General features: G+C 36.9%; 1 protein-coding gene across 2 annotated transcripts; it reads right to left on the bottom strand.

Annotated features, from left to right (window-relative positions):
* Positions 1–43,439: 43,439 nt before the first annotated feature.
* Positions 43,440–46,263, bottom strand: LOC113287731 (acyl-CoA-binding domain-containing protein 3-like). Of its 2 annotated transcripts, none has more exons than XM_026536566.1 (4): positions 45,207–46,254; positions 43,981–44,086; positions 43,766–43,878; positions 43,440–43,684 (listed from the first exon to the last, which is right to left on the bottom strand). In XM_026536566.1, the coding sequence occupies exons 1-4, from the start codon at positions 46,040–46,042 to the stop codon at positions 43,621–43,623; spliced, it is 1,119 nt and encodes a 372-aa protein (XP_026392351.1). In that variant the 5' UTR covers positions 46,043–46,254; the 3' UTR covers positions 43,440–43,620. The 2 variants fall into 2 exon arrangements, 1 of the variants encoding a protein (XP_026392351.1); XR_003330285.1 differs by having other exon boundaries at positions 43,666–43,684; positions 43,995–44,086; positions 45,207–46,263.
* Positions 46,264–62,352: the final 16,089 nt, after the last annotated feature.

Raw genomic sequence — 62,352 nt, 5'->3', positions numbered from 1 at the left:
AAAAAAATATAACTTGAAGACAATTATGGAAAACAAAAAGATTAACCTCAACGGAATTCCAACCATCCAAATCCTATTGGCAGTACTCTGATCATAGTTATCAAGAAAATTCCAATTCTTATTAGTAGAATTCCTAATAAAATCTTTATTTGGTAGGAAACTTATTTGAAGTAATGAAACTACTAACTTGCTTTCGTTTTAGAGGATCGTTCAACTCTCTGATTTACTTTTAAAACTTAGTTATTTCAAATTACACTAACAAGGCCGAAGACGCATATCCACAAAAGCATATAAGAAATAAAATCCAAAGCACCTTAGTCGACTTCCCCTATAATCATCTGCATATTTGATGTAACCACTTGTGTCGCCAATATTTACCGCAAGGGTTTCGAAGTTTCCAATTCGGCTGATTAATGTTGGTAAAGTCATAACCAAGTCATCAAATAACATGATTTGGATGTTTCAAAGATTCACATGTAAAAATATCATAATCTTTGTTATGTCTATATAAACTATCTGCAAAAATATTTACTGCAGCGGGTACACACCGAAGTTCTTCAATCACATCCATCAGATGAAAAGTGGTGATTGGGTTCATTGTTCTTCATTTTCTTCCTCCAAAATCTGACCATCCATTAATATCTTTAATTTGTACAACATGCTCAAATTTCTTCTCCTTACACTTGTAACCCATATATTTATACTTAGCAGCAGAAGTTAATCCATTCCTCAAAATATAATCAAGTGTCATAAGGAGGTGACTAGTCTCCTTTTCCGTGTAATCTATAATTTATTTCCTCAAATTTTATATTCGGAGTATATGAGTATTACAAAAAACAAAAAATCATGGAAAAGTTAAAAAAAAACAAACTATAATTTGTATAAATATATTTAGTATCTGCATATGCTAACTTCAAAATAAAAATTTGATGCGTTCACGTTAGTTAATGTGAAAATATGAAGAGAAAAAAGTAATACAAACAATAATGGTATAAATCATGATATATAGATGAAATAAAATAAATATTATCTTTCATGTAAAAATTTTATTGTTTACTTCATCATAAAAGGTGATTCAATTATTGGCTCTTAACTTATGCATCGTAACTTAACAAAAAAACCATCAATTATTTTTTTTTGACTTAATTGTAAAGTTAAGTTTTCAACCATGTTGGTCTAATCTAGTCTAATCATATTAAGCCTTAATATTTTAAAATTATGATATTGCTTGGCTCTAGCCAAGTCAAAACATATATTTCTCAAAGATGAACCAATCAAGCTTAACTTCAATAGAGAGGATGCAAGTTTGAGTAATTAATACATACTTTCAAAACAAGGGTTTTCCCATTTTTTGAACAAAAACAGTTAAAGACCAAAAAAAAATGATAAAAATTAAGTTTTTTTGTTTTTATTACCGAAGCCGATTCTGTCTCAAAACCGATTTTAGTAAAATTCGTTCTCACCCATAATATCAGATTTTCGGAAAATGTTTTTGAAACATTGTCTTGAGTAAGTCAACAATGGTTGACACCGACAGACAAACTAGTTTAGGGAATGCATCAAACCCTTGTACACCATCTAACACAAGAAAGAAGAAAAACTCTGTAAAACCAGAAAGTTTTCTTTTTCCTTGAAAGATTTCTTAGTTTTGAGTTGGTTTTCAAGAAAGGAGAAAAAACTCAAGCGTATTGTATCATGACGCTCGATATACTTAGTGGACCAACAATACTAGTTTTTGAGAGGGAAAAGTTTGTTTATGATTTTCCTAGATGGTTTCAGTAATTCCCTTTTTCTTAGCATTTTGCAACCAAACAACTGGACATTGTTTGTATTGTTTTTAGAATTATCTTTGGTGAGAATAGAGATATTTTTCACAGGATACAAATGTGAGGGTCGATCATTGTCTTTGTATCCAATAAAAAGTCAAGAGAAAATTTCATAATATATTCACAAAGATACTGACCTCTTTCAGAAGCTGGTTCATAGGAAACTTGTTTAATAAGGTGAAATTCCATGAAGAAGTTATCAACGTCATTGTGTAATTTTTTTTTTGTCATCCAGAATTTTATAGGATTTGGTGAGATATTCATCTTCTTTCTGTTCATAGATTTTTATTGGACAAAATTTCTAGTTGTTTTTCAATCTCACTATAGTGATCTGAGACATTCATATCGACCAACATATTGTTAACTACATCGTAAAAGCAGAAAAGAAAGTTGACAATCTATATTAAGTGCAGATGTGATGTAATCCATTATTATTTGTGGATTCTTCTTTTTCATGCTTCCTTTGACAGTATAACAACAATTGCATTACATCTTTTGTGCTTGAATTGAATTCCCCAAAAAATTTCACATCAAAGTAGAATCTTCATAGCTTTTGAAACTATAGCTTGGTTCCTTCAAAAAATGTTACTTGTTTCATCTTGCGCGTAAAGAATTAACCTTTGGCAATCATCTTCCGCCTAAAAGTTGATTAGGTCCATACTTTTTTCCTAAGTAGCAGCTTCCAAGAGACTCAGAGCTTCTGCTTCTTCTGCAGAGGATACATTGAAGGTTCCCAATGTGAGAATTCCATGGCATAGAGAGGAGTATGAGAGAGGCTACATTACTAAAAATTTTACTGATTTTTCATTAAACATTCAAGAGCCTTTAAATAGGTACATGAACAAACCCTAACAAAATATTCTTAACTTATAGGACTCATGACCAATAGGTACATCCTTGGATTAAATCTAAAACAACATGTAACCATAATTTATTTAAATTTAAATCTCCTAAAATTAGATTCAACATATTTCGAATTATTTCCAACATCCTCCCATAATTCAAAATATCATTTTCTTCAAAATAATTATCATCTTAATTATCAACATCATCATATCATCATCATGATTAGCAGATCAATATCACTAACTGAAAAAGCGGGGGTCTAACAACCTCACCAATACTTCACTTAGCAATCTGTATAGACTAACTCCAATATACTTTCAAGAGAATAAACTAGACAATCAGACTCAATCTTAAGAAAAGTATATCAAGGAATTATATCTCAATTTCTCAATTCAATCCGCAATCAAATAAATAGGGATTTGCGAGCCCGATTGAATATAAGAGAACTAACTTGAACTGTACCAAAGAACAATGTTCAAAGATCAATCAACAACCAAAGGTTGGATTTACCAATTGATCTATTCAACGCACAACCTGTGATATATCAATTATATAACAAAATATAATGCGGAAAAGAAATAACACATACACCAGAATTTTGTTAACGAGGAAACCGCAAATGCAGAAAACCCCCGGTACCTAGTCCAGATTGAACACCACATTGTATTAAGCCGTTACAGACACTAGCCTACTACCAATTAACTTCGGACTGGACTGTAGTTGAACCCTAATCAATCTCACACTGATTCAAGGTACAGTTGTGCTCCTTACGTCTATGATCCCAGTAGGATACTACGCACTTGATTCCCTTAGTTGATTTCACCCACAACCAAGAGTTGCTACGACCCAAAGTCGAAGACTTGATAGACAAATCTGTCTCACATAGAAAAGTCTATAGGATTGAATAAATCTGTCTCCCACAGAAATACCCAAGAGTTTTTTGATAAATCAAGGTAAACAGGAACCAATTGATAAATCAAGGTAAACATGAACCAATTGATAAATCAAGGTAAACAGGAACCAACTGATAAACCGGACTTATATTCCCGAAGAACAGCTTAGTATTATCAATCACCTCACAATAATATTAATCGATTAACGAAACAAGATATTGTGGAATTACAAACGATGAGACGAAGATGTTTGTGACTACTTTTTAATCTTGTCTATCGGAGATTAAATCTCGAGCAAATCTTTAAGAACATAGTACTCAATCACAATAGAAAACAACAAGATCAGAACTCGCAACTACAGAGAAAATAGTTGGGTCTGGCTTCACAATCCCAATGAAGTCTTTAAGTCGTTAACCTACAGGGTTTTAGAAAAACCTAAGGTTAAAGGAGAATCGACTCTAGTTGCAACTACCATCATACAAGAGGTGTGGGGATTAGGTTTCCCAGTTGCTAGAGTTCTCCTTTATATAGTCTCCAAATCAGGGTTTGAAATCAATGTTACCTTGGTAACAAAGCATTCAATATTCACCATTAGATGAAAAGCTGATTAGATTCAAGCTAATATCTTTCAACCGTTAGATCGAACTTATCTTGTTATACACAAATGAAATGTACCATCATTTATATAAAGGTAACCGTACCTAAATGTGTCAACTTAGTTGGTTCAACAATAGTTAACCAATGGTTAGCCATATGAGCACTTTCATATCAACCTAATTCATCTTTATCATAACTAGTTCAAATGACTCAAATGAAACTAGTTAGAGAGTAGTTCAATTGTTTATATTCTCATAGAAGTATACAAGACACAATTGAATAAAAATCGATTTTGATTCACTCGAATCATTTCATGAACATTATAGCTACGATTTGCAAAGATTGCATTCCTTATTATATAAATGTATTAGTTCATGAACAAACCGATTTTAGAACATAACCTAGTCAAGTATGCAAACGGGTACGCATACTTCAGTAGCCGGACTGAGTTCGGGTTTCGCCAGTACACGAACGGGTACGCATACTAGTACTCTTACAAACTCCAGCAGAAATTCACGGACTTGAACTTCCGCCAGTACGCGTACGAGTACGCATACTTAAGTCCGAACTTCCATCAACCAACCAGTACGCGTACGGGTACGCATACCATGGTTCCTGGACTTGTACTTTACACAAATGTGAATACACACACTATGTTTATATCCAATCATGGTTATATGTTCTAAACCCTCATTTCAATCATTGAAACATTCTCGGAAGACGACAATAGCTGTCTCACACAAAATATTAGCTTCAAAGCAATTTTCAATTGATCGAATGATCAATACGAAACATTCCGAGTCTACATCAAATGACTGTCTCACCAAAGTAGTTAATATTGCGTATCAGTATCGTATCATACGGGTCCTATACACCTATACAAAAGATATTATCGGTTTTTATCGTCTATAAATTATTAAAAATATAATTTCAAATATCTAAAAAAATCATAATCAAAAACAATAATAATCGTAAACATTTCTCAAACTTCCAAAATAAGAGGTAGTTAACATACATTCTCATTATCTCCCTTTCCTGGAAATTTCCTATGCACAATCAATATATAATGTTGACACTCTAACAAGTTAAGGGTTGCAGAAAAATTCTCAAACAAAGAAGGCAATCAGTTTGCCGCACCATTAACGATTTATGGATCAATCTGTTTTCCGAAACAAAGAAAATTCCCTAACTCGTTCGTGTTTAGTTTACTAGATCTTTACTATAGATGATACTGAAATGCTTCCTTTCATGGGTTTCATCTTTATTAAAAATGATACTGGAACCGATAATATCAGTGTATAGGTAAAACCGATATATCGGTCGGTACCGGCCGATACAAACGTTTTTATTGTTCCGTCTTCGTATCGGCGATATTTTAGATATCGTATAGGTATTTTTCGATATACGATAAAAACCTGTAATATCGGCCTGTACAACCAATATTGACTACCTTGTGTCTCACACAAATCATGTAAGATGTTACAAGGCGATTTTCATATGATCATCTTTTGACTTTCGTCAAGAATAAAAGATGAACTTGGTTAAAGCGAAAGCTTACCAACACATATTTCGATAAATAGATAAGCGAGACAAACTCGGCTCGAAATACCAAATGTGTATGATTGAAGTCTATATAGCAATACGACTTTTGTCTCAAATATGAGATAGAGTAGATAGAATTTTGAGTGATAGATGAGTTCAAGTCTCCACATACCTTTTGTTGATGAAGTTCCACAAGTTCCCTTGAGTAGTTCTTCGTCTTCATTCGATGAACGTCTTGGAGTCTAAATCTCAACTACACTTACTATCCTAATCCGAGACTTAGCTATAAGTAGACTAGAAATCAAGACTTATAGTTTTGGAAACTAAACTTGACAAACAAGCTTGAGATAGCAACGCTTGCGAGTTTGACCGAGAAGTGCTCTAACAATCTTCCCCTTTGTCAATATCGGTGACAAAACTATCAATACATATAGATTACAAAATAAATAAACTTTGTAGCTTCTCATCCAAATGCTTGATCTCCTTCGTTCTTCAACATTACTCGAAATCTTCGTCACTTCCAAGTACTCCGATGATTTTAAATGTGTTCAACTTAGCATCATAGTTGTTGAAGATCCGTAGCAATAACAATGAGAAAACAATAGATCTCAATCATTGTTATACAGTGTCATACTATTATTACACAACATCAAAGTTCAATTGTATCATAACTTTGACAACAATACTATGGTGATATGCATCACTTCCCCTTAGTCGATACTTCATCTCACATGAAAACCACTACCCCTTACATAATGATCTGTAAACCATATGTATTTGCAGTGTGAACTCTCCCCCCTTTTGTCAATGTAAATTGGCAAAGGTACGAAAACTAGTGGGATCCTAATGAAATTTCCATAGAGATGATTCATGACCAAAAGAGAACCACATATCAACTTTGTTTAGATGCAATCACATAGCCGAATCTAAATGCATTCATCAAGGAGTTTATAAAGATACAAGATAACCTCTATAATATTCCACAGCCGCACTCCCCACAAATATATGGCAATTAATCACAAGTTCAAAAAAGAACTCTTCCCCATAAAATGTCATTCCCGAAAGAACAACAAGAGCGACCTTACTTTCACAAGAAAAGAAGGATTTCTTTGTACATTAACAAATCACATGAAACATGAATTTGTATCCAAAATACTCAATTAAATTAACCACAAGTGAACCCATGATTAATTTAATCGGAAATACTCAGCATAAGAAAACTTACGGAGCCACACAGTATTTACACACAGATGTGGATCATGAAAACCAATACTGCGGAATATTCAAAGATTCATTCTATTTTTCATCACTATTTGCATAGAGGAATATAATAGACTTAATCTTTGTAAACAAAAGTTCATCCTATCTCCATCAATATTTTCATAATGATATAATAGGCTTAACTTTTGTTTGTCAAAAGTTCATTCAATCTTTTATCACTATTTGCATAATGACATACGAATGACTTAACTTTTGACAACGTATGGGACAATCATAGTTCACGGACGCGAACACACATATCCCATAACAAGTTGCAATATATAAAACCATAAAGATTAATACTGCAAAATCATCTTCCAAATAAACTTTAGAATTTAAATAAATAAATCTAAAAAAATTGCAAGATGAAAATCGTTGGAAATAGCTATGTATACTCACAATAATGGCCATTCCAAACCCTAGTTATCCTTCTTAAAACACAAGAATAAATTCTCATAAGAAGTTTCTTAGACATAAACAGTGTAGATGGTGGATTTTCGACAAAGACTAAAATTGTAAACTCATAATTATACGAAGCTCTGATTCAGCTATCAGACGTGAGTATCGAGATACGGGTCTCTCATCGAATTCTCAACGGAGATTAGTTTCTCTCAGAGTACATGTAGATATGTAGTCTCACGACTGGAAAATGGCATATCTCATGAATACTGAATACTTTCAGTGATTATTTCTATATAGTATCACGAGATGGACGGCTCCTAGACAGCTTGCTCTGCTAGTATAGAGCCATAACGTCTTCAGGAACAAACAACAAGTTTACCATGACTATATAAAGGATATGACTTACCGACAAGATCATATCAGGATAATTAATGCTTCTAGACAGCTTGCTCTGCTAGTATAGAGCCACAAAGTTAATTATTCCTAATTAAGATTAATTCTGCCGTGACATTCACTACTGAATTCCCAGAATAATCTATTATTGCTCTTATTCCATGGTCGAATCCACGACTGGTCCCATGGAATGGCAATAACAATTGCTCCTATTCCATGGTCGAATCCACGACTGGTCCCATGGAATGGCAATAAACAATTTTTCTGATTCTATGATCGAATCCACAGCTTGATCTCATAGAATATCAATAACTATATTATCTCATTGCTCCGATTTCATGATCGAATCCACAACTAGTCTCATAAATGGTAATAGATAAATCTTAATTACTCTGATTCTATGGTCGAATCTACGATCCCATGGAATGGTAATGCTCACTTTATTATTCTGAATTCGTAGTCGAATCCTCAGCCGATCTTATGAATTAATAATAAACATCTTATTGCTCATTTTTGTGAATTATTCTCCACCGAATTCCACAATTAGTAATAAATAATGAACAACCGGGAGTCTGAGCTACCTCTAAGTAAGCCCCGATTCAAATGGTGAAGGTGTATTCAACGACGATACACTAACAGTCACCGCATGAACGAGTGTTTCAAAAATACAACGAAACGATGAACCTATGCAAAATAGAGAAGAAAATAATAAATAATTAAAAATATTGACCAGGGTGCTGGGAGCACGGACACACGACCGACCGACCGTGTCGTGGTCAATCCCACGCCAGTTTTATATTTTTAATGCATTTTATTATTTTTCCATGATTTGATGAAAATTCTCTCATTTTACCAAATCTCCTTCGTCTCGAGGAAACTCCTCGGTTTCATGGTACTTCCATAAATCCATAAAAAATAATATAAAATTAAGGAAAGGAGTGTGGGGCGTGACCATTGGCCAACCGACCATGCCTTGGTCCCAACCGGCCCCACACCCCACGGTTCCTTATTATTATTATTATTTCTCTAATTTCATGAAAAAACTCCTTGATTTCATGGTATTTTTGCACAAATCATCATATAATAATAAATAAAATAAATTATGAAAACTTGTGGGACCGGGCCACTAGCCGGCGGCCATGCCCTAGCCGGTCCCACGCCCTTTGCTTTATTATTTTATTATTATTATCCTATTTTCCTTGAATTCATCAAATTCCTTGATTTTATGGTATTTCTCTCAAATTAGGAAAAATTCCCTCAAATCATCAAAAACCTAAAAAATTAAAAAATTATGAAAACTCGTGGGACCGGTCCATAGCCGGCCGGCCATGCCTCCATGGTCCCACACGCCCTTTTTTTATTATTTTAATATTTTTTGCTTCCTGAACTCATGAAAACTCCTTCAATTCATGGAAACTCCCTAAATTCATCAAATTTCTCAAAATTCATGAATTTTTCATAAAATCATCAAAATATTATAAAATTAAGGAAAAGGCACCACGGGACCGTGGTCACGACCGGCCGACCATGCCTTGACCACGGCGGTCCCACGCCTCCTCATTCCTTATTTTATAATTATTTTTCATCTCATGGTGTTTTCCTCAGTTTCGTCGAAACCCTAATTTTGGCATATTTTCTCGAATGGATGCTCAATTGCACGCCAGAAAATATCAAAATTCTCAGGACTGAGACGCGGACGCCTTGGGGACACGAGCACGCTATCTTGACCGACCAAGATTGGCTCTTTGGCTCACGGAAGCCGGTCCCATCAATTTTCACAGTTTTGACCTAATTTGCACAATTGCTCGTATTAGGTCCAAAACTCTTCCAAACACTTTGGATTTTCATGAAGTGATCGTCAGGCGGTCACGTGACAACCCAGGGCCGGTTTCATGACTCCATGGTCGGTCCCTCGCCTCGTCATAATTAATTAGGTTTTCTCACCTAAGGCTCAGACGAGCATTTTGAATAAATGATTAAGCCAACATTTAATCATTCTTCCGCCAACAAATCGTCAACTCTTCAGAAGTTATTCGTATTTTCTCACGTGAGAATATGGACACTACATGGTTTATCCACGGTCCCATGTAGTCACTCCCTCCTTCTTCCCATGGTTAAAATTCTGACGAACCATGAATTGATCAAATTAGGGTTTCTGAATCCAAGGATCATCATTCCAGATTCCAACCTTAATAATTTTACGACGGCCTCATGGTCATTAATTTTATTAATTATGCTCGGTTCTACACCAGTGTTCTAATTAATATTTTTGGTACGCTGCCAATAAGCCATCAGATGAGCAACACATGCTCAGACGATCAAATATTCAATAATTCATCACATGAGAAACACTTGCTCAGATGATAAATATTTTCTCAAACCAAGGAATATTGGTTCAACAATCAATATTCAACGATCCATCGAATGAGCAATACTTGCTCACTTCATCGTAAGAACTATACCTCTGTCTCATAACATGTTCAATTCATGAGTTTCGGAACATCATGTTCAACTCAACAACTACATGGACTCATCGTCCCATCAAACCACGAAGTCATCAATTGACTAACGAACCACGAGACGTCAATCGTGTCACTTGGGGGGATATCACTTATGGTTTTGGTCTGGTGGTCTATGGCACGTGTGTTCAAACACACGATGGAATGTGAGCAAGTCGTGCAATCAGTTGAAGGAATTCACGAGGTAGTGGGTGGAAAATCGACCAAGTCTCCACACGTTGAGCAACTGGTTTCAAACACGATCTCCACTTCCCCACTCCTTGATTCCATCAACTGTCACACTTCATGGAATCATGGTGTCTAAAATTCCAGCAATATAAATAAGTCTTTGAATCATGATTGAATCATGATTGAATCATCAGCATCAGCGGTATCATCAATCTCACGTCTCATCGACAACACGAGATCATCAACTCATCAATTGAGCAATTTCAATCATTCAGAGCTTATCATATTCAGAATTCACACACCCATAATCTTTGATTACCATTGATTCCACGCATTTCTCAGCTTTCCTCCTACAGATCAACCCATCCTCTCTTATGACCGAATTTACTCTGGAACGGTCATTGTCTTGATTTAGGCCAGAGTACTACAGATTGATCTCTCGAATCTAAAGCACCCCCTTTGCAGCGGTGCATCTGTGTGAGGTTTAACATTTCGCTCGGTTCGAGGAGTCTCCTCCGTACGGTCGTCTCCTCAATTCCTTAAAAACCAGCAAATCTTTTTTCCCCATCTACAGATTGGCGACCACAGTGGGAGATCATTCTCTCGGTTGCAATCTCACAATTTCATAAGATGGTTGATTTCAGGTCGGGTTCAGTTACGAAGCCTAACACAAACCGTGCTAGCACTAGCAACAACAACAATCAGAATATCCGGGAGACAATTCCGACCTCCAACACTGATGGTGGTGACATTACTCCTCCTCACGCCGAAGGTCATACACTGACCGGACGACACCTTGAAGAAGTCAGAGGAGATCCACCACCTACCATTGCTGATCTTATCAAAGCGCATGAGACTCTTGCAAAGAATCAGACTGACATGGCTGCTACACAGAAGGAGCTGTGTAATTATCTCAAAACTCTTACTGACAAGATGTCAGAGAAGACTCAAGAGGAGGGAAAGGAGAAGGAGAAATCCTCAGACGACGATCCTGAAGTAATTCCAATCCATACAGTAGAAGACGACGAAGTCCACAAAACTGCTGCAGACAACTCATCAGCGAAGGGATCATCGAATTTCATCACTCGCGAGGATGTGGAGCATCTTTTGAAGAACCGTGAAAAAGAAAAAACATCGCATGTCCATCGTCATCAACCTCCTTATCCTGCCGCTACGCATAGGATTCCACTCTCAAAGTTTACGTTTCTCCAACCTCCACCTTATATGATGGAACTGGCAATGCTAGGGAACATGTCTCTCGTTTTCTCGAATCCCTGGGAGAACATGAACATAATCATGTCATTCGTCTCAAGAAATTCTCAAAATATCTGAAAGGCAGAGCATACACCTGGTATAACAACATCGCACCAGGGACTATCAACAATTGGGGAGAAATGGTTAACGCATTCTACAGGAAATACTTCTTCGCGTCAGAACAAGTCACCCTCTCCGACCTTGGAATGATGTTTCAGAGGGTCAGTGAAAATCCCAATGATTATGTGAAAAGGTTCAGAGTTCAAGCCCTGGATTGTCATGACCCAAACGTCACGGAGCAACAACTGGTGAACTTGTGCATCAATGGCATGCTCCCGGTCTATAGGGCCTTGCTAGAAAACTTTCGATTCCAGACTTTCTTAGAGCTTCACGAAGCTGCGAAGAGGTCGACAACCACTGCACCCGCTCTTTTGGAAAGATCAAAGTCTACAAAGACTGAGGATTCAAAATACACTCGAGGAAGTAGGAGTTTGATCAACAAGCAGTACAACCTGCAACCTTCAACAAATGTTGTCGCGGAAGGGAGTAAGCGAAAAGAAGAACCACAGCACAAGCAGACTTCCTCCACCCCTTCAAATGCACACAAGAAGGAGAATTCGAAAATCCCTCCTCAGCATACAGAAGATCCAGAAGCACCTGATTTTCCCTGTTCAATGGAAGAAGTTAATGAACTACTCGATGCCTGGATTCAAGATGGTGCAATCAAATTACCTTATGTCAAGAAAGAACCAACTGAATATGCCATGGAAAATCCTCGGTATTTCCGTTTCCATAGATACGTCAGCCATCCCACAAGTGATTGCAAAATTTTTGAAGCGCATATTCAAGGAAAAGGTCGAATCAGGAGAGCTCAACCTGGGGACTGAGGGAGTGCACAAAAAACCCCTCCCAGTCAGAACTTTTACCATCTCTGAACCTCCTGTCAAGGAAGCGGTTCAATCTCTGATCGAACATGTCTGCGAGTTGTTGTTTTTTTCGAAAGCTCAAAGGAAAGACATGTTTGCTGCACTGAACCACATCGTGTCCGGAAAACGTTTGCTGATCCAAGAAACCACCACCGAATCTTCATCCACTGACAAAGAAATGTATGACTGGGGACTTCTCACCACAGTGCACATTAAAGGAAATGAGTTCAAAAGGGCGTTCGTCGATGTTGGTACCGCTGTCAACATCATCCCTTTGAAAACTCTCAGAGCTGCCGGTATTAGTCGACAGGAAGCCACCCACGCTCCCATAGCAATTAGGGACCATGAAGGAATCTCCAGAGACGCATACGGCTTCATCACTCTCAAAGTTACGGAAAGATTGATCTGCACTGAGGCCAAGTTTTTCATAATTCGGGAAGACCCTGGGTACGACATGGTCCTTGGAAGAACTTGGATTCATGCCGGAAGGATAACGATGCCTTCAACACATCCTGTCATCGACAAGGATTCCGAGTCGGAAGACGAAGCAGAGGACACACCACCGTTTGAGCATCTGGAAGAAGTAAAAACTCTGATGGGGCTTACGCAGGAACTTGGAGAAAATCCGCACACCTTTGTCAGAAGGTTTCGAGCTCAGGCAAGTCTTATTCCTCCTCTTGCTCCAATATTACCAATGTTCAAATACGCTACTATGGTCCAGGGACTTCTCCCCATGAAAAATTTAGCAGTCATCAAAAGCTACGAGTGGATAACTTCACCTTAGCAATATTACACTCAATGGTTGGGTTCAGAATTTCTTCAAATCGGTCACTCCATCGAGAGGTTTATTGCTGAAGACTTGGCTAAGCATGATCAACACTATGTTGGATACTCTCTTCCGCGCGAGTATCCATATGTGCTACAATCGCGGAATTCCATCAAGGGAATTCCGAATCAGCGGAAGATATTCAAGGAACGATCGACCAAGCCTAACAAGTTTCATGAAGGGGACCTGGTTCTCAAAGAAGTCCAGCGCAGTCTTAATTCTACAAGGAACTCCAATTGGGAAGGACCATTCATGGTCGCTAAGTCCGTGGCTGGAGGATACTACAAATTGATCAACACATATGGCAGAACCCTACCAGTAATTCACGAAAATTGGCTCAAGACGTTTATCTGAAATTATTGGACATTTAAGGTATTGGGCGTTCGAAGCATTCATGGCGTTGGGATTTAACATTTAGGATTTTCTTTCATTTGTATTTCAATTCTTCCAGAACATTTGCAATACTTGCAATCAATATTTGAATTCAGCAATTTATCAAAATTCAGTTCATATTTCGTAAAAGAAAATCTCTATCAAATTTACAAGAAAGTCCTTAACCATCAGTCAATCCAAAATCATCTAAATATCAAAACCCAAGTATAAACCTCACATCTCTAAGAAGTTCAGAAGTTCAAGAGATCAGCAAGAAAAGGCTTTCGCTCATCAACATCCTTCAAGATTTGCAAAGCCGCCCTCTCCTTGTTCAACTCCTCGGTCATCTTGGAAATCTTGTCCTCCTTCTCCTTCACAGCATCATTGGGAAAGGGTATGTTCTTCTCACATGAATCCTTGATAACGTTTATTTGCTTACGAAGCCATTTCACGTTGAGGCCAAGTCTTTCTGAATTCTCTAAGTTAAACTCCCAATCAAAGAGTATATCTGGAGTCACGGTATTCCTGGGTCTCGTATGCATATCACTCACGACACGCAAGATAACGCCTACTTGCATTGTTAAAACATAAGCATGCCCAGGGTTCCTGTCAACGATCATGTGGCCAAACTTCTTCCATATCGTCTCGTACAAGCGTGCATATCCAATGGGAACGCTGAATCCACCGACCAGTTCATGATACGGGAGTGAAGTATTAAAGGGAGGATCGAAAGAAACCCTTGCAGTTGGATATTCATACACTATTATACGGTTCTCAGTCACTGGAGCGGCTCCCACGACCAAAGCAACAGTTCCTTCAGTATTCTCCGCTGCTATCTCGGTTTCTTCTATCACTAAGGAAACAACCATCTGGTTTTCCATAACATCAGCAACGACCTTCTCATGGCCTCGAAGTGCAGGGATGGCTGTCTCTTCATCAATAATTTCAGAAGGGTTAGAGTTATCATCATTGGCTCCAGTATCCTCAACTTCAGTATTTAGCACCTAATACGAAGATTACATGAGGTTAGAGTCACGAAGCCAAAGGAGATGATGAAACACAGTATACCCGCAAGGAAATATCATCAAAGTTCATCATACTACATTCAATGCACGAGCAAATAACATGAAAGTCATGAAAACACATTTTACGATGAGTTCGTCTGAAGAAACTGAACTCTGCCCTGTACTAAGAGACGAACTGGGAACAATCTACAAGGAATCTGAGGATTCCTGTACACGTCCTTTATAATCAATATTTTCATCTATGAAGCCCCACATTTGAACATGTGAAGAAATACTTACAGTTTCTTCGTCACTCAAATCAGCGATTGCTTGTTCAGTAGCAGAAAATTGAAGACCTTCAAGACTTGATGGAGTAAAATTCTGCAACAAAATTAACAACATTGGCTTCATGATTCTAATGTTAATAGCAATTAAAGTCACGGTGAGAAATATTGGGAACTCACCAAAGAACGAACTGGGGACTTCACGGTATTAGGTAACAGCTTATAACTTTTGTTCCTTCCTTCTCCGTTGTGAACAACTTCTCCAATATCTGAAAAATCTGCATGGATTCGAGGTCTTACGCTATGACCGTCCTGTAAAGAATTCAATAACATGATCAGAATACAATTACCATGGTTTCATAAAAGATATGTGGAGAATCTTACTTGAGAACATCCTGGAGATAATTTTCTTTTATCACCAGAAAGGTACTTCAGTCTTGGTCGACCAGAGATCATCTCAGCAGATGGAGGAATCTTCACTGGAGGCTGACTAACTGTCACGAATTCATGTAATCTCTCGAATTGTTGATGCCAGAATTCTATATAACCTGGGGTTACATATGTAAATCTATCAGAACCAGGAAACCAGTAACTACTCCCTTCCACGTGAGTGTGATCTAAACGAGACGCAAGCTGATCAACTGATGGTTTCCTTCTCCGGATAGTTGGAACATATTTATCCATACCCATTTGTCGATCCGCCGTATCAATGTTGTATTCTTCTACGGCCCACTCTCCATGCATAACGGACAACAAGTGACCAGGAGTACAGCTCAACATGAAGGATCTCTCACCATCATTCGGGTTCACACCAGATTTCAGAGTCGTGCTCTCTCCATTATTGAAAGTCGTTGGTTGAGAAACATAATCAGGAACCGACACCCACGGACGAAAGTCGAACTCCGATTCTTCATCCAACACATCAATAAGGCGTGCTTTAGACCGAGGCTGCTTTGTAGACCCAACGGATGATTAGGGCATTATCTTTCTCGGCGAAGATGTGACGGGCATCGGTATTTGGTCCTTGCAGGATATTACGTGGGATAGGCGCATAATTATTGAAGTGCTCCCATATCAAAGCTTGAAGAAATATCGTGTTAACATAACACTCAATCTTCATGAAGCCATTCGACACGCTGGAATCTAACACCAATGAGTCTAAGTTAGAATACAAGGAACCCAGGAATAAACTACCTATTGGGAGTTTCTCACCTTGAGCCATCTTAATAGAAAAGGGATTACGAAAGGCTTCAACAAATGTCCACTGTCTTCGAATATGTCTCTGGATAACCATAAGAATAAGAAAGCGGCAATAGGTAACATACCGGTGATGGGACTATCATAAACTTCATCTCTTGGCCACCAACGTGTCAACCAATGGGCATAACAACCTTTACTACCAGACGCCTTGTTCACTTCTTCCATCGCAGCTGTCAGAGTGTCAAAAACCACTTTTTCCTCATCCGAAAGACCTCCAGAGAAATTACCTGTAATCGGGAGATGCATCAAAGCAGCCACATCTTCTAAGGTAACAGTAAATTCTCCCCATCTACATATGAAGGTATGAGTGGGAACACACCAACGAGCTAGCAAATCCACGATACTTTTCATATCATGATTAATAGACAAGTCTCCAGAAGCTTGAATAGCTCTCGTCACTTGCGCCTGGTTGAGCATAGCCCTGACATGAGGGAAACCCAACATATGCCTTGCCCATCCAGAAAATGTTTCCAAAGGGCGTCGAGAAAGCTTAACCTCTATGGTCGATGCAAGGAAAAGCCCTCGTTCGAGACAAAGCCGTATTACCATCTTCGGGGTCACCAATTTCTTCTGATTCACAGTCCTAGGGTTGATCAGAAGATGATATACTGTGGACTTGAGATATGCTTCATCTCCTTTTGGATCCTCCTCAAAGAATGCATCGTCTATATTCGGAATGTTCTTCACGCCAGTGGCATCCTCCTCTTCTTCACCAATGGAGGTATCGTCCATGCGTGCATCATCCCTGGAGATGTCATCATCAGAATGCGATTCGTCCCTTGAAGTATTGTCGGCTGAGGAATTGGTCATTTTGCTAAAACAACTGCAAAGTCCACATTACATTCTACTTCAGGATGCTGTCCAGACATGAATCAAGGAAATACGACAAAAAATGGTAACTCTTAACTCTTACCTTTTGTACTCCCACTAACAATAGTGATAGTAACGGTAGAGTTACACCTCAAAATCGCTTGTCTCCTCGAAAAACTGCAAAAACGAACGAAACTTTATTAATTTCGAAACTGATTTTCATAAAATCACGGACACAATTTTCATAATGTGAATTCACACAACTGACCTATGAAGTTCATAACAATACAATATTCTATCATAAATATATTGTCTATCTTTGAAGAATCCTCAAAACCCACGTTTTGATTTTTCGAGAAAACATCAATTAATACAACTTGCATACATAAATTCTCAAGGATTTTATCTAACGAAAACAAACTCATGCAAATAAAATATATCATCATATTTTGCACAATATATGTCACGGCTGCATATATATATATAAAAAAAAACTATTTTTCCTTTGTATCGTCATTATTTGTCTTTAAAACGAAGGTTTATATCGAAAAATATTGTGAAAGCTCACATCTCATACATATGATAAAGTTTCGTATTTACATGAAAGCTCATAAGCAAAATTTTATCACTGGACACAAGTTTATCATACATATTTTCCTTCGCGTCATCGTTATTTGTCTTTAAAACGAAGGATTATTCCGATTTCATGAAAATTCACTTCTTTTATGATAAAACCTTGGTACACATGAAAGCTCATAAACTAAGTTTTATCACTGGACCTAGGTTCATATAAAAAAAAAATCTCTCCTAAATCAGGGATTATAGTTAGTTTTCAAAACTAACGATTGAACGAACATACATTTTCAAAAAAAAACGAGGGTTTTTTCATAAAACTCACACTAATATACACACATGTATATAACTTCATCATGATCAAAGCATGAACAACCCATGATACTCATGGACATCAGAAAAAAAAACGCACCTGGTCGGCCGGAATTTGGCCGGCGGCACCGGCGGCCGGCGGAGAACTTCTCCTGCTTCTGTTGACGTGAAGGTGGTGGAGGGATGATGGAAGCACTAGTCGTGGAGTTAAAGAAAAAGGGATTAATCCCTTTTATATCAATTTTATTTCCAAAACCTAATTTTCTAAGGATTTCCTTATTGGGCCCGACCCGCGAATCCTAACCGACCACGGACTCGTCGTCCAAACCAGCGGTTCAACATCAATTTATGCTCAACAAACGACGCTCCAATCATGACATTGAAGCCTTCATCAAGTAGTGGTTTGATCATGCTCTCTAAATCCGGTAACGTCTCAACTTCCGACTAAGTTCAATTACTGGTATTATTATTTATGGCCGGAAAATCACCATTTAATGCTGACTGAGGAACACAACTTTCCTCAGTAAGCAGGGGACTTAATGTAGATGGTGGATTTTTGAAAAAGGCTAAAATCGTAAACTCGTAATTATACGAAGCTCTGATTCAGCAATCAGACGTGAGTATCGAGACACGTGTCTCTCATCGAATTCTCAACGGGGAGTACTTTCTCTTAGAGTACATGTAGATATGTAGTCTCACGACTGGAATACGGCATATCTCATGAATAGTGAATACTTTCAGTGATTATTTCTATATAGTATCACGAGATGGACGGCTCCTAGGCAGCTTGCTCTGCTAGTATAAGCGATAACGTCTTCAGGAACAAACAACAAGTTTACCCTGACTATATAAAGGATATGACTTACCGACAAGCTCATATCGGGATAATTAATGCTCCTAGACAGCTTGCTCTGCTAGTATAGAGCCACAAAGTTAATTATTCCTAATTAAGATTAATTCTGTCGTGATATTCATTACTGAATTCCCAGAATAATCTATTATTGCTCTTATTCCATGGTAGAATCCACGACTGGTCCCATGGAATGGCAATAACAATTGCTCCTATTCCATGGTCGAATCCACGACTGGTCCCATGGAATGGAAATAAACAATTGTTCTGATTCTATGATCGAATCCACAACTTGATCTCATAGAATAACAATAACTATATTATCTCATTACTCCGATTTCATGATCGAATCCACAACTAGTCTCATAAATGGTAATAGATAAATCTTAATTACTCCGATTCTATGGTCGAATCTACGATCCCATGGAATGGTAATGCTCACTTTATTATTCTGAATTCGTAGTCGAATCCTCAGCCGATCTTATGAATTAATAATAAACATCTTATTGCTCATTTTTGTGAATTATTCTCCACCGAATTCCACAATTAGTAATAAATAATGAACAACCGGGCGTTTGAGCTACCTCTAAGTAAGCCCCGATTCAAATGGTGAAGGTGTATTCAACGACGATACACTAACAGTCACCGCATGAACGAGTGTTTCAAAAATACAACGAAACGATGAACCTATGCAAAATAGAGAAGAAAATAATAAATAATTAAAAATATTGACCAGGGTGCTGGGAGCACGGACACACGACCGACCGACCGTGTCGTGGTCAATCCCACGCCAGTTTTATATTTTTAATGCATTTTATTATTTTCCATGATTTGATGAAAATTCTCTCATTTTACCAAATCTCCTTCGTCTCGAGGAAACTCCTCGGTTTCATGGTACTTCCATAAATCCATAAAAAATAATATAAAATTAAGGAAAGGAGTGTGGGGCGTGACCATTGGCCAACCGACCATGCCTTGGTCCCAACCGGCCCCACACCCCACGGTTTCTTATTATTATTATTATTATTTCTCTAATTTCATGAAAAAACTCCTTGATTTCATGGTATTTTTGCACAAATCATCATATAATAATAAATAAAATAAAATTATGAAAAAATTATGGGACCGGGCCACTAGCCGGCCGTCCATGCCCTAGCCGGTCCCACACGCCATTTGCTTTATTATTTTATTATTATTTATCTATTTTTCCTTGAATTCATCAAATTCCTTGATTTTATGGTATTTCTCTCAAATTAGGAAAAATTCCCTCAAATTATCAAAGATACCTAAAAAATATTAAAAAAATTATGAAAACTCGTGGGATCGGTCCATAGCCGGACGTCCATGCCCCCATAGTCCCACACGCCCATGTTTTTATTATTTTAATATTTTGCTTCCATGAACTCATGAAAACTCCTTCAATTCATGGAAACTCCCTAAATTCATCAAATTTCTCAAAATTCATGAATTTTTCATAAAATCATCAAATTATTATAAAATTAAGGAAAAGGCACCACGTGACCGCGGTCACGACCGGCCGACCATGCCTTGACCATGGCGGTCCCACGCCTCCTCATTCCTTATTTTATAATTATTTTTCAACATCTCATGGTGTTTTCCTCAGTTTCATCGAAACCCTAATTTTGGCATATTTTCTCGAATGGATGCTCAATTGCACGCCAGAAAATATCAAAATTCTTAGGACTGAGACGCGGACGCCTTGGGGACACGATCATGCTATCTGGACCGACCAAGATTGTCTCTTTGGCTCACGGAAAACGGTCCCATCAATTTTCACAGTTTTGACCTAATTTGCACAATTGCACGTATTAGGTCCAAAACTCTTCCAAACACTTTGGATTTTCATGAAGTGATCGTCAGGCGGTAACATGACAACCCAGGGCCGGTTTCATGACTCCATGGTCGGTCCCTTGCCTCGTCATAATTAATTAGGTTTTCTCACCTAAGGCTCAGACGAGTATTTTGAATAAATGATTAAGCCAGCATTTAATCATTCTTCCGCCAACAAATCGTCTAATCTTCAGGAGTTCTTCGTATTTTCTCACGTGAGCATATGGACACTACATGGTTAATCCACGGTCCCATGTAGTCGCTCCCTCCTTCGTCCCATGGTTAAAATTCTGACGAACCATGAATTGATCATCAATTGATCAAATTAGGGTTTCTGAATCCAAGGATCATCATTCCAGATTCCAACCTTAATAATTTTACGACGGCCTCATGGTCATTAATTTTATTAATTATGCTCGGTTCTACACCAGTGTTCTAATTAATATTTTTGGTACGCTGCCAATAAGCCATCAGATGAGCAACACATGCTCAGACGATCAAATATTCAACAATTCATCACATGAGCAACACTTGCTCAGATGATAAATATTTGCTCAAACCAAGGAATATTGGTTCAACAATCAATATTCAACGATCCATCGAATGAGCAATACTTGCTTACTTTATCGTAAGAACTATACCCCTGTCTCACGACATGTTCAATTCATGAGTTTCAGAACATCATGGTCAACTCAACAACTACATGGACTCATCGTCCTATCAAACCACGAAGTCATCAATTGACTAACAAACCACGAGACGTCAATCATGTCACTTGGGGGGATATCACTTAGGGTTTTGGTCTGGCAATCTACGACACGTGTGTTCAAACACACGATGGAATGTGAGCAAGTCGTGCAATCAGTTGAAGGAATTCACGAGGTAGTGGGTGGAAAATCGACCAAGTCTCCACACGTTGAGCAACTGGTTTCAAACACGATCTCCACTTCCCCACTCCTTGATTCCATCAACTGTCACACTTCATGGAATCATGGTGTCTAAAATTCCAGTAATATAAATAAGTCTCTGAATCATGATTGAATCATCAGCATCAGCGATATCATCAATCTCACGTCTCATCGACAACACGAGATCATCAACTCATCAATTGAGCAACTACTCTCAATTGAGCAATTTCAATCATTCAGAGCTTATCATATTCAATATGCACACACCCATAATCTTTGATTACCATTGATTCCACGCATTTCTCAGCTTCCCTCTTACAGATCAACCCATCCTCTCTTGTGACCGAATTTACTCTGGAACGGTCATTGTCTTGATTTAGGCCGGAGTACTACAGATTGATCTCTCGAATCTAAAGTACCCCCTTTGCAGCGGTGCATCTGTGTGAGGTTTAACATTTCACTCGGTTCGAGGAGTCTCCTCCGTACGGTTGTCTCCTCAATTTCTTAAAAACCAGTAAATCGTTTTTCTCCATCTACAAACAGAAATCAACAAGCTAAGAAACAAGGAAGGACTCCTAAACTGTCAAATCCGAGCATGAACTGAAACCAGTTAGTTATTCCGGAATCCTCACGAGCCTTGAGATCTTTGAGATTGTGATTGACAGCATCCACTGCTTCTTCAGAGAAGATATCCTCATTGAGAAGATCTTTAACATGTGTCTTTATGAGAACAAGGTCAAAATTAACCTTTATCGACCCAGTTCTTAACACATCAAAACTCTTCAACGAGTTGCATTTTTGCTTCCTCAAAGTTTTTAAGAAAATTATGAACCACTTCAGCAGAAACCATATCCTCATTCTCAACATCCTGGTGTGTATAGGCATAGTAACATGAGGCATTAGGATTATCATCTTCTACTAGGGTTCTTTTCTTCCTCCCGTTGGACTCGAAACCAATACCTTTATCAAGAAAACCTCTTGCGAAACCAACATCCTGGTGTGTATAGGCATAGTAACATGCGTATGTGGCTCAATAGGTTTGGTATTTAAATGGTTTCTTAGGGAAGGTAACCTTTTAGGGTTTCTAAAGACAGTTCGCGACAAGTAAGTCATGGATACCCGTACGAACACGATCCGAACCTAAGAGAAAAAACAACACAAACTAAAACAAAAATGAGCTTTAAGGCTCAACAGAATAATTTTGCTACGTGAAAATTTTCTTCCACAAATTCTTGGCTCAAAAAATAATAATTATATCTCCACAGAGAAACAATTTAGAACACAAGAGTAGCAGGCAACACAGTTGCAACGAAAACTTCTTCGAAATTAAAACAAAGAAAAAAAAATGAAGAACTTCTTGAGACACAAACAATTCTTAGGTAGCGCTGTCTAGAGACAATAGTTTAGCTATGGATGATAAGAAGATAGCTTGACTAATTTGAGAGCAAATACCAATAAGTATACCTGACCACATCTCACTCAACCATGATTTTTTGTGAGTGAGAATTCAACCTCGTGATTAATTAGCACAAGTATGAGTTCTAAGCTCATTAAATGAACGATGTTCATGGTTGAGTCTCTTTTTCCTTCCAACTCTAGAAAAGAATCCTTTCTGAAAATGCGGGGGTCTAAAAACCACACCCAACAATTCGTTTGGAAATCTGAGAGGACTTACTCCAATACACTTTCTAGAGAATCAACCAGACAGTCAGACTCAATATAGAATAAAGTATATCAAAGAGTTTAACATCTCTAACTCTTAATTCAATACGCAATCAGCAAATAGAAATCTGCGAGCCCGATTGAATATAAGAGGAAGTACTTGAACGGTACCAAAGACCAATGTTCAAGTGTCAATCAATGTAAATCAACAACCCAAGGTTGGATATTCTAATTGATTGATCTTAACGCACAACCGATGATATTTCAATTATATAACAAAATATAATGCGAAAAAGAAATAACACAGACACCAGCATTTTGTTAACGAGGAAACCGCAAATGCAGAAAAACCCCGGGACCTTGTCCAGATTGCACCACACTGTATTAAGCCGCCACAGACATTATCATACTGCCAATTAACTTCGGACTGGACTGTAGTTGAACCCTAATCAATCTCACACTGATTCAAGGTACAGTTGCGCTCCTTACGTCCCTGATCCCATCAGGATACTACGCACTTGATTCCCTTAGCTGATCTCACCCACAACCAAGAGTTGCTACGACCCAAAGTCGAAGACTTGATAGAAAAATCTGTCTCACACAGAAAAGTCTATAAGATTGAATAAATCTGTCTCCCTAAGAAATACCCATGAGTTTTTGTTCCGTCTTTTGATAAATCAAGGTAAACATGAAGCAATTGATAAACCAGACTTATATTCCCGAAGAACATCCTAGTATTATCAATCACCTCACAATAAACTTATTCAACAAGTTATTGTGGAATCACAAACGATGAGACGAAGTGTTTGTGATTACTTTTCTATCTTGCCTATCGGAGATATAAAATCTCGAGCCAAATATTTCAATTGCACTCAACACGATGGAAACAGCAAGATCAGATCACGCAACTACAAAGAGAATAGTTGGGTCTGGCTTCACAATCCTAATGAATTCTTCAAGTCGTTAACCTACAGGGTCTCGAGAAGAAACCTAAGTGTTAGAGCATAGCTCGGTTGAACCCACCAAGCGTTGGTATGTTAAGTTTGGTTGTCATATTTTAGTGAACCAAAACTCATTTAAGAGTCGCTTGATTAAATGTACTAGAGTCAACTTCACATAGGTTAGCTTGAAATTTTAGGATATGAGACATTACAAGTATTGCGAAGACTTGAAGAAGTGAAGAAGTAAGGAGATACAACCACAACATCATCCTTCCACTTGAGGTTAGTGATATTTGACTTGAACTGTTTCATTCCCTAACGTATCTTTCAAGTCCCGCATATTGAAAACAAAACTGCGAAGCACGAACACTCTAGATAGACATAGTATTAAGGAATACAATACGAGGTTTATCGCTTAACCATTAAACTTTGTAGATAAGACATCGACATAATCGTTTGAATGCTATTGTGATTATGTATGGGTATGAGGTGAGGATTTCATCCTAGGAAACAATGTTCTACATGTGTTTTAAGGAAGTAAGTTCATGAACTTTGTTTGTGAATCGAAAAGGAAATCGTCTGGCGTTATTGGGGTTGTTATTCATTGCATATCTTATGAACGACCAATATGTGTGATTAGTATAAACGCTCATGACTTGTTTGTGTTCTTGATAAAACTATTCTCATAAGGCCTGACTTTTGTATTGGTATGACTTTTATTAGTGAAACCGATCTTAAGTAATCATCTGATGGTATGATCGAGTTTGTGTAGTTTGTAAGACCTAACTCTGGGTAAAGGGAAACCGATCCTAGAAAGAGGTGCAACACATAACAAAGGGGAATCGATCTTTGTATGGGGTGCAACAAGGTTTATAGCAGAAAGGGGAACCGATCCTATGGACATGTGCAATACGTTTTTAGGTAAAGGGGAACCGATCCTATGGACATGTGCAACACATATAAGTTAGATACCATGTATATGTATATGTGGGGAACCGATCCTAGTACCTTGTCAACCGAATTTTTGGAAGCTAGTATGACTATGCACAGTACTCACATGGAGGTAAAACCAAAACTTGTTTTGGTAGAACCGTTAAACCCATGATTTGTGATTGAGTGTTCTTAATCAATCACATAGCTCTTGAAAGTCAGATGAACCAATTCCAAACTTGTTTGGAAGCGTGGTAAATCGGTTTCAAGTATGTAAGTATGAAAGAGGACTTACAAAGTAAGGATGTTGACACACTTTGAACACGTGCATTAATGCGTATCTTTTATTGTTCAAAGATATTCCTTAACAGCTAAAAGGAAGTAAATCCCAGGATCGAAATTAAATAAGTTAAGAATCTTTTAATTAAGGTTTTTAATTATATATATGGAAAATAAGAATTAGTAATGTGCATTTGCTAGTTAAAGATTTTCCAAGGAGATTTTCGATCGATATTTTGGACAGAGCATTCTCAGGAATTATGAAAACCGAATTTAGAAAATTATTATTGAATATCTTGAGAATATTTTCGGTTTTGGAAATTCCTTGGTGCCCAAACTTTTCTATAAATACTTGAAGTTTGCATTTCGGGAAAACTAATCCTTCGTGCCAGTAAACTTCCTCTGTTGTACTGTTACTGGTGAAGCCGCCTATTCGGAGAGGAGAGTAACCTAATTAGGTGAAATCTCTTACGGCCGCTCAATTTAAAGTCTTCTTTGGGATTGAGAATCTCTACGAGTACCGTTTGTGGGAAACTAGATAATTGTGGTTTATCTTTTGTTTTCGATTTATTTGATTGACTAACGGTGGTTGAACTTTGATTGCACCTAGTTTGTTTATGCTTGAGAGTCTTCTCTTCTGATATAAGATTCACTCAAACTAGTTCGAAGTTTCGACGGGGATCTTTAGACTGTTGTTAGTGCTAAAGACGATTTTGTGATAATCCATTGTTAACAGACTCCGTTCTGTGTGTGATTGATCACAAGAGATTAAAGTAGTTGTGTGCAGGTGTTTATTGAAGATCTAAGAAGATTTGAAGACAAAGAAGAGATAGAAGATTTCCGACTTGGTTATATAAATTTTGGTGTGCACAATACTTGTTTTGGTAAAAAAGAGGATCTCACTATAATCGGTTTATCCTTGTGGTAGATTTGATTGATTAGTTGAGTAGATCGACATCAATACAGTTCTTTGTGATTAAAAGTACTGCTTGCAAAATCTTACGATTACCTTGGGTAATTGAACATAAGATAGATCTAAGAACCTGACGAAGGAGTTTATTTGAGATAAATAGAAGAGCCTTTGTCCGACTCATATCACTTGGTTGAAGAGAGTTGATACCAAAAAGATTTGTTGTTCCTTTACTGTTTGGAATACGAACCAAAGGAATTGTTCCAAGTACGTGACTTATTCATAAGTTGGAGGCGTGGGAATACAAACGAACTAGGTGAACTATAGGTTTAGTTGCTTGGACTCAACTATACGAAGTTGGTATTATTTTGTATAGCGGCTTAATCATGAGAGTATTCAATTCTGTACAAGGTCCCCGGGGTTTTTCTGCATTTGCGGTTTTCCTCATTAACAAAATCTTGTTGTGTCATTTACTTTATATTTCCGCATTATAATTATTTTATTATAATTAAAGTAAATTACACAAACGTTAATTCCTATTTACTTGATAAGCAATCCTATTGTGTTTGGTTAAGTCCGAACCATTGTATCAAGTAAACATAATTCGTTGATGTATTGTCTCGATCTTGTATCCATAGACGATCACAAGAAGTGTGAACCGATTAGTTGTATTGTCTCGACTCAGTCTATAGACAATCACTTTCGGAGAAAGGACTTATAGGAAGGAAAAGTTTTAGCTTGAGGTATATTTGGGTACCCTCGCCTTTTCACTAAGGTTAAAGGAGAATCGACTTTAGTTATGCAACTAGTAACACACAAGAGGTGTGGGGATTAGATTTCCCAGTTGCTAGAGTTCTCCTTTATATAGTTTTCAAATCAGGGTTTCCAATCCAAGTTACCTTGGTAACAAAGCATTCAATATCACCGTTAGATGAAAAATATGATTCAACCAAGCTAATATCTTTCAACCGTTAGATCAAACTTAGCTTGTTACACACAAATGAAATGTACCCTCATTTAGGTTTATGTAGCCGTACCTAAACGTGTACACCATGTTGGTTCACAAATAGTTAACCAAGGTTAGCCATATGATTACTCTCATATCAACCTTATTCATCTTAACCATAACTAGTTCAAATGACTCAAACTAGTTAAAGAGTTGTTCAATTATTATATATATTCTCAAGAACACAATTGAAACAAAATTGGTTTGATTCACTTGAATCAATCATGAATATTATAGCCACGGTTTGCAAAGATTACATTCCTTATGATTTAAATGTTTAAGTTCATAAACAGACCGATTTGACAAAGTAACCAGCTTAAGTATGCGTACTTAAGCAACCGAATTTGAGTTTTTTAAGTTTCCAAACTCAGCAGAAATTCTCGGTTCGTAAACTTCTGCCAGTATGCATACGGGTACGCATACTTAAGGTGACTAGTTTAGGAGTTTGTAATTCCCAAACCCAGCAGATATTTTCGGTTCGAAAACTTCCGCCAGTATGTGTACGGTATGCATACTTATCTTGTCTCCTTCACCAATTTCGTATACACACATATGCATACTCTTGGTTCCCGGTTTATGGATTTATACACTAATGTGCGAACACACTATATATGCTTATATCCAAAGATGGTTACATTATTAACTCTACATTTCAATCATTGAAACATTCTTCTATAATGACAATAGCCGTTTTCACACACTATTAGCATCAAAGCAATTTTCAAGATATTGAAATGTCAACATGACTTTCATCACGAGTAAAGATGAACATGGATAAAGCGAAAGCTTACCAACACACATTTCGAGAAATATGTAAGCGAGATATACTCAGCTCGAAATCTCAAATGTGTATAGAGAAAACTATATCGTAACACGACTTATGTCTCAATATATGAGATAGTAGAAATAATCTTTCTAAGTGATAGATGAGTTCAAGTCTCCACATACCTTTTGTCGAAGAAGTTCCACAAGCTCCCCTTAGTAGTTCTTCGTCTTCAAATGATGAACTTTGTGAAATCTAAGCGCAACTACACTATCTATGTCCTAGTCCGAGACATCTATAAATAGGCTAGAAATCAAGACTTATAGTTTTGATCACTAACATTGACAAAAATGCTTGATATAGCAACGCATGCGAGTTCGACCGAGCAATGCTCTAACAATCTTCCCCTTTGTCAATTTTAGTGACAAAACTATCAATACATATGGATTACAAAATAAAAAAAAATTGTAGCTTCTCATCCACATGCTTGATCTCCTTGGCATCTTCAACGCGACTCGAAATCTTCGTCACTTCCAAGTACTCCATAATCCTAAAGGTTGTAAATTCAGCATCACAGTTGTTGAAGATCCGTAGCGATAACAATGATAAAACAAATGCTCTCAACCATTGTTATACAGTGTCATAGTATTATTACACAACATCAAAGTTCAATTGTATCACAATTTTGACAATAACACTATCGTGATATGTATCACTCCCCCTTAGTGAATACTTCATCTCAACATGAAAACCACTCCCCCTTACATAATGATCCGTAAACCATATGTATTTGTAGTGTGAACTACACATTAATTCTCCCTCTTTTTGTCAACAAAATTAGCAAAGGTACGAAAATTAGTGGGATCCTAATGAAATTTCCACGGAGATGCTTCATGACCAAAGGTGCATTAACATACCAACAAATTTAGATGCAATCATATATCCGAAGCTAAATGCATTCATCAATGAGTTAATAAAGATACAAGATAAACCCCTAAAATATTCTACAACCGCACTCCCCACAAAGATTTGGCAATTAAGCACAAGTTCAAAAAGAACTCCCCCCCATAAAATTTCATTCCCGAAAGAACAACAAAGTCGACCTTACTTTCACAAGAAAAAAAGGATTTCTTTTGGATAACTCAAATCTCATGAAAACATGAATTTGCATCCAAAAAATTCAATTGAATTAACCACAAAAGAGTTCATGATTAATCCAATCGAAAAAATACAACCAAATTAATCACAAGAAAACCCATGATTAATTTAATCGAAATACACAACTAAACTAACCACACCGTGATCAATTCAATTGGTCATGCTCGACATAAGAGAACTTACGGAGCAACAACTAAACTAACCAAAAGAGAATGATCAATTTAGTTGGTCATGCTCAAACATAAGGAACCTTACGGAGCAACAACTAAGTTAATCATAAGAGAATGATCAACTCAATCGTTTATTCTCAAACACAAGAAACCTTACGAAGCAACACAATATATACACAAAAATGTGGATCAGAGAAGACCAATATTGCGGAATAAACAAGGATTCATTCTATTTTCCATCACTATTTGCACAACGACATATAATAGACTTAATCCTTGTGAACAAAAGTTTTATCCTTTCTTCCATCAAAACAATGACATAAAAGGCTTTAACTTTTATAATGTCAAAAGTTCATTCTATCTTCTATCAATACTTTCATACCGACATAATAAAGATAACTTTTTGAACAAGTATGGGATCGTCACAGGTTCACGGACGTAAAAAACATATCCCATAAAAATTTGCAATATACCAAATCATAAAGATTAAAATTGCAAAAATAAATAAATCATCTTCCCATAACTTTGGTGCCTTCCGGAAGAAGATTGGTTTTGGACACTATGCTGCAGCGATTCTCGTCTTGTCTTCAAACGGGATTGCTCCTCGCAGCGAGGATACGTTGACTGAACTTCAATCAAAGCATCCAACAGTTCCACCACCTTCTATTCTAGAAGAGGACTTCGTTTCCGACCCTGTCATGGTTGATTCAAGGGCTGTTTTAGGGGAAATCAAGAGTTTCCCTAGAGGTACTTCTTGCGGGTGTGATGGTTTGCGTGTACAACACCTAGTCGACGCGATGAGTGGTGCCGCTGCAGCAGTTGCAGATGATTTGATGGCTTCGATTACTGGGGTGGTTAACCTTTGGTTGGCAGGCAAATTCCCTAAGGTTTTAGGTGACCTTATTGCCAGTGCACCACTTACGCTTATTCTCAAACCTGGTGGTGGGCTTGGCCTATAGCTATTGGTACTATCTGGCGCCGTTTGGTCTCTAAGGTGGAAGCCTTCTACGTCGGTAAATCCATGTCATCTTACTTAGGTGATCATCAATTTGGAGTTGGAGTGCCGGTTGGAGGTGAAAGTATTCTTCACGCTGTGAACGGTTTGCTTGAGTTGAGAGGGCACTCCGATAAGATGTCAATGCTTCTTATTGAATTTTCGAATGCCTTTAATTTGGTTTGCATATCTCACCTTATCAGATAAGTCCGGCTTCATTGTCCAGGCATTTCTCGTTAGGTTGAATTTTGTTATGCCAGGACAGCTAGACTTTACTACGATCAGTACATCATGTCTTCTGCACTTGGGGTTCAGCAAGGAGATCCTCTCGGTCCCCTTTTGTTTGCTTTGACACTTCACCCTCTAGTAAAGTCCATTGTTTCTCGGTGTAAGCTCGATTTGAACGCTTGGTACCTCGACGATGGCACGATTATTGGTGATACCCTGGAGGTTTCCAAAGCCTTGAGTATTATTGCTTCTGAAGGACCGAGTAAGGGCCTACATCTCAACATCAAAAAGACTGAAGTTTTTTCGCATACTTTAGACCCTCGTAGCGTTGCTGAAGGTGTTTTCCCCAAGGACATTGGTAGGCCCAACAAAGGGATTAAGCTTTTGGGTGGTCCGGTGAGTTTGGATTTGGATTTCATGAGTGATATGATGCTGAGTAGGGTGAACAAGACTATTCAGCTTATGGCCGCTATCAAAAAAATCAGAGACCCTCAAAGTGAGATGCTGCTCCTTCGTAACTGTGTTGGTGTATCCAGGTTATATTTTGCTATGCATACCACCAATCCTGCAGCCCTTCAACAGGCTTCCGACCTTTTCGACGATCACTTACTCCAGTATTTGAGACTGTTAATCACGGGTGATGGAGCTGGTTTTAGGCCTTTGCAGCAGAGATTACTACCCTTCCTATCAAGGACGGAGGCCTCGGTATTTACACTATGTCAGATACTCGCACATACTGTTATCTTGCTTCTCAGAGTCAGACTACGTCTGTGCGTAGAGTGATTCTTGGTAGCTTATTCTCAACGGACAATGGTGTTGCTTATCAGTTGGCTCTTCAGAACTTCATTCAGGTATGTGGTTTGACTTCCACTTATTGCGTTGATGACACTTCCCCCCCTTTCATGCACTCCCTGGCAGTCACTTATTTTGATGCAGTTAAGAAGCGAATCCCAGTACAATTTACATTATCGGCAAGAGATTCTATTCTGTGGCAATGAAACCAGGTTAAGCATGCTCAATATTATCTTTTGGTTGTTCCCATCAGTGGTTTAGATCAATGTATTGGTCCCAGACAGTTCAGAGAAGTGGTTTTTTATCATCTTGGCATTCCTTTGTTTGCCGAAGATGGGCTTTGTTCTTGTTGTGATAGGCCTATGGAAATTTTTGGTGATCATGCGCTCCACTGTGCCAAAGATGTTGGTTTTAAGTTTTGTCATGACTTAGTCTGTGACATAATAGCAGATATTTGTTACAAAGCTGGTGTTCCTGCGTGCAAAAAGGTTTCCTTGGGGTTGGTGTCAAAAAATAACAAAGATGTGCGCCCAGCTGATATCTTGGTGCTCAACTGGGAAAACGGCAAATATGTGTGTATGGATGTCACAGGTGTTTCACCTTTCACTGGTGATGGAGTTCGTGCCTTCGTCCCAGGCCAGGCTATTTCGAGGGCTATTTCGCGCAAGCATAATAAATACTTGTGTGAATGTGATTCGCATGGATATGGTTTAGGTGTTTTGGCTTTTACTACTTTAGGAGAGATTAGTGAGGATTTTGTTTGTTTTTTCAAGCCCTCAAGAATTTCTTAATTAGCAATGATGCTGGTAGTGGCTTAGGCTGTATTATTTTTCATAGATTGGGTGTTGCTATTCAAAAAGGAGCTGGTGCCCAGCTTGTTGCTCGGTTGCCGACCAAAAACTCCTTTGTGTAAAACTTTTTAAATATTGTATTTAAATTTACTAATTAATTAAATGAAAACAAAACAAAATAATAAAACTATTAATGAACCTAAAAAAAAAAGAACTTAGAATTTAAATGAATAAATCTAAAAAACATGAAGATGAAAATCGTTGGACATAGCTATGTGTACTCACAATAATGGCTATTCCAAACCCTAGTTATTCTTCTAAACAAGACAAGAATAAAATTCTCAAAAGAATATTTACTAGACATTGTAGAGCTTTCTCAGGGCATCTACAGAGAGTTCCTTCTCATTATTGAAAAAGCTATTGATAATGGGATCATTCAACTCCTCCAAATATTCAGAAATATCAATTAGCTCACTAAGTTCTCTTTTCGGTTCACGCAGAGTGTTCTTTGTTAGAGACAACATTTGTTCATAGTGAGAGATATCTCTTATAGAAGAAATGATTCGAGATTTTAAACCATTTCTTTTCCTGATGAAATCCTCCACAATAGCCCTAAAGTTATTATCGGAATGACAAACAGACAATAGGCAGTTAGAGGAAGAACCTGGATCATCAGTCGTGTTTTTCACCTTCCTTTTTCTTGAAGAAGCAATTCCTTCACACAAATACACATTAACTGCTTCTACAACATCTCTTTTCGTGGTACCTCTAGTTATAGGGCCCATGAGACTATATCTTTAGAAAAGAAGGTAAAGAACATTGATATTCACAAATGAACATAAATAGACTTCAGGATAGAAAAACCCTAAAGGACCTTGAAAAAATCTCCACGGTTCACGATCCATTATCAATCTTAACAATAAAATATTTACTTGCTCAATATGGAACAAAAAAATCAACAAAAGATTTACAAGACTTGAATCAACCTTGAAGTAATCCTTATTTTTCAAGTCCAAAATAAGGATACGATTTATTAATATGGTTTAGATAGTAATAGAGTGAACAGAGTGTTCACATCTTGTGTCACCGGGTGACATTTCAAGGTTTTTTGAGTAAACGGACTTACCTCGTCCACCTCTGATTCTTTTGGATTTCTTCTTGTACCTAGGCATATCTGACTGCTTTTCTATAGTCAGGTTCATCTTTTGCATGTCATCTTGAAGTTTGGTAATTCTTTTACAGTTCCTCTTGAATCTCCAACACTTACTCTGGACATGACTTGTACCTCCACAAAAATAGCAGAGTAAAGAAGATTTGCTTTGTAGAGATGATACCTGTTTATCACAACGCTCAGGTTTGATTAATCCAAAGCTAGTCGGAATAACCGAGTTTGTTGTGCTTACAGTATTTTCTTTGAACCCTAAACCTTGTGTGTTTCCGAAAGCCTTTTGACCAAATAATATTGCTGAAGTTTTGTCTGAGCTTCCTGACAACCTTTGCAGGTCACACTTGAGAGAATTGATCTCTTTTTCCTTTAGTAATAGGGTTCTGGTGAATTCCTCATTAAGACAGTCATTCTCAAGAGATTTCACCTGTAGTGATGACTCAAGTTTATTCAACAATTCTTTTAGTTGAATATTTTCCTGGTAAATTTATTCAAACTTATCCAGAAATTCTAGGATCTCAGTCTCATATTCGCATTCCAAACTGGAGTTTGCATCACAAGAAACTTCTGCCAAAAAGGCTGAACTTTCCGTACACACTGCAGTAATAATTGTGACACTGAGATTTTTCTTGAATTGGATCATCAGAAGCAATAGAGAGAGAAGACAATCTCGCGCATCTTCTGCTTTTCATTACCATATCCCTGATCTTTTGAGTTATCAGTGATTTATTAAAATCAACATGACTAGAACAACATTCATCAGCCCATGACAAACTAGAGGCTTTTCTTGGAACAATTACATCATTGAATGCAGAAGTTATGACTGTACTCTGATCAAGATTAAGTAATTTAATATTTCCTACAAGAGTACTTATGGAAAGAGTATCAAGGTTATTTACTTAAACGATGGCATGCTTCTTAGAATCATATCTAGATGGCAACGATCTGAGAATTTTCATCATAATGTCCTTTTCAGGAATAGTCTTACCCAATGCAAAAGATGCATTAACAATTTCAGAAACTTTGTGATTAAACTCATCAAATGAATCTTCATCTTCCATACAAAGGTTTTCCCAATCAGAATTAAGGTTTTGAAGCCTAGCTTCCTTTTCACTGTATTTCCTTCGAATACGGATTCTAAGATATCCCAAGCATCTTTAGACCTAGTGCACATTGTCACATGGTGCTGAAGATCTTGGGTAATGGCATGTATGACGACATTCAAACCGTTGGATTTTTGATTTGCAGTAAGTATCTCGGCGGGATCATATGCACCAATGTTCATTTGGAACGGTTGCAATACCTATTGCCACAACGGGAGCCTCATAGCCATTAACTACATACATTCATGATTGAAATCACGTGCTTGAAGAAAGACACGCACATCAATTTTCCACCACAAGTAATTTGAGCCATCGAAGATTGGTGGTACGTTTATAGAGATAGCACCTATGTACATATCAGATCGCTACAAACATAGACTTGTAAGGTCTTTAACGTGTTTGCCTGCTCTGATACCAATTGAAAATGCGGGGGTCTAACAACCACACACAACAATTCGTTTGGAAATCTGAGAGGACTTACTCCAATACACTTTCTAGAGAATCAACTAGACAGTCAGACTCAATATAGAATAAAGTATATCAAAGAGTTTAATATCTCTAACTCTTAATTCAATCCGCAATCGACAAATAGAAATTTGCGAGCCCGATTGAATATAAGAGGAAGTACTTGAACGGTAAAAAAGACCAATGTTCAAGTGTCAATCAATGTAAATCAACAACCCAAGATTGGATATTCTAATTGATTGATCTTAACGCACAACCTGTGATATTTCAATTATATAACAAAATATAATGCGGAAAAGAAATAACACAGACATCAGAATTTTGTTAACGAGGAAACCGCAAATGCAGAAAAACCCCGGGACCTAGTCCAGATTGAACACCATACTGTATTAAGCCGCTACAGACACTAGCATACTACCAATTAACTTCGGACTGGACTGTGGTTGAACCCTAATCAATCTCACACTGATTCAAGGTACAGTTGCGCTCCTTACGTCTCTGATCCCAGCAGGATACTACACACTTGATTTCCTTAGCTGATCTCACCCACAACCAAGAGTTTCTAGGACCCAAAGTCGAAGACTTGATAGACAAATCTGTCTCACACAGAAAAGTCTATAGGATTAAATAAATCTGTCTCCCACAAAAATACCCAAGAGTTTTTGTTCCGTATTTTGATAAATCAAGGTAAACATGAACCAATTAATAAAACCGGACTTATATTCCCGAAGAGTAGCCTAGTATTATCAATCACCTCACAATAAACTTAATCGACTAGCGAAACAATTTATTGTGGAATCTCAAACGATGAGACGAAGCGTTTGTGATTACTTTTCTATCTTGCCTATCGGAGATATAAAATCTCGAGCCAATTATTTCAATTGCACTCAACACGATAGAAACAACAAGATCAGATCACGCAACTACAAAGAGAATAGTCGGGTTTGGCTTCACAATCCCAATGAAGTCTTCAAGTCGTTAAACTACAGGGTCTCGAGAAGAAACCTAAGGTTAAAGGATAATTGACTCTAGTTATGCAACTAGTAACACACATGAGGTGTGCAGATTAGATTTCCCAGTTGCTAGAGTTCTCCCTTATATAGTTTTCAAATCAGGGTTTGCAATCCAAGTTACCTTGGTAACAAAGCATTCACTAATCACCGTTAGATGGAAAACCTGATTCAACCAAGCTAATATCTTTCAACCGTTAGATCAAACTTATCTTGTTACACAAATGAAATGTACCCTCATTTAGGTTTATGTATCCGTACCTAAACGTGTACACCATGTTGGTTCACAAATAGTTAACCGAGGTTAGCCATATGATTACTCTCATATCAACCTTATTCATCTTAACTATAACTAATTCAAATGACTCAAATGAAACTTTTAAAGGGTTTTTCAATTGATATATATATATATTCTCAAGAACACAATTGGAGAAAAATCGGTTTCATTCACTTGAATCAATCATGAACATTATAGCCATGGTTTGCAAAGATTGCATTCCTTATGATTTAAATGTTTAAGTTCATGAACTGACCGATTTAACAAAGTAACCAGCTTAAGTATGCGTACGGGTATGCGTACTTAAGCAACCGGATTTGAGTTTGTTCAAGTTTCCAAACTCAGCAGAAATTCTCGTTTCGAAAACTTCTGCATGTATGCGTACAGTTACACATACTTAAGGTGACTAGTTTAGGAGTTTGTAATTCCCAAACCCAACAGATATTTTCGGTTCGAAAACTTCCGCTATTATGCGTATGGGTACGCATACTTATCTCGTCTTCTTCACCAATTTCGTATACACACATATGCATACTCTTGGTTCCCGGTTTATGGATTTATACACTAATGTGCGAACACACTATACTTATATCCAAAGATGGTTACATTATGAACTCTACATTTCAATCATTGAAACATTATTCTATAATGACAATAGCCGTTTTCACACACTATTAGCATCAAAGCAATTTTCAAGATATTGAAATGTCAACATGACTTTCGTCACGAGTAAAGATGAACATGGCTAAAGGGAAAGCTTGACAACACATATTTCGAGAAATATGTAAGCGAGATATAATCAGCTCGAAATCTCAAATGTTTATAACAGAAAACTATATCGTAAATACGACTTATGTCTCAATATAGGAGATAAAGTAGAAATATTCTTTCCTAGTGATAGATGAGTTTAAGTCTCCACATACCTTTTGTTGAAGAAGTTCCACAAGCTCCCCTTAGTAGTTCTTCGTCTTCAAATGATGAACTCTGTGAAATCTAAGCTCAACTACACTATTTATGTCCTAGTCCGAGACATATATAAATAGGCTAGAAATCAAGACTTATAGTTTTGATCACTAACATTGACAAACATGCTTGAGATAACAACGCATGCGACTTCGACCGAGCAATGCTCTAACACGTTATGATGTGAAAAATTATCATAAAACTTGTTGTTATCAAAATATGACACAGAGTTCGAAATCTTACCATAAGAAGTTTGTTCGGAAGAGTTTGACAACCTGTTTATAAGATCCTTGTATCCTTCAATAATAAGATTTAGATTGTTTTCATCTCTTCACTGTTGCTTCCATCTACAATAACCTTTTTCACATTTCGAACATTATTTTTCACACTAGATTGAGGGTAGCCTTTCTGAAATTTCCTTGACCCAATTGAATTGAAATTACAATTTGGCCGAACATTCGATGAACAAGTAGAACTGACTTTCCTAGAAGAATTCACAGGGTGAGTACTAAAACCAATAGGTTTAAACATCCAAATGTCAGTTACACCTTTGAGAATTAAATCCAAGGCGTGTTGAAGATGAACAAGAGTATTGTTATTCAACCTAGACTTGATTTTTCGTTCAACATGTCCTTTTGAATCACAAAAGAAACACATTTTCTGATCACAGGAGTGATTCGAGTGAACAGACTTAGCACCGTTGTTAGGATATTCCCTCCTTCCATGAGATGTGGCAATTCCTTGATTAGAAGAAGATGCAAGCACATCTCTTTCAATAGGAAGGGACTGCGCTTTAGCTTCTGGAACTGAATTTTCAGCTGTGACAGAAGTAATTGGTATAGTGGACTCTTTAGAGCATCCTTGAATAGAGAGTTTACTCAAAAGATGTTCAATTTACAAGGCATCCTTCTTGAGATTGCAGTCTTCCTCGCTAAGATCCTTTAAAACATAGTCATGATCTTGTATTATACCAATGAGTGCATTGACATTATTTTTCAACCGATTGATTCTATCATCCTGAATTCTGACCATATTTGGAATTAGTTCACTCTCTTTGGCTGCTTCCCCTTCAACAGAGTTAGACTCGTTTGAAAGGTAATATGGGTAACAGTTGTCAGTGCAATTATGTTTCGTGGAAACACTAGGTTCACCTATATTTGAGATTGAAAAATCTTTCTCTTTAATAGATTCATGGAAATAATTTTTTTTTTCTGATGCTACATTTATCTGAGATAGCACAGATAACATTACTTTCCATAGAGTCAGATCGCTACAAATACAGACTTATGAGGTCTTAAACGTGTTTGCCTGCTCTGATACCAATTGAAAAAACGGGGGTCTAACAACCTCACCCAATATTTCTCTTAGAAATCTGTATGGAATAACTCCAATATACTTTCAAGAGAATCAACTAGACAGTCAGACTCAATCTTAAGAAAAATATATCAAGGAGTTATATCTCAATTTCTCAATTCAATCCGCAATCAAACAAATAGGGATTTGCAAGCCCGATTGAATATAAGAGAAATAACTTGAACGGTACCAAAGACCAATATTCAAGGATCAATCAATTTCAATCAACAACCAAAGGTTGGATTTACCAATTGATCTATTCAATGCATAACTTGTGATATTTCAATTATATAACAAAATATAATACGGAAAAGAAATAACACAGACACCAGAAGTTTTGTTAACGAGGAAACCGCAAATGCAGAAAAACCTCGGGACCTAGTCCAGATTTGAACACCACACTGTATTAAGCCGCTACAGACACTAGCCTACTACCAGTTAACTTCGGACTGGAATGTAGTTGAGCCCTAATCAATCTCACACTGATCAAGGTACAGTCGCGTTCCTTACGCCTCTTGAACCACGCCGGATTCTGCGCACTTGATTCCCTTAGCTGATCTCACCCACAACTAAGAGTTTCTACTACCCAAAGTCAAAGACTTGATAAAAAAAATCTGTATCACACAGAAAAGTCTATTGAATATATAAATCTGTCTCCCACGGATATACCTACGAGTTTTGTTCTGTCTTTTGATAAATCAAGGTGAACAGGAACCAATTGATAAAACGGACTTATATTTCCGAAGAAGAACCTAGTATTATCAATCACCTCAAAATAATATTAATCAATTAACGAAACAAGATATTTTGGAATCACAAACGATGAGACGAAGATGTTTGTGACTACTTTTCAACCTTGCCTATCGAAGATTAAATCTCGATCAAATCTTTAAGAAGATAGTACTCAATCACGATAGAAAACAACAAGATTAAAACACACAACTATAGAGAAAATAGTTGGGTCTGGATTCACAATCCCAATGAAGTATTTAAGTCGTCAACCTATAGGGTTTTTGAAAAACCTAAGGTTAAAGGAGAATCGACTCTAGTCGCAACTAGTATCACAAGGAGGTGTGGGAATTAGGTTTCCCAGTTTCTAGAGTTCTCCTTTATATAGTCTCCAAATCAGGGTTTGCAATTAATGTTACCTTGGTACAAAGTATTCAATATTCACCGTTAGATGAAAAACTGATTAGATTCAAGCTAATATCTTCCAACCGTTAGATCGAACTTAGCTTGTTATACATAAATGAAATGTACCATCATTTAGATAAAGGTAACCGTGCCTAAACGTGTACACTTAGTTGGTTCAACAATAGTTAACCAGTGGTTAGCCATATGAGCACTTTCGTATCAACCTAATTCATTTTTATCATAACTAGTTCAAATGACTCAAATGAAACTAGTTAGAGAGTTGCTCAATTGTTTATATTCTCATATAAGTATACAAGACACAATTGAAGCAAAATCGATTTTGATTCACTAGATCGAATCATTTCATGAACATTATAGCCACGGTTTGCAAAGATTGCATTCCTTATTATATAAATGTATTAGTTCATGAACAAACCCGTTTTGGAACATAACCTACTCAAGTATGCAAACGCGTACGCATACTTAAGTAGCTGGACTGAGTTCGGGTTTCGCCAATACGCGAACGGGTACGCATACTAGTACTCTTCCAAACTGCAGCAAAAATTCACGGACTTGAACTTCCGCCAGTATGCGTACGGGTACGCATACTTAAGTCCGAACTTCCATCAACCAACCAGTACGCGTACGGGTTACACAAATGTGGATACACATACTATGTTTATATCCAATCATGGTTATATGTTCTAAACCCTCATTTCAATCATTGAAACATTCTCGGAAGACGATAATAGCTGTCTCACACAAACTATTAGCTTCAAAACAATTTTCAAGTGATTGAATGATCAATACGAAACATTCCGAGTCTACATCAAATGATTGTCTTACACAAATCATGTAAGATGTTACATGGCGATTTTCACATGATCATCTTTTGACTTTCGTCAAGAATAAAAAATAAACTTGGTTAAAGCGAAAGCTTACCAACACATATTTCTAGAAATAGATAAGCGAGATAAACTCGGCTCGAAATACCAAATGTGTATGATTGAAGTCTATATAGCAATACGACTTTTGTTTCAAATAGGAGATAGAGTAGATTGACTTTTGAGTGATAGATGAATTCAAGTCTCCACATACCTTTTGTTGATGAAGTTTCACAAGTTCCCTTGAGTAGTTCTTCGTCTTCATTCGATGAACGTCGTGGAGTCTAAAGCTCAACTACACTTACTATCCTAATCCGAGACTTAGCTATAAGTAGACTAGAAATCAAGACTTATAGTTTTGGCAACTAAACTTGACAAACAAGTTTGAGATAGCAACGCTTGCGAGTTCGACCGAGCAGTGCTCTAACACTAACCAATGAACTATTTTATGCAAATCAAATATTTGCATCTTAATAAATCATCATCACCATCATGTTCATATCAACAATATCTATGCTTCACCATATTTCAACGGAGCCATTTATAGAAACTGTTGTTGAGCATTTTCAAGAAATCACTCAACCGTTGCAGCAAATCTCGCCTAATTTTAAGATGAAATTCTAAAACCCCAGCATCACTATCACCATCACATCTCTTTCATCACCATATACGTCACCACTCCATTCCAAGAAAACGTTTTTCCATACGAACATACATTCATAATTTACCATAACAGTAACCACCATTGATCGACATCATATCATTGACTTCAAATACAACATTATTGAAGAATTTTTTTTTTTGGAAAACATAATACTACCAATTTTTATGAAAGAATTCCATTGACGAAATCATTTCTTTTCACTCCCTCCCTCACCTCAACTCTCTATCCCAGCTCTGATACCATGTGAGAATTCCATGGCATAGAAAGGAACATGAGAGAGGCTACATTACTAACACTCTTACTGATTTTTCATTAAGCATTCAAGAGCCTTTAAATAGGTACATGAACAAACCCTAACAAAATACTCCTGACTAATAGGACTCATGACCAATAGGTACATCCTTGGATTAAATCTAAAATACGTGTAACCATAATTTATTTAAATTTAAATCTCCTAAAAATTAGATTCAACATATTTTGAATTATTTGCAACACCTACTTTAGCCTGGACAGCTGTTCCACTTTGCACGAGCAGAATTGAGTGCCATCATATGTGCATAAACTCTAGAACATGAAGTAGGATAAAAAAACAAAATCCACTGAGATAAGGTGGGTTGCTTATGTTTAGCCAACGTTATACTCGTCTTAGGTCATTTCCTATGAACGAACAAATTCTTTGCTCGTATTATGGATTCAACGAACATGAAAAACGAGTGAATAAACCAACAAATTTAATGGTTTGTTGAGTAGGGACGAAGAAGAGACGCACATTTGATCTAGAATCGCGCGGACCAACAAAATTTGCGGGAGGATTTTCTTCATATGCCAGCGGGTCTTTCAAAAGTGGGAATGTTATAAATACCTATTTTATAACATTACTTTATTATTCTTTATCTCACTTTATCCTATTTTATCTCACCTAAATCCAATATTTTAAAATTTAACACTATCCTACAATGGTCACCCAGCTCAGCTGGTCATCCCCGTTTTCCAAAGTTTCATGCGCTCCAGGAGGTCCCAGGTTAATGCAGTATTACGTTGTTGGAGCTTAGCTTGTTAGGCTTCCAACTAGTTAATGTAATATTCTTTATCTAATAATAATCCTACAAAAGATTTTATATTAAAAAGAAATAGTAATGGGACCGTAAAAATCAGATTTGTTCATTTTGCTCTGATTCTCCATAGTGGAAAATCATGTTTGTTCGTCCACCTGACTTGTCAAAAAAATGTATTTGATAATCAAAAATTCCTAACGTACCGGGTGAAAAACAACTTAGAAACCGTGGCTCTCACAAATCTTGACATGGTGGGGCCCAAAACTGGGATCCCTGTTAACTCCCCACGGTGCGGGGCCCACCATCATGTGAGAGACCCGGTTTTTGCTTTGTTTTCCAAGGCTGTTCGTGTAGAATCATTGTTTGATAATTACCTGATGGGGATATTAAAATAGAAAATGGTGTTCAAGATTTCTAGTTTACCTACGGACGAAGGGTATAAAAGGAGAAAAAACAAGAAAAGCAACAGCCACAAAGTCTAGATTACATATGCAACGGGATTAACATGAAGTGTGGGAAAAATATCAAGCTCCACAAAAAATTACTTCCGAAAAAACACAGTATTATCCAATACACATAATTTGGTAATTTATGTGAGCTAACAGAGATGGTAACTAAGCGGAATGCAGAACTTCGCGATTAGCAATCCAAGGATCTACCATCAGACACTTACTGCCCTTTTTTGAAGTGTGCTGGACCGGACCTCGGATTGGATAATAAGTTGCATCACTAATGTTCCACATTAGGCGTACTAAAAAAAATCATTAATATCTGTGGCATGGAAGCTATTTCCATGATGAATCAGAGAGAACCTAGTTTACTTTTACTAAATGAAATTCCGATCACATGTGAAACACTAGGCCCAGATTCACCAAATAAAGTAAGGAGTTGTGATAAATATTATGGTGGTATGTAATGTTTATGAAGCTGGTCTGCGGGACAAGATCAAAACAACACAGATCACATACTAAAATCTGCATGTATGGAGCCTAGTAGATGGGTGCCCAAGCTTTCTATAGAGACTTGTTGTTTCTTTCTCTTTCTGCATCCTTCTTACATGTTTCCCTTTTGATAATTTTCTCACTTTTCAACTACTTTTTGGCAATACCATGTACCCTTTTTTATATATACGAGTTTGGATTAATGTAACCACAACAGATTTCCGGGCACAGAGAAACCTAATGTTCAACAACCAGGATATACAAAGAAATCAGAAAAGAAAAACGGAGCTGCGAATAATAGCCTAGTTAGAGAATTTTTGAGCCCCCAGTACCATCACTTCTTTCAGCAGATGAGCTATCTCCTGGTTTCCTGGGGAAAATCAAAGAACCACAACATTGGTAAACTGAATACACCCAAAAAGGAAAAGTAAGTTGTTTTTTTTACGTCTACCTTTTATCTTCCAAAACAGGTTGATAATCTTGCGATGAAGTTAAGTTGCGGTGTTTCACTCCTGATACCTCTGTTCCTGGAGAATCACTACTTTGGTCATGTTTACTCTGTCCCTGTAATAAGCATTATCCAAGACGAATACATGAGTCTTCCAAAATACGAATGGGAATTAATGAAGACACCGTATCATTAAGGCTTAGAAGCACAGGACATACTTCCGCATTTCTACCTGTCCACCCAGGGACGCTCTCTGTAAGAAGAGCTGTATACTGCTCCATAGCCACCTCCGGACTCATGTTTCCTAGCCGTTGCCAAGCATGCCTTGCAAAACATAAGAAATAGTCACTCATGGTACCTTAACCATGTTATTCTAGAGAGGTACCTAAACATAAAGAGTATCTTAACCATGCACCGAAATTTAGATATTACATCGATATGCATAAAGCCATAAACAAAGACCTAAGATGATGACTTATGTATACCAAAATGAAGTACATGGTATTGCCACATGGAGTTAAATCCAGGATTAAGCATAGAAACCTAAAATCTTCCTCGTACATGCTGTCTTTTCTTTCACTCTATTGTTACATGAAAGACACTAACAAACAACACAGATTAGGCAAGCTCATTGCTTCACTTTGAATATACACTCGAAGAATGAAAGATGCTATATGGCTCGCAAAATTGTTGCTTGCAGGGAACTGCAGCGTACCTTAACCGTGGGGTTCTGAGTCCACTAGGACCAACTTGACTCACACACTCATGAGTTTAGGATCTCAACCTTGATGTTTGGCTATGGTTCTTTCCTAACAAGGTTTATGCGGACCAGCTGGCGAAGTCCTTGAGAAATTTATTGGACGTTATTAGCTATTAATCCACCAGTTGGTGCAACATTCCCATCTGTCAACTGCCATCTACGGCATTAGATTGTGGCATTTATTTTCAACTTTTTGCACACATCAGCCTTCCTTCTATATTCAAGTTTGAAACCATCCATTGTCATTTTATTATTTTTGGGAAAAAGGAACATGAAAAACCATTTGCAGATTATAATTCTAGTTATGCATCGTTGGGATTGAATATCCAAAACTATAACTAGAATTATAATCTGCTGACACCATTATCAACATTTCATTAATCCAATAGCTCCACTTACAAAAAAAAACAATACTTGTATTTTCTTTCTCTTCTTAGTTTCCTAAGTAATGGTGATATGTGTTTTGAAATCAATTGACCATCTTGCAATACCTTAAACAACTCAGTGTCCCATAAAACCTATCCTAGATACTTGAAAATCAAAATTAAACACACATTATCTGCATAAAGGCCTTAAGTATCGAATCGATTTTCTTCATCAAACATGCAAACACCAATAAATTCAACAAACCCAAGCTAATCAATAAATTCAATAAACCGAAAAAGATAAGAAATAGAAGTTTACCACTTTGCACGAGCAGAAACCATCAATGCCATAGGTTGAGGTTCATAACAAGGTCCTTCAGTAGCCACTTTATGAAGTCCATATAATTGCATCTGAACATCACTACTCAGCTTTGACAAAACTTGATTGTTAACACCAGAAGTAACAAATGTGGAAGCAGTAGCAAAGTAATTCTCAACCTCACTTCTTTCTATACCTTCCCATTCTTCATCATCACTAACCAAACAATCAATTCCAGTTTTCTCCTCCTCCTTTAACCCACTTTCTTTCTCAACCACCACATCACCACTATTTTCCAATTCCACACCAATTTCATCTCTCTCAGACGTTTCCACAACCAGATTCTCTATCACTACTTTACCATCATCTTCATCACTAGTTTTCACCACCTCTTCATCTTCCTTGACCTGGATCACCTCTTTTTCCTCTTCACCGACAATCTCAATCAAATTCTCTCCCCTAACCTCCTCATCTGACAATTCGTTACTAATCAAATCAATTTTATCAACTAAAACATCATTAACCTGAACAGATTCTTCAACTTTGGTTTCAATTTCTAACCCTGTATTCTTCAATTCACTACTAACGAAACTCCTTTCTTCAATAACTAACTTCTCCTTATCAACAATCTCCTTGTCTTTCTTCTTCTTACTCCTCTTCTTCTCTGATTTTACTGGAGCAGCAGCAGCAGCAGCAGCAATACTTTCCTGTTTACTACTAGTAGAAGATGAAGAAGAAGAAGAAGACGAAGAAGCTCCTGAAACTAACTTCGCGATTAAGAAAGCTAAACACATAGAAATCAAGACAGTTAAGATAAATTCCTTGAAGATATCCATCGATTTCTTATCTTCTTTAGGTTTTCTTTTGTTCTTCTTCTCTGTAATGGTGGAATGGGGAAAGAAAATTAAAGAAAGTAAAGAAGATGGAAGGGTAAAGAGGATTTTCAAAGAGAAGAGCAAAGCATATTCTTGATTGATTTATAAATAGGTGGGGTCCACGTTTTAGGGCAATGATAAAAAGGGGTAATTGTTCCAACAATTACTCGTCAGCCCTCGCTCAATTAATAAAACTAGAGTACAAAATTGAGCGACGGTTTTAAGTTATCCACCAGGTACTATGAACAAGTTGATGATAAACACTTTTTCGATTTCTTGTGTCGTTTTCTTATCTCATTAATTTTTTTCGGTTTCAACTTATTTTTGGCAATTTCTCGCCTAACAGTTTGGTATTTTTTATGGAAGGATTGTTGTGTTGTATCTTGCATGAGAGTGGAAAAACATGTTGCCAAGTTATCCAGATTCTTGACAATACCAATTCTTTGATATTTGTCATGGATATTAATTTTTGAATGCATGATTGGAATTGTATATTGGAGAAGAATGATCAACATCACTGTCCATACAGCACAACATATCGTATCCGAATGCGTATATCTTTTCATATTTTGTGATGATGACAATACTTGTACTTCTTGCATTGCAATGAATTCAGCTCATCCTCCTTTTCGGGTCAAAGTAAAAATTCCGAGACAGTTAGAATGTTTGGATACCAGAAACAGAAATTAAAAACAATAAATTTTTATTTCACAAAAAATTAACATTTTTATTTTTAAAATCCATTCAAAAATTATGTACCTAAAATAACTTCTAACTTTTCTGTTTCCGGAACAAATAGACTATTGATTAATCAGATATGGAGTATAATGTAACTTGTTGGATAAAGCAAATACTAATATAGTATTCCCTACATTCCACTATTAAGTGACCTATTTTGGGAAAATTGTAGAAACAGGTCAGAGTTGGACCCGGGACAATGAACCACCGTGTGTTTGTTTGGTTATCCGAGTCATCATTTATGAGATCCAAAAGATGAATGGATATGGGATGACGTGGAGTTTATTCCGTTTGTTTGGATTTGGATAAAGACTACGCGATGGCATAGAGAGTTCCCAGCCTTGGTTTTGTTGTCTCGTGGTCTTCTTTGACACGGAAATTTGGAAACTAGTACTACTGACGTGAAAGTTATTGTGCTTACCAGCAAACCGTGTTACGTGAGTCCAAAATATCACGCCTACTACAACTACAAGGATGTCGTCAAGTTTAGAAACGTTCAAATGCAACAAATTTCAGATTGCCCAGGGCCATATAAGGTCCAAGGGCCACTTTTAATACAAGATGAGAAGTATATAAGCCTATGCCGCCGTTTCCGGTTTCTATAACAAATGATTTTGGAAGCATGATATTATTGTTTTTTGTAGTTTCTATTTATGATTTATTTTATTTTATTTTTGTCCATGATACCATACCAAAAAGCCCAAAACAAATTATAGAAACTAAAACATGCCTATCATGATTATCAATCAAACAAATCTTTTTGAAATCAACGACTATGTTATCACTCATTCGAACAAGTATAATCTCGCTTATATGATTTTTTTTTCTCTCGGTTAATTTGTTGATATGTATAATCTTATGTACAAGAAATATTTCATCTAATTGGCCGACTTTAGAAGACCTTTTATATGGTTATACTAAAGTGTAATCTATCTGTCACACTTTGTGGTCCGAAAATTGAGTCTTTTTTACGTAAATATTTTCTAACATTGATCACGGATCATATTCTTTTTTCGAAATTTTGGCACTGGAGAACTCTTAATCACTGAAGCTCTTACAAATTGATAGAAATTTCGAGGATTTCATCAATGATCCAACAATTTCGAGATTGAAATTTAAAAAGAGTTTTCCTATAATTTTCATTTTCCGATTTTGATCAAATGTGAGCTTGTTTTTCTTCAAATTTCTTTCACTAAACTGATGATAATTGTCGTACGTGATATGGATTTAAAAAAATTTGAAGAAATTTGATCAGAGATCGAAGATTTTTTATATTCAAATTTTTTACCCAAAAAATGGGCACTCGCAGGTCTAAACGTGGGAGAAAAAGAAATGGTCCACGGAGTGGGTATGGTTTTTGTACATTTTGAAAAGCAAAGTCAGTTCGAAACATAAAGGACTTTCTTGATTTAGTGACGTCTGTAATCGTTGTTAAATAAATCATGAACGAAAAAAGCGTCGTAAAATTTTTCGGTTAAAATTACTTCCAATTGTATTCGTTAGAATATTTGGTCGTCCCCCAATGTTGCACCAGTCATCTAGTCTTATTCATTTTGTTGTCTTGTCTAATTTGGTATTGTAAATGGCACGAATGCAGGTGGCCCAATACAAAAACATAACAAAGGCAACCAGAACGAATTAACATCCGATAACTACATTTGCATTAGACTAGTACTAGTATAAAAATATGACATGAACCGATAATTACCTCAGTTCCACATATATTTTACAAGGTTATTATGATTGGGGATTACCAAACTGAACGGTATAGTTGGGTTTCCTAGTTTATGACAGTTCATACTTAGATAGGTTTCCTAGTGATATTGGGATACAAATTTTGGTCAATTTGAGGTTGTTTTTCTTCAAATTTATTTTAGAAGACTGATGATATTGGGATACAACTTTTGGTTGGTGGAAATAAAGATGGAGATATCAACATATCAAACTCTCATTATTATTGTTTCAGTCCAAGGTAAACAATTTGGTTATCAATCGTCATCAATTGGATTGTGTTTCTGATTGTAATTAACCTGAAGTTGAAGAATGTTAAGATGAGTTCATACACGGTCTGCCTTAGTTGTTCGTTGTAATGAGGATTCAGGGAAATATTGTTGTAGGTTTCATTTTGGAAGTGCTGGTCGATCGTCAGGGTTTGATATGTTGTCGTTATGAATAATTTGATTTTAGTTAGAGTATCTGAAGCGTGTCGCTACCAATAAGTTGCAAGACAGTGATCGTTCGACGAGATCTGATATTCGTTGTGGTGGAGATATGGTTTCTTATTATTATATAAGAATATTTGTTGGTGGACACAGTTTGTACGATTTGTTTGACATGGTGTAGTTAAAAAACAATATTTTGGAGTTTCTCTTGTACTTTTTCTGATGGAGAAGCTAGATATTGTTGTTAGAGCACTGCTCGGTCGAGCTCGCAAGCGTTATTATCTCAAGATTGTTTGTCAAGTTTAGTTGTCATTACTATAAGTCTTGATTTCTAATCTACTTATAGCTAAGTCTCGGACTAGGATAGAAAGTGTATTTGAGCTCTAGAATCCACGGCGTTCATCATACAAATACGAAGAACTACTCAAGGAACTGGTGGAAATTCATCGACTAAAAGGTATGAGGAGACTTGAACTTATATATCACTCAAAAGTCTATCTACTTTATCTCCTATCTTGAGACAAAAGTCGTATTGTTATATAGACTTCGCTTATACGCATTTGTTATTTCGAGCCGAGTTTATCTCGCTTATATATTTATCGAAATATGTGTTGGTAAGATTTCGCTTCGGCCAAGTTCATCTTTACTAGTGACGAAAGTCATATTAGTTTCAATCACTTGAAAATCGCTTTGACGAAAAATAGTTTGTGAACAACAACTATATAACATTCTCAAAGAATGTTTCAATGATTGAAATGAGAGTTTAGAATATGTAACCATCTATGGATATAAGCATATAGTGTGTTCGCACATTAGTTTATAAGTCCAAAACCGGGAACCAAATGTATGCATAGTTGTGTGTGTACTAAATGGTTGATGGAGAATGGGTAAGTATGTGTACCCGTACATATTGGCGGAAGTTCACGACCGTGAATTTCTGCTGAGTTTGGAAATCAAAACCAACTCAATCCGGTTACCAAAGTATGCGTACCCATACGCATACTAGCGGAAAGTTCATGTCCGTGAATTTCTTCTAAGTTTGAAAACCAAAACAAACTCAAATCTGGTTAGTTAAGTACGCATACCCGTACGCATACTTAAGTGTGTTATTTTCTAAAATTGGTTTGTTCATGAACTAAAACATTTATATATTAAGGGATGCAATTTTCAAACCGTGGCTATAATGTTCATGAATCGATTCGAATGAATCAAAACCAATTTTGCTTCGATTGTGTCTTGTATACTTCTATAAGATATAAGCAATTGAACAACTCTCTAACTAGTTCTTTTGAGTCACTTGAACTAGTTATGGTGAAGATGAATATGGTTGATATGAAAGTGCTCATATGGCTAACCATTTGGTTAACTACTGTTAAACCAACTAGGTGTACACGTTTAGGTACGGTTACACAAACCTAAATGAACGTGCATTTCATTTGTGCATAACAAGCTAAGTTCGATCTAACGTTTAAAAGATATTAGCTTGAATCTAATCAGGTTTTCATATAACGGTGAATATTGAATGCTTTATTACCAAGGTAGCATTGATTGCAAACCCTGATTTGAAACTATATAAAGGATAACTCTAGCAACTGGGAAACCTAATCCCCACACCTCTTGTGTGATACTAGTTGTATAAGCTAGAGTCGATTCTCCTTTAACCTTAGGTTTCTTCTCGAGACCCTGTAGGTTAACGACTTGAAGACTTCATTGGGATTGTGAAGCCAGACCCAACTATTTTCTATGTAGTTGCGTGATCTGATCTTGCTGTTTCTATCGTATTGAGTACAATTATATGATTGGCTCGAGATTAATTTTTCCGATAGGCAAGATAGAAAAGTAGTCACAAACATCTTCGTCTCATCGTTTGTGATTCCACAATATCTAGTTTCGCCATCATACGATTTAGATTATTGTGAGGTGATTGATAATTCTAGGCTGTTCTTCGGGAATATAAGTTCGAGTTATCGAATGGTTCCTGTTCCTCTTGATTTATCAAAAGACGGAACAAAACTCGTAGGTATTTCTGTGGGAGACAGATTTATCTATTACTGTAGACTTTTTTGTGTGATACAGATTTGTTTATTAAAGTCTTTGACTTTGAGTCGTAGCAACTCTTAGTTGTGGGTGAGATTAGCTAAGAGAATCAAGTGCGTACTATCCCTTTTGGGATCAGAGACGTAAGGACCACAACCTGTGATATATCAATTATAGAACAAAATATAATGCGGAAAAGAAATAACACAGACACCAGAATTTTGTTAACGAGGAAACCGCAAATGCAGAAAAACCCCGGGACCTAGTCCAGATTGAACACCACACTGTATTAAGCCGCTACAGACACTAGCTTACTACCAATTAACTTCGGTTGGACTGTAGTTGAACCTTAATCAATATCACACTGATTCAAGGTACAGTTGCGCTCTTTACGTCTCTGATCCCAGCAGGATACTACGCACTTAATTCCCTTAGATGATCTCACCCACAACCAAGAGTTGCTACGACCCAAAGTCGAAGACCTGATAGACAAATTTGTCTCACACAGAAAAGTCTATAGGATTGAATAAATCTGTCTCCCACAGAAATACCCAAGAGTTTTTGTTCCGTCTTTTGATAAATCAAGGTGAACAGGAACCAATTGATAACCCAGACTTATATTCCCGAAGAACAACCTAGAATTATCAATCACCTCACAATAAACTTAATCGACTAGCGAAACAAGTTATTGTGGAATCACAAACGATGAGACGAAGTGTTTGTGATTACTTTTCTATCTTTACTATCGGAGATATAAAATCTCGAACCAATTATTTCAATTGCACTCAACAAGATAGAAACAGCAAGATCAGATCACCCAACTACAAAGATAATGAAGTCTTCAAGTCGTTAACCTACAGGGTCTCGAGAAGAAACCTAAGGTTAAAGGAGAATCGACTCTAGTTATGCAACTAGTAACACACATGAGGTGTGGGGATTAGGTTTCCCAGTTGCTAGAGTTCTCCTTTATATAGTTTTTCAACTCAGGGTTGAAACCTGATTCAACGGTTAGATCGAACTTAGCTTGTTACACACAAATTAAATGTACCCTCATTTAGGTTTATATAACCGTACCTAAACGTGTACACCAGGTTGGTTCACAAATAGTTAACCGAGGTTAGCCATATGATTACTCTCATATCAACCTTATTCATCTTAATCATCACTAGTTCAAATGACTCAAATGAAACTAGTTAAAAAGTTGTTCAATTGTATAGAAAACACAATCGGTTTGATTCACTTGAATCAATCATGAACATTATATCCAGGGTTTGCAAAGATTGCATTCCTTATAATTTAAATGTTTAAGTCCATGAACTGACCGATTTGACAAAGTAACCAGCTTAAGTATGTGTATGGGTATGCGTACTTAAGCAACCGGATTTTGAGTTTGTTAAGTTTCCAAACTCAGCAGAAATTTTCGGTTCGAAAACTTCCGCCATTATGTGTACGGGTACGCATACTTAAGGTGACTAGTTTAGGATTTTGTAATTCCCAAACTCAGCGGATATTTCCGGTTCGAAAACTTCCGCCAGTATGCGTACGGGTACACATACTTATCTTGTCTCCTTCCCCAATTTCGTATACACACATATGCATACTCTTGGTTCCAGGTTTATGGATTTCTACAATAATGTGTGAACACACTATACATGCTTATATCCAAAGATGGTTACATCCTCAACTCTTTATTTCAATCATTGAAGCATTCTTCTATAATGACAATAGCCGTTTTCACACACTATTAGCATCAAAGCAATTTTCAAGATATTGAAATAATCATTATCGAAACATTCCAAGCCTACATCAAATGATTGTATCACACAAACCATGTAAGATGTTACTCTGCAATTTTCTCATGATATAAGATGAACTCGGTCGAAGCGAAAGCTTACCAACACATATTTCGAGAAATATATAAGTGAGATATACTCAGCTCGAAATCTCAAATGTGTATAGAGAAAACTATATCGTAACACGACTTATGTCTTAATATAGGAGATAGTAGAAATAGACTTTCCAAGTGATAGATGAGTTCAAGTCTCCACATACCTTTTTGTTGAAGAAGTTCCACAAGCTCCCCTTAGTATCTCTTCGTCTTCAAGAGATGAACGCCGAGAGATCTAAGCTCAACTACACTATCTATATCCTAGTCCGAGACATCTATAAATAGGCTAGAAATCAAGACTTATAATTTTGATCACTAACACTGACAAACATGCTTGAGATAGCAACGCATGCGAGTTCGACCGAGCAATGCTCTAACAATCTCCCCCTTTGTCAACATTAGTGACAAAACTATCAATACATATGGATTATAAAATAGATAAAAATTGTAGCTTCCCATCCACATGCTTGATCTCCTTGGCATCTTCAACGCGACTCGAAATCTTCTTCACTTCCAAGTACTCCATAATCCTAAAGGTTGTAAGTTCAGCATCATAGTTGTTGAAGATCCGTAGCTATAACAATGAGAAAACAAAATGCTCCGAATCATTGTTATACAGTGTCATAGTATTATTACACATCATCAAAGTCCAGTTATATCACAACTTTTACAACAATACTATGGTGATATTCATCACTCCCCCTTAGTCAATACTTTATCTCAACATGAAAACCACTCCCCCTTACATAATGATCTGTAAACCGTATGTATTTGTAGTATCACACTACACATTAATTCTCCCCATTTTTTTCAATATAAATTGGCAAAGGTACGAAAACTAGTGGATCCTCATGAAATTTCCACGAAGATACTTCATGAATAAAAGAGAATACCATACCAACTTATTTAGATGCCATCATAAAGCCGAAGCTAAATGCATTCATCAAGGAGTTAATAAAGATACAAGATAACCCCTAAAATTCCACAGCCGCACTCCCCACAAAGATTTGGCAATTAAGAACAAGTTCAATATGAACTCTCCCCCATAAAATGTCATCCCCGAAGGAACAACAAAGGCGACCTTACTTTCACAAGAAAAGAAGGATTTCTTACAAACACTAGGATACTTGACAAAAACAAATCTACTAGAAACAAACGCAAACAAGACTTAACACTATTTTGGAGTTCTAAACTCAATTGCCCAAAAGATCGAGATAAAAGAAGGGGCAAGAGTTATGAGGGTCTAATAAACTAGAACAACACCAATAGACTGCCGCAAGTGCTGAAACGTGGCAGTGTCTAATGTTTTGGTGAGAATATCATCCAATTGTTGTTTGGAAGACACAATTCCATAGTGATAATACCATCTTCATAAAGATCTCGAATAAAATGGTACCTTATGTCTATGTGCTTAGTTCTTGAGAATATCACAAAAGATCTTCATTATTCCATAATCAATTCCATAATTGGCAAGCATTTGTTTCATCCATAGAAGTTGAGTACAACATGAACCAGCAACAATGTATCCTGCTTCACATGTTGAAAGGGATTGTGAATTTTATTTCTTGCTATGCCAAGCTACAAGATTCATCCCTACATAGTAGAATCCCCCTGATGTACTCTTTCTGTCTTCCACACATCCTGCCCAATCGACATCTGAATAGGCAATAAGATCAGTGTCAGTATCAAAAGTGTAAGAAAGACCATACCCGGCAGTGCGACTGATGTAACGTATGATCCTCTTTGTGGCAGCAAGATGAGATTCCTTTGGATTTGCTTGAAACCCAGCACAGCAACCAACGCTAAAAGCAATATCAGGTCTCGTAGAAGTGTATCACAAAAGACTTCCAATAATAGACCGATAAAGTTTTTGATCCACATTTACACCTTTCTCATCTCTATGTAGTTTACCTGTGGTAGGCATAGGAGTGAGTTTTGGAGTTGACTTATCAAGACCAAATCTTGAAACAAGATTTTTTGCATATTTTTCTTGAGATAAGTAATTTCCATCCTTGTGTTGTTGAATTTGTAAACCCAAAAAGAATTTTAATTCACCAACATTGCTCATATCAAACTCCTTATCAAGAGAAACTTGAAAATCTTTTGCAAGTTTCTCTGATGTTGATCCATAGATGATATCATCTACATACACTTGAGCAATAACAACATCTTTTCAACTTCATTTGATAAACAAAGTTTTATCAGCTCCACCTCTTGAAAAAACTTTCCTCAGAAGAGAAGTAGTTAGTTTTTCAAACCAGGCACGAGGTGCTTGTTTTAACCCGTATAATGCCTTATTGAGTTTAAGAACATGATCAAGGAAATCAGGGTTTTCAAAACCTTTAGGTTGAGCGACATAGACTTCTTCCTTTAAGTTTCCATTTAGGAAGGCGGATCTAATATCCATCTGAAACAGCTTAACCTTAAGGAAACAAACATGAGCTAATAACAAACGAATGGACTCAATGCGTGCCACAAGATCAAAGGTTTCGTCAAAGTCGATTCCTCCAATCTGTGAATAACCCTGAGCGATAAGTCTATCTTTGTTTCTGATAATAGTGCCAAATTCATCAGACTTGTTCTTAAATATCCATTTGGTACCAACAATATTTATATTGGGGGGACAAGGTATGAGTTTCCATACGTCTTGTCTTTGATATTGATTTTAACTCTTCATGCATTGCGTTTACCCAAAAGGGATCACTAAGAGCTTCATCAATGTTCCTAGGTACCACTTGCGATAGATAACAACCAAAATTGCAAATATTTTGAAGTTGACCTCTCGTCTTAGCAGTAGAGTCCTTACCACCAATAATATTGTTAGTATCATGATTTCTTTGAACCCAAAGGTGTCGTGTAGAGACACGCTCTTGTTCAAGAGGAACTACCTAGATAGAGATTTTCTCCTCATCACTAGATACATCAGGATCAACAACCGTTGGAATAACTTCTTCTAATTCTGACGTTTATTTGACATTCTCAATCGTCTCGGTTGGAGGCAATTCAGTAGGAGAGTCATCATGATGAAAGTTACTTAGATCATCAATGATAAAATTAGTTGATTCCATCATGACTTGGGTTCTGAGATTAAAAACTCGGAAACCACGACTGTGAGATGCATAGCCAAGAAAAATGTAAAGACCCTCAAGCTCGTCAACGCTGTTAGACTAGTCAAGAGACGTCTTAGTCGATAATAACTCGATTAGTTTAACACGAACGTTAATTAATAGGAATTAATATAACGACCTAGATTCGAAACTAGTACCGTTGAATAGCTCTCGAAAAGTTACTCGGAATGGACTGCTCGAACATGTCAATCGGATACCGGATGAAGAATATATCAGTTATTTTGCTTGGAGGGAAAACAGTCTTTTTTCCATTAACCGACTTGGCTGCCCGTATCTGTTTCGTGGGCTCCTTTATAATTCTATTTGGTTTTATCCAGAACCAAACCGTAGAGAAATCATTTTTCTCTCCTTCTTATCGTCTTCTTTCTTCTTTTTATCGTTTCTTCTTTCCCTTCTGTTGTTCTTCCTCTTCTGCATACGATTCTGAGAATTGAATGAAGAAATTTAGGTGATAAGGTAGAATAGATAAAGAAACATATGAAGTTACTGTGAATCGTGAAGATGAAGGCACGACTGTTGTGTATCGTGAAGAAGAACAGAGATAAATTCTAGGGTTCTAGAATTGATTCTAGGGTTTGAGTGAAAGTGATGTTTATTATGAGTTGTTGAAACAAGGGGTGATTACTAATTTGATTATACGAAGTTGTTCTGAATATTAATTGAAGAATTAGGGTTTCATAAGAAAATTCAGAGAACTTTAGAAGATGAAATTGACGTTCTAAGAGGGAGATTGAAGATATGTACTGAATGATTAAGTGGATTAAAGTTGAAATACAGATGGAATCAAGACTTAAGTGAAGAAAGGTTAATTCAGAGATAAGTTAGGGTTTCTGTTCTTTCCCAAAACAAAAACTAGGTTCTCGGTGGAAATGATTTGGTGATTTAACAATTCTGAGAATACAAATTTTTGGGTAAGTCTCTTATTGTCTCAATTTTAGTGTTTTAATTTGGATGTTTATAAATTATTGAGATTCTATGATTATATATGAGTTTGAGATGAGTTATGAGGTGTTGATGAAGGTGTAATGAAACTGAGATTGAGATGACTATAGAATGGAACTGATATACATATATATATATATATATATATACATATATATATATATAGTTTATATTACATGTAATTGTGGTTGATAGGTTGTAGTGGTAGCAAGTCTGGGAATGTAGAGTAGTTACAATGAATAATGTTGTTGTTGGGTGTTAGTTGTTCTAACAGGAAATGGTGGCAGAAATAATGGTTGGTGTGTAATTGTCACCAACCCGGTGTGTAAATGTCACCACAGAAATAAAGAAGGAGTTAGTTCCATATACATGTTTGTTAATTTTAGTGTATTGTCTTCTAATGTTTGGGAAAACATGCATTGTTTTCCAAACCATGCCAATGTTTACTTAAAAGTTAGATGTTATTTCCTACTAGGCACCCCTTTTAGGGATGATGTGCTCAGCCATTCCCACTTTCAGTTTCAGAGAAAGATCAAGATGTCCACGTGGCTATGAAAGCTTCGAAGAGTTTATTACGTTAGTTAGTTAGCTTCCGCTATGTTTATTTTGTGTTTATATTTTATTTGTAAATCAACTCACTATTGAATATGTATCACCTGAGAGGATTTCTTGTATTTATTTCAGAGCGGGTTTAGATTTGGGATAATCTTTGTTTAGAACTTTTGAAATTTTTTCTTATAGATGATTTAGATCCTTAGCGCCTCATTTTATAGTTAATCTCTTGGATTAGTCAGCTGCTAGCTTTGGGGGCGCTATAAAAAATACCCACATTGCTTTTTGAATCAAACTTCCCTTTTTGTTCTCGATCCTTTAGAATGTAGCACTTACTGCCGAACACTCTGAGATAGTGTAAGTTGGGTTTCCTACGTACCACAACTCGTAGGGAGTGTTTAAGGTCTTTAACCGTAAGCAAACACGATTGATAAAATAGCAAGCCGTGAAAACAGCTTCACCCCAAAACCTTAATGGTAGGTTTTTGTTATGGAGCATTACCCTGGGCATTTCCTGAATATTTCTATTCTTCCTTTCTGCAAATACATTTGCTTGTGGAGTGATAAGTAGTGAGTATTGTTGAATAATTCCTTGAGAGTCACAATATTCAAATACCTTGGTGTCTTTGAATTTTTTGCCACGATCGCTTCTAATTTTCTTTAGTTTGCGACCTTGCTCATTCTTGATTCTATTAACAATAATCTTGAACTCACTGAGAGTTTCATTCTTGTGAGCCAAAAATGCCACCCAGGTGAATCTAGTATAATCATCTATCATAACCAAAGCATATTTCTTCCCAGCCACTGTATATTTTTGAATTGGGCCAAAAAGATCCATATGAATTAAATCAAGTGGAGCTTTGGTGAGAATATTTCGGGATGATTTGTGTGGAACTTTCGTTTGTTTACCCTTTTGGCAGGCACCACATACACCTTCAACCTTAGCATTGATTTTGGGAACGCCTCTCACAAGTTCTTTGTTAATGATCTTAGTTAGAAGACGATAATTGATGTGACCAAAACGTTCATGCCAAAGGTGTGTAGATTCAACCTTAGTCAAATTGCAACAGTTACTGAACTGAGTATCTAAAAGATAACAGTTATTTTTGCCACGTGATCCTTGAAAAATCACTTTTCCAGATTTGTCGACAATGTCACATCATTTATCATTGAAGATAACCTTATGGCCCTTGTCACAGATTTGACTTATAGAAAGAAGATTAGCAGTCATACCTTGAACGTATACTACATCATAAATTTCAGGAACGCTAGGTAATTTGATCGTCCCTTTCTTGCTTATGTAACATCAGCTTCCATCTCCAAAAGTTACGGGTCCACCATCAAAATTGCTTGAGTTGATGAACCATGAGAGATCTCCAGTCATGTGCCTGCTACATCCACTATCAAGGAACCATTGAAAGGGTGATGTTGAATTTAGAGAAAAAGCTCCCATACTAGCACTATAACCATCTTAGGCTTTCTTGTTAGTATTGAATGTCTTTTAAGAGATGACACAAGTTGAATAGACTTTTATGAAAACTACTAGCAACTTTTAGTCTTCTCTTGAAGGACAAGCACACATGTTGAAAGTGATTGTGAGATCCATAAAACAAACATGTACCAACATCATCAACCTTGTTCGAAGAGTTCTTAGCACTGTCAGATTTCACAAAGCCTAGAACTTGCTTATCACCTGACATACGACAATTCTTCAAGGAAGAATTAGAGTTGTTATTTAAAACCTTTGGAAAAGACTTTACGGACTTCAAATCCTTAAGCTTTGGAATTTCTGCAGCAAGATCAGAATTGATCTGGATTTGTTTATCTAACTTTTTCTGGAGCTTAACAACATCTTCAGAGCAATCTTGAGAATTAGGTTTTTTGATATAACCTTCGCAATGAGATTCATCAATTTCCTTTATCCATCGAAATTTTTCGAGACACAAGAACTTGATGAGTTTTTTAAATCAGGATTCTCAACCTTTTCAATGGTTTCTAGAACACACTCGATGTTGAGTTTATCCATTTCTGGTGAAGCGTTTTCAGAGACAATATCATCCATATCAGACCGCTACAAACACAAACTTTTGAGGTCTTTAGTGTGTTTGCCTGCTCTGATACCAATTAAAAATGCAGGGGTCTAATAACCACACCCAACAATTTTTTTGGAAATCTGAGAGGACTTACTCCAATACACTTTCAAGAGAATCAACTAGACAGTCAGACTCAATCTAGAATAAAGTATATCAAAGAGTTTAATATCTCTAACTCTTAATTCAATCCGCAATCAGCAAATATAAATCTGCGAGCCCGATTGAATAAGAGGAGTAACTTGAACGGTACCAAAGACCAATGTTCAAGTGTCAATCAATGTAAATAAACAACCCAAGGTTGGATATTCTAATTGATTGATCTTAACGCACAACCTGTGATATTTCAATTATAGAACAAAATATAATGCGGAAAAGAAATAACACAGACACCAGAATTTTGTTAACGAGGAAACCGCAAATGCAGAAAAACCCCGGGACCTAGTCCAGATTGAACACCACACTGTATTAAGCCGCTACAGACACTAGCTTACTACCAATTAACTTCGGTTGGACTGTAGTTGAACCTTAATCAATATCACACTGATTCAAGGTACAGTTGCGCTCTTTACGTCTCTGATCCCAGCAGGATACTACGCACTTAATTCCCTTAGCTGATCTCACCCACAACCAAGAGTTGCTACGACCCAAAGTCGAAGACCTGATAGACAAATTTGTCTCACACAGAAAAGTCTATAGGATTGAATAAATCTGTCTCCCACAGAAATACCCAAGAGTTTTTGTTCCGTCTTTTGATAAATCAAGGTGAACAAGAACCAATTGATAACCCAGACTTATATTCCCGAAGAACAACCTAGAATTATCGATCACCTCACAATAAACTTAATCGACTAGCGAAACAAGTTATTGTGGAATCACAAACGATGAGGCGAAGTGTTTGTGATTACTTTTCTATCTTTACTATCGGAGATATAAAATCTCGAGCCAATTATTTCAATTGCACTCAACAAGATAGAAACAACAAGATCAGATCACCCAACTACAAAGATAATAGTTGGTTGTGGCTTCACAATCCCAATGAAGTCTTCAAGTCGTTAACCTACAGGGTCTCGAGAAGAAACCTAAGGTTAAAGGAGAATCGACTCTAGTTATGCAACTAGTAACACACAGGAGGTGTGGGGATTAGGTTTCCCAGTTGCTAGAGTTCTCCTTTATATAGTTTTTCAACTCAGGGTTTGCAACCCAAGTTACCTTGGTAGCAAAGCATTCAATATTCACCGTTAGATAAAAAACCTGATTCAACCGTTAGATAGAACTTAGCTTGTTACACACAAATGAAATGTACCCTCATTTAGGTTTATACAACCGTACCTAAACTTGTACACCAGGTTGGTTCAAAAATAGTTAACCGAGGTTAGACGTATGATTACTCTCATATCAACCTTATTCATCTTAACCATAACTAGTTCAAATGACTCAAATGAAACTAGTTAAAGAGTTGTGCAATTGTATAGAAAACACAATCGAAACCAAATCGATTTGATTCACTTGAATCAATCATGTACATGTACATGTCCAACCTGATTATGGAGAGATGAGGGACCGACCAAGGGGTCATGGGACCGGCTCTTGGTGGCGTGGGACCAGTTGATGGTCGTTTGAGCAAACTCCCAGTTGTTTGAGAAGAGTTTGGACCCAATATGAGCAATTGAGCAAATTAGGTCAAAATTATTAAAACATATGGGACCGACTATTTTCAAGCCTTAGGGCCGGCCTTGGTCGGTCAAGGAGACATGCCCGTGTCACCATAATGTCAGTGTCTCAGTCCTGAGAGTTTCGATATTTTCTGATGCGCGTTTGAGCAATATTTCGAGAAAATATGAAGGATTCAGGGTTTTGCTGAAACTAGGAAAAATTCATGAGATGATGAAAATAATTAATAAAATAAGGGATTACAAGGTGTGGGACAGGCCATGGCTTGGGCATGGCCGGCCAGCTAGCAAGCTCAGTCCCGCAATACCTTTCCCAATTTTATATAATTTTATGTATTTTCCCTGATGTGAGAGAAATATCATGAAACTGAGGAATTTCATGAAGTTAGGGAATTTCCATGAGATCATGGAAATAATAATAAAATAATAGGAAGTCATGAAGTGTGGGACCGGCTATGGCCAAGGCATGGTCGGCCGGCCAAAGGGCCCGTCCCAAGGCACTTTTTCTAATTTTATAATATTTTTCATGATTTTAGGGAAATATCATAAAACCAAGGAGTTTGTTGAAACCAAGGAATTTGTTGAAATCAAGGAGTTTCCATGAGATGAGGGAAACATAAAAAATAATAATAATAAAGTAAGGGACGTGTGGGACCGGCTAGGGCATGATCGGCCGGCTAGGGGCCGGTCCCATGAGTTTTCCCTAATTTTATATTATTTTTCACGGGTTTAGGAAAATATCATGAAATCAAGGAGTTTTCATGAAACGAAAGATATTTGGTCAAATGAAGAGATTTTCATGAAATCAAGGAAAATAATGAAAATATGATAAAATGTAAAATTGAGCGTGGGACTGGCCACGACACTACCGGCTGGTGGGCCCATTCCCCTAGCGCCTCAATTAATATTTTAATATTTACTATTTTGTTCCTATTTTGATTAGGTTCATCGTTCCTTCGTGTTTTGGAATGCTCGTTTGCGCATTCAGGTGCTCATTTGTGCATTATTGCTGAGTACACTTGCACCATTTTAATCAGGGCTTACTCGATAGCTGCTCAGATG

The sequence above is a fragment of the Papaver somniferum genome, chromosome 1, assembly GCF_003573695.1.
Source record: "Papaver somniferum cultivar HN1 chromosome 1, ASM357369v1, whole genome shotgun sequence".
NCBI classification, from domain to species: Eukaryota; Viridiplantae; Streptophyta; class Magnoliopsida; order Ranunculales; family Papaveraceae; genus Papaver; species Papaver somniferum.
Note: the sequence above shows the minus strand (reverse complement) of the source record. Positions and strands in the feature narration are given on the sequence as shown.

Bases quoted from the DNA above. Each gene is read 5' to 3' on its own strand.
- LOC113287731 (XM_026536566.1), bottom strand. From the start codon at position 46,042: ATGGATATCTTCAAGGAATTTATCTTAACTGTCTTGATTTCTATGTGT. The intron at 43,879-43,980 runs GTATGTCCTGTG...TGCTTATTACAG, and splicing joins GGACAGGTAGAAATGCGGAA to GGACAGAGTAAACATGACCA. The intron at 43,685-43,765 runs GTAGACGTAAAA...GATTTTCCCCAG, and splicing joins CCTGTTTTGGAAGATAAAAG to GAAACCAGGAGATAGCTCAT.